At 49.6% G+C, this 59,377-nt stretch overlaps 1 protein-coding gene across 1 annotated transcript; it reads right to left on the bottom strand.

Moving 5' to 3' along the window:
* Positions 1-31,854: 31,854 nt before the first annotated feature.
* Positions 31,855-37,991, bottom strand: Pck1 (phosphoenolpyruvate carboxykinase 1). Its single transcript, XM_034495255.2, has 10 exons — positions 37,836-37,991; positions 37,397-37,661; positions 36,890-37,071; positions 36,082-36,285; positions 35,616-35,803; positions 34,871-35,033; positions 33,894-34,118; positions 33,680-33,811; positions 33,030-33,125; positions 31,855-32,898 (listed from the first exon to the last, which is right to left on the bottom strand). The coding sequence occupies exons 2-10, from the start codon at positions 37,618-37,620 to the stop codon at positions 32,444-32,446; spliced, it is 1,869 nt and encodes a 622-aa protein (XP_034351146.1). The 5' UTR covers positions 37,621-37,661; positions 37,836-37,991; the 3' UTR covers positions 31,855-32,443.
* Positions 37,992-59,377: the final 21,386 nt, after the last annotated feature.

Genomic DNA, 59,377 nt, shown 5'->3' with positions numbered 1-59,377 from the left:
CAGAAATGTTAAGCACAGAGGATTAGCCTTCCAATGGGAAAGATGAAAAACCTATTCTTCCACCCAGAAAGCTGGGACTCGACTAACAACCAGGTGGTCTGCATTATCTGTTGGGCCAGGCATATCACGATCCTACGACTAGGGTTGAAAATACCTAGTAATCCAAGTGACTCTTACTGCCAGCGGCTCCCCCAAGCTCCCACGGCCAGGACCAGAGGTTGAAGTGGAAACGTTTAGTTTCCTTGGAGTGTCAGTTGTGTCAAATGATGGTTTGCTAGGGCACACAGGTGAAAGGATGTCTTGCTGAAGCAGACACGGTGAAAGAATGTTTGAATATAGCAAACACGTGAAAGAACGGTTGATGAAGGAGTATAGGTATGACCCCACAGACAGTGGGAGACGGGCACTGAGCCTCGGTTTGGTTTGCTTCACTTTGCTAGTCTTCATTAACAACACACATGCATTGGTTCGTCTTACACAGCATTGTTGAGCTCAATTAGTGGTAACACTGCCATTGAGAGAAAGTCACCCAAGAACTGCTCGTGAGGGTCCCGTGGACGCTTGCTGCTTCCTCAGCTTCACCTCAGGTGGTTGGCGAGCCTTGCGGGTTTCTTTGGGATTGAACTACAGCTGCTGGTTTATGGGTGGTGTCTGCCTGCCTACAGGACTGGTCTGCAGCTGCTGAGTGGTATTTGGTGTTTGCTATGGGACTGAACTGCTGAGAAAGAAGATCTAAACATCTCCCATATCCTAATCACTTTTCTCTTCCACTGCATCTGCTGGTGGTGGGCTAGAGGAGAGGTTAAACCCTTATTAAAAGTAGGTTGCAAAAACTTTATGCCTACGAGAGGTGGCTCAAATGACCCCTACCCTAGCTGTATGACAGAGACCAGGCTAGACCCTTAGGCCCTTAAGCTAGTACAGGTAGCATATCTCTAGAACCTTCCTGGAATAGATGACGTGCACCCTGAGTTGAGGCCAATGCAATTAAGTGTCTTTGTGCAGCTGGATTATGTAATACAATGTCATTGTATTACACTATGGAATTTTTTTTTCAAATTTTACTGGGTTTAAATACATTGAAAATAAACCAACTGTTATCAGACTCCCTGAAGTCTGATCCAGGTTGGTGAAGTCAATCTGCACTGGGTTTTCTTATCTCTTTGTGTGCTTTGCTTTCCTGTATGACACCTACAAAGATCTCCTAAGTAATAGACTATATAAATGAACTGAAAGAAAAAAAAAAACACCCCACATGATCATCTCATTAGATGCAGAAATGGCCTTAGATAAAAATGTAACACCCCCTATATAATAATGTAAGACATTATAAAAGTCTTGAAGAGATGAGGGATACAGAGAACATATGTAAGCACAGTAAAGGTGATTTACAGCAAGCCGATAGACAACCTCAACCTAAATGGAAAGAAACTCAAAGCAATCCCACTAAAATCCAGGAAGAGACAAGGTTGTCCACACTCTCCGTGTTTATTCAATATAGTACTTGAAGTTTTAGCTAGAGCAATAAGACAACTAAGGCAGATCAAGGAGATGCAGATTGGACAGAAAGAAGTCAAAGTATCGCTATTTGCAGCTGATGTGATAGTGCACATAAGCGACCCTAAAAATTCTACCAAGGAGCTCCTACAGCTGATAAAAACTTCGAGCAAAGTGGCTGGCATAAAACCAACTCACAAAAATTAGTTACCCTCCTACATACGAATGACAAAGAAATCAGGGAAACAACACCATTCACAGTAGCTTCAGATAATAGAAAATATCAAGCAAGTGAAAGACTTGTATGATGAAAAATTCAAGTCTTTGAAAAAGGAAATTGAACAAGACATCAGGAGTTGAAAAGATCTCCCAAGCTCCTGCCTGGATCGGTAAAATGAACATAGTAAAACTGGCTAGCCTACCAAAAGCAATCTAAGATTCGATGCAATCCCCATCAAAATTCCAACACAGTTCTTCACAGAACTTAAAAGGGCAGTTCTTAGTTTCACATGGGGTGAAAAGGCCTAAGATATCTAAAACAATCCCGAATGATAAAAAGATAGAGGTCTCCCGATTCCTGATTTCAAGTTGTATTACAGAGCTAATAAAAACCTCAGAGTATTGGCATAAAAACACACATTGATCAATGGAGTTGAATTGAAGACCCAGACATAAATCCACACACCAATAGAAACCTGATCTTTGATTTAAAAAGACAGAAATACACACTGGAAAAAAAAAGGCAGCATCTTCAACAAATGGTGCTGGCCAAACTGGTTGTCTGCATGTAGAAGAATGCAGGTAGATCCATAATTATGACCCTGCACAAAGGTCAACTCCAAATGGATCAAAACCTCAACACAAAATCAGATACAGACTCTGATGAAAGAGAGTGGGGAGCAGCCTTGAATGCATTGGCACAGGAGAAGACTTTCTGAACAGAACACCACTAGCCCAGGCACTAAGGTCAACATTTAACAAATGGACCTCAGAACGAGGGAAAGCTTCTGAAGGCAAAGGACCAGCATCTGGGCAAAGTGACAGCCTGCAGAATGGGAAAAGATTTTTTATCACCTATACATCTGTTGCTATCCAAAATCTATAAAGAACTCAAAAAAACTGGACATAAATAAAATAAATAACCCAATTTTTTATATAAAAAAAAAATTGGTGGTGTACATATCTAAACCGAGAATTCTCAGAAGATCAAACACAAGTGGCTGACAAAAATTTTTGTTTGATGTTCAACATCTTTGCCATCAGGGAAATCCAAATCAAAAGGACTTCAAAATTTAATCTTACACCAGTCAGAATGTCCAAGGTCAATAAAACAAATGACAGCCCGTGGCGATGAGGATGTGGAGTTAGGGACACTCCTCCATTGCAAGTGTGTGCACAAACTTTTACAGCCACTGTGAAAATCTATGGGGGAGGCTCCTCAAGAAGCTGGGAATAGATCTACCTCGAGATCCAGCCATACCTCTCCTGAGCATACGCCCAAAGGGCTCTTCATCCCACCACAGGGACGCTCACCCGTCCACATGCACTGCTGCTCTATTCACAATGGCCAGAAATCGGAAATAGCTCAGACACCCATCATCAGATGAAGGGTTCAGGAGAATGTGTACATTTACATAATGGAATACTTACTATTCAGCTCTTTAATAAAATCATGAAATTTGCAGGTAGATGGATGGAGCTAGAAGAAAATTATCCTGAGTGAGGGAACCTAAACCCAGAAAAATAATTATGGTATGTATTCTTTTGTAGGTGCGTGTTAGCTTGATACTTGTGCTGCTAACTGATTGACCACAAAGGTTACTATTAGGTATTGGTAAGGAATTAGGGAAGAGGTAGGTACAGAGTAAGGAACTAGGGAGATTCTATTTCCCCGAGGAAGGGGAGATAATATATATTATTATATTATATAGAGATAATATATATTATGATATATAGAGAGATATAGATAGATAGATAGATAGATAGATAGATATTCTGTTTTATATGTAGAAATATATATGGGGGGAAGACTGGAATGAGAAGGTTACAGAGAATGACAGGGAAGATCAGAGTATGGGAGGGGTGTGGGGAGACACAGCTAACACTAAGGGACAATTGAGAAATCATAGAAACCTACTGTAGTTGATGCTTTTAAGAATATTTACATACATGAAAGAAATCTCAATGTGATCGCTATATAAAAGGGAAGATGAAGCCTCAGCTAAATGTCCCTTGCCACCAAGTGAAATCCAGAACACGGAATGGATTACATCTAATTGAATGACTGGTCAAAGGGGTTTCATGGGACCCCCAACCATCCCAGGCTATTGCCGAGGCTGTTGGTCGGTTTCCACAGTATGACGGCAAGGTTCTATTGCTGAAGACAGCACCTACGTAATTCACTGAACACAGAGAAGGCAAGCTGGTGCCTAACCAAAGCCTTTAGTACTTCTGACTGGTGTTTACGGTTCTGGAAGGTAGTCTGCACACTACCAGAGGAGGAATATAAACATTAAACCCTGCACAAAACCAGGGCTCGTGATTCTGGGGAAGAGGAGAGGGAGTGATGATAAGAGCCAGAAAGGATGGCAGACGCCAAGGAAACTGTCTCCAGAACCACAGGACTGGTGATGCACACCTGAACTCACAGAGACTGTGAGGGTCTACACGAGTTCAAACCAGGTGGGGTTCCAGTGCAGCAATGGGGCTACGAACACAATCTCCCATCCCTAAAACCAAGAAGCTATCTCCAACTGAGAACCTGTCTCAAGAAAAAATGAATTTCTCCAAGTGAGTCTCACTAGATACACAAACCACACTGAAGGGCAAGCCCCACGCTCAGAGGTAGATGACCAGCACTGAATTAATTCAAAGGTATTTTTGGAGATTATCATCACCACCATCATCTTGTGTTGTTCTATTTGGACTTCAAAAAACAAAAACAAAAACAAAAAACAAAAAACCTTACGGCAGGGCGGTGGTGGTGCACGCCTTTAATCCCAGCATTTGGGAGGCAGAGGCAGGCGGATTTCTGAGTTCGAGGCCATCCTGGTCTACAGAGTGAGTTCCAGGACAGCCAGGGCTACACAGAGAAACCCTGTCTCGAAAAACAAAAACAAAAAACCTTACTGGTGTTTTGCTTCTATATTATGGTTTCCAATTTTGTGTTTATGGAATGTGTGTGCACACACGCGTGTGTGCATGTGTATGTGAATGTACCTGCACATGTACGTGTGTGTGCACGCATGCATTCATGGGTGTGCACACGCATGTGTGTATGTGTCTGTGATGTGCATTTCTCATGGCCTTCCATTTCATTTGCTGTTTTGCTTGCCTTTTTTATTTGCCTGCCTGTTTTCTTAAGAGAAAGAGACATGGGGGGGGGCGTGGGAAGAGACAGGAGAGGGGAAACAGATCAGAATATACTATTTAAAAATAGCTATCTTAAATACAAAGAAAAAAGAACAGTGAACTGTTGACGACTGGGATCAGATTTTCCTGTCCCCCTGGCCACCCCTCCACCCAGACCTGAGCCCTCCCCTCTACCAGGCCCTAGTCCAGATCACCAGCAGTCCCCGATAGGAAGTGAGCTTCGACCATCAGTCTGTCAACCTTGCTGAAAACCGAAGACTGGGGTAAAAGGACTGATGTTGCAGCCCAGAGCGGAACTTGAGTGGGACCCTGCCCATGTCCTGTGACCCTTTGGTAAAGTGAGACAAAGGTGAGGGCAATGTCTTCCTCACAGAGTCCACTCAAGGGCGAGTGCGGGCAGACACCCGGTCACTCTAGAACCAGGGCAGGGACAGGGCAGGGGGAAGCAAGACAGGCTCATCTGTATGGTGGGGAGGGCTGCTACATCCTTCCCCACGGTCCGCAGCCCCAGAACTGGGATGTCTCAGCTGCCCGCCCCCACCTGAGCACACCAAGAGCACCGAGGGACCCAAGTTCTCCCGGCTACACAATCGGTTTCCAGTGCCACCCCTCTGGCCACTCTTGATGGCTTCAAGCACTGGGCAGGGAAGTGGCAACCTCTCTGGTGTCCTGGCTCTTGCAGATTCACAGCCTTGGGCCGAGCGCCCTCTGCTGGTCAGGTGCTGTCTGGCCAAAGCCCCACACTGTGAGCTTGGCCGGGGAACTTCAGGGTCTCGGGTGGGCCGGGCAGAGGACGCAGGGCCCTGCGCCCGCGCGGCTCGGCGTGCGTAGGTTCCACAGCACCTAAGCTGTAACCAACTTCAAGCTAGGTTTCTCCTTACACGGGCTCTCTCCACCCGACACCAGGGCTCAAACTCGAAGGACGAGCCCCAACTCCCTGCATCCTTTCGGGGACACGCTTTGTCTGTGAAGAGGTCCTGCTCGCTCGCTCCCGGAGCCCACAGCTTGTCCGGCAGTGGCTGACACCACCCGACTCCTACAGACACCGGCTTACCCACCCTGCCTATGTGTGAAGAACTGTCCGTTTCAAGGAGCACAGGGGTGTTGATCTATTTGACAGAGGTAACACAGCCTGCAAAGAGCCCACCGAGATCAAACTCAGGAGCAAGGATTCACAACCCCTGTGGGTAGGAAAAAGCCCCCTGTACTGTGGAAATACCTCCAGGATGCCGGGGAGAGGGACAAAGGTTGGGACCCCAGCTGAGAGTGGTGCCTGTGGGGTCACAGGGCACACAACCAGCCCATAATTCCCTCAAGCTATCTGAACAATACATGAGTAATATTCCAGGTCCGCAGAGGACAGCTATCAGGACAACTCAGCTTCAGAGTTCAGTCCCGTTATCTTCCTTGTGGGGAAGATAGTGTGACCTCGACAGGCTCCTAGTCTCTGTGCCTCAACTTTCACATCTGTTAGATGGGACCATCACCTTTCTCCCTCTGAGGATTGTTTTTAGGACAAGGTGAGAAAATATCTATCCAGGTGACTGGCTATATTCATCCTTCGAATAGTCTACTGTCACCACCCATATCACCAACTCTTACCTAGGACTGGCAGGGAGCCTCCTTTCTCCTCTGCCCTTGGTTTGAGTGTGACGGTCACTCCAGCAGGACTTACAGAACAGAACTCAGTCAGCCCTGGTTAGTGCTCACTGTCCTTCAGTCGGTTTGTGCTCTGGGCCGTGACACCCTGATTGGTCTGTCTTCTACCCCAGCCCAAATAGCAATGCAGTAGCACCTGGGGTGGGGAGAGGTCTCCACACAGTCAGCTGCACCACTTACACGTCACACACCTGACCCAGACCTGGAACCATGAGTCACATACCCAAGGAGAGTTCCCCCACCTACCCCAAACTTTCCCTAGTGAGAAGTGACTGACTGGGTCCTTGGACATTCAGCAAATGTACAACTCAATTTGTTGTTCCCCTTCCCAGGCCTCAGTTTTCCCATCTGGAAAATGGAAGCTTAAATGAATCCCAGGGGGTCCTCGGAAGTGGCCATAGGCAGTCGGGATGCCGTGGTCCCCATATTGCTGGTTTCCTTGCAGTTAGTCTCACAGAAGCAATGGGTAGGTCCACTTGGTGTGACAATGACCTCCTGCCAGGCTTCACCTCGGCTCTCCCACAAGTGACAAGAGCAGACAGGTGACTGAAGTTGCTCCAGTCCCCCAGTCAACAACATGGAAGTGGCCTCTGCTCTGAAGTTCTCTGAGTGGGAGAACAGGACAGGTGTCCAGGGAACCCCCTGTGAGAAGCACAGCCCATAGGAAGCACAGCAGACGCCTGTCGACAGTCCCTGGGGCTGAGGTGCCCTGCAGGTGATCTGCTCTGTCCTGGCTACCACGTGCCCACCTCCAGCAGGCAGGACCACAGTCAGGGAGCCCCTGGGACATGCAAAAGCCAGTGACTGTCCTGATGTGCCACCTCTGTGGACAGAAGGAGTCTGGTAGTGTGATATCTGTCCCAGTCCCACTGCCTGTCCCCTTGGTGAGGTCTGTGGTCATCCTCACTGGAGGGAGAACAAGGGGAGGGAAGCTCACCTGGCTCCTGGTCACACCCCTGTCTGGTGGCATCTCATAGCTACTCTGTGCCCACCGGGAGAAATCTCAGCTGACAGAGAGGGAGAGCCCCCATCTTGAAGTGCGTGGGAGCCCAGAGGCTTCCTGACTCTGTGGGCTGAGAATCACTTTTTACATTAGAAAGTATCTGGGTGTGCAGAGAAGAGTCTGGAAGGAAGTCGGAGCGTGTGGGAAGAGAGGCTGGTACTGTGCGTGAGACTCCAGTCTGTGGATTTCTTCAGGGGCCCTCGGCTTTCTGCATCACCTGCAGATCACCTGTGCTAACTGGGAAGCCTGCAGGAGCGAGCATCTCTGGAGCCCGCCTGGGACAGGGACATACCTGGACAGAGGTCTGGTCTGAGGCGTCCACAGCCGAGACTCCGGCCACCAGGTGGCACCGCAGATCTATTTTTAAGCAGATGGTTCAAATTTGGACTTGGTTAACCAGTGGGCAAGGGCCAGACCAGACCAGGCCCCAGGCCAGGAGGGTTCCCAGCATCCCTCTGAGAGCCCTCTGTGGACCAAGGGTGGTTGCTCTGCCGTGGGCTCCCCAGATGTGCTGCCCTGAAGTGAGCTTTGCTTCATGTCCCTGCCCTCGGAGAGGTTACCAGCAGGGGTCTGTCTGTGCCACAAGATGGGGCTGGTGGCCTGCTGTGCTTTCTTCCCCAGACTCTACAGCCCAGACCCCAGCCCGCTGTGTGTGTGTGTGTGTGTGTGTGTGTGTGTGTGTGTGTGTGTGTGTGCAACAACTATCTGGAGACCAGAGAACAACTTGGAGTTTGTTCTCTCCTTTCACCATGTGGATCCCCAAGAGAGAACTCCAATTGTCAATCTCTCCCCACCCCCAACTCCCACCCCCACCCCCCAAGACATGCTTTCTCTGGCTGTCCTGGAACTCACTCTGTAGACCAAGCTGCCCTTGAACTCAGAGACCCACCTTCCTCTGCCTCCTGAGTGCTGGAATTAAAGGGGTGTGCCACCACTCTCTGGTTATCAATAAGACAGAGGTACCTTTACCTGTTGAGCCATCTCACCAACCCTTACTCTCTCTTGATACCCTCTCTGTTTCTGGCTGACGTGACCCTGCTGGCCTGTGACCTCTCCATGGCATCTTTCCATTTTCAGTCCCAGCCGCAGGCCCCTCAGTCTCTCTCAAGTTCTCCTGCCCAAGGACCTTTGCAGGGATGTCACCTGCCCTTCTTCCTCAGTTTCCTCTGGCTCATCTTGGGCCGCGTGTGCCATGCTGGTTGATATGTCCTGAATAACTGCCCATGCATCTTTAGTTACCCTGTGAGCATCTGTCTATTAGTTTTGCATGTTCCGATGCCAAGAGCACCTGCCCCACCAGTGGTCACTCGGCAGTTACTAAAAGAATTAAGTTCACAGGTGACCATAGTATCCAGTGGATCCGGAAACCTGGCCAATTTCATCCATGTGCTTTCTCTCTCTCTCTCTCTCTCTCTCTCTCTCTCTCTCTCTCTCTCTCTCTCTCTTCCACCTGTTCCTCATGTTCTCCCAGGATCTGTGGTCTTCATTCCGAAAGTCCCAGGTGGCATCTTGGCCCAAGGGGGGCACCCTTCCTTCCTGCCCTCAATCTCCCACCATGAGGCCTGGCCCCCACCGCCCTTTGTCCATTAAGATGTCCTGGCTCTTCCCTGAATCAGCATGGACCCGGCCCGTGGATACCGGCCACACTGTCACCCACAGGGTCATCCTGAGGGTGTAGCTCTCCATCATTGTCAGCATTCTTATGGACTGGGCAGAAACCACAGTCCTCAGATTCTGGGGTATCAACATTAGCATCTGTCAAAGGACATGACAGCGTCCCCATAGCCCACCCCATGGCGCTGCCAACACCACCAGAGTTCCTAATGCAGGTGCCATCTGAGGGACAAAGAAGGGGCAGTTCCGACCTTGACGTTCACAGGGAGGCTGCTATTCAAGTGTAGGTGAAGGCCCCTGGTCCACCGTGCATCGGAGCTGCCTGGGAGACCCAAGTCTTCCCCTGGGATGTGTACACATAAGCAAATGCCCACTCTCTCTGTGCCTGGCTGACAATGCAGGGAGGAGTGGGACTCTAGGGGGCCTGACCCAGATGCCAAACAGTATCTGTTGGGCAGGAAGTTAGTGTGCAGAAAGCCGAGCTGGGTCTGGCCACCATGGAGGTGGTAAGCCTGCAGTAGTGGCTTACCTGGCCACCCCCTGCTCTGCTGTCTGCTTTCCAGGAGCCCCTTTGAACCCCCGCTTTGATTCTCTTGTCTCTACTGGGGTCCCCGTCCACCTGGCTTCAGGCTTCAGGAGAAGGAACAGGTGACACTTTGCTCTTACAGCCCTCCTCTCTGAGCCTCCAGAGCGAAGCCCATTCCCTTAGCTCTGGGTCTTCATCTTGGGGAAGCGAGTCCCTTCTCCCCCTTTCACTCTTGTCCCAGCAGGGATGGGGCTCCCCACTTCCTTCTCATCCCCAGCACCCACTGTGATCCTAGGGAGGACATTTCAGCCAGGACCCTGGGGCCATTGTTGTGTCTGTTAAGAACACAGCACCCTGCAACCCTCACAGTCTCTAAACTTACTTTCTCACTGACAAGCACCCTCATGGGGACTCCGGACTTTGAGCCAGAGCTGGGTATCTACAATGACCTGAGTTCCCTCGGAGTGCTGACGTAGTGGCCAGTGGCTCTCTCAGAACAACTGGGTTAAGCATTAATTTTTCTGGCCCATTCTGGCTCAGGGCAGCCCCGGTAACTAAATCCAGAGGTCACAGGTGGCTGAGATCCCCTCACCTCCAGGGTTTTTTTTTGTTTTTTTTTTATCTGAAATGAAAGGACATGGGGTAGGGTGGGGTAGGGTAGAGTGGGGTAGGGTGGGGCGGGCTGGGGTGGAGTGGGATGAGATGAGATGGGATGGGGTGGGGTGATATCCCCTGACTCCCATCTTCCCTGCTGATATTTGAGGTCCTGGCAAACTGCCCCTCATCTGTCTCATAAGCTTCAGTCCAACCTATGGGCCCCTCCCCGGCCCCCAGCTTGCCTCTCTTTGAAAAACTGGGTGCTGGTCTCCTTCCATACTCTTCCTGTATCTCTGGGAAGCCTGACTCTTTCCTGACTCTTTCTTGGAGTCCTTGGACTCCCCTTCCCCCAACTTGCAGCAGCACAGTGACCAGGCCACCGCTGTCTCCCTGAGGAAGCCTTCATTGCCCGCCTCATCCTTCTTCACCTCTCTTTTCATTCTCTGCCCAGCAACCAGGGACATCAGGAATACAGATCTAGTCACCTTCTCTCTTTAACCATCTATGGCCCCTCAGATCAAGACCCAACCCCTAAACTGGGCCTTGATCTGGGCAGATCCAGCCATCACCCCTTTTGGTTGCTTCCATCTCAACCTGGGTGGGCTGGCCAGGCTGCTCCAGCCAGCTCCAGACACACCTGGCCAGTTCCCGCCTTCCAGCCTCCTGTGACACTTTTACTTCCTAAAGCATTCTTCCTATTTCTCCACCCGACTGAGGGCCACAGGCCTTTGAGGTCTTAGCTCACACATCCTTCTCTGACTAGGCTGCCTGAGACTCAGAAGGGACTCCCTTGAAGCATTGTACTGCTCCCCCCCCCAACACAGGGCCCAGAGACAGCAGACCACTGGCCCTGGTCAGCCAGCAAGAAAGTAGCCGTGCTTGGAGGAAACCCATGCACAATGGCTGTGGTTTTTCCCACCAGCACTCCGCAGCCCACTCTTGGTAATGTGGCCTAATCCACGGCCACCTTTAGGTGTGTCAGCAGAGAGAGTCTACCCTTGGAAGCCTGCCTGGGTGGGTGTCTGATGTCTGCCACGGAGAAGCAACATGAACCACTCTGTGTGGTTGTGGGGACGTCTGCACTGCTGTGTGAGAACTGAGTTCAATTCCTGCCTCCTTTCCTGGCCCAGGCAGTGCCCAGTCTCCTGAGTCAAGCTGACCCTGTGCATGTCAAGAAGACAATGCCCATTTTCCTCATGCATAGGAAGAGTCTCTAAAGGGTTTAAGGGGTCAGTTCTAGATGCCTCTGGACATGTGGCGCTTCATTTAACCACCCCTGTTGGATTGCGCAGGGGCTGGGGTATCTGGGACTCACCTCCAGGGAGCCCTGGACCAGGTTCAGAAACGCTGTCATAAATCTAAGCTTCATTTCTTAATTATCTTGGGCCTCAGGTTCTCCATCTGTTGAGCCTACCAGGCATGAGGCCTTTTTCTCCTTCTGTCACATATTACCTCTGGATTCAGCTCAGTCCTCTGAGACGGTTGCAGGAGTATCAGAAACATGGCGACTGAGAGCACCTCAGCCCATGGGGAGGGAGCACTGTACACACAGCTTCATCACCACCCAGTGGCGTTGGAGGCTGTTTTTGTTGGCATTGTCCAGAACGTACCAGGGTCTACAGGGCCAGCCTGGAAGTCAAAGCCTGCTGAGGCAGGCCTCCTTCCCCTTCCTTTCTTTCCCTTGCTCCCTGGCAGTGTCAATAGACCCAGCGAGCAGAGCATGGAGTTAGACCCTAAGCAAGTGTCAGGATGTTTTAGGGTCCTGCTGAGTTCTCTGTGAGTGGTTCGGGATGCAGAGCAGGAAGAAGGACCAGAGGTTTAGGATCACGGTAGAGGGCAACCAAAGAGTCTGGCCTGCAGCCTTTCCTCACTCCTCCCGGCCTCTGGCCTCAGCCCACCTCTCTCTCCACTCCTACGCCGGTCAGGGCACAGGACTGAAGGTGGCTTATGTGAGTATCTGAATAGTGCCCTCCATTTACAAAATGACTTTTGAAAAGATATTTTTTTTTAATTTTACATTATGGGTTTTGCATATTTTATATTATATTATGGGTTTTGCATATTTTATTTTATAATTTTATTTATATTATATTATGGGGTATCAGAAATACATCAGTATTATGTGTTTTGCATATTTCATTTTATGGGTTTTGCCCTAATGTATGTGCACCACTTGCAGGCCTGGAGCTTGCAGAAACCAGAAGAGGATGACAGATCCTCCGGAACTGACATTACAGAAGGTAGTGAGCCATCTTGTGAGTGCTGGGAACCAAACGCGGTCTTCCAGGAGGACAGCCAGTGTTCCTAACCACTCTGCCACCCGTAGCAAGTTTTAAAAGTATAATCAGATCACTTGACATCAGGCATGATGGTACACACCTCTGATCCTGGCATTCAGGAGGCTGAAGCAGGAGGATTACTATAAGTTGAAAGTCACCCTGGGCTGCAGAATGAGTACTGGCTGAGCCAGAGCTACATAGCAAAACTTGTCAATGACGATGATAACAGTAGCAGTCCCTGTATTTTAATCAAGACATAAGGACAAGTCCACTCACCAGTGTGGACACCCACGGTTGCTTCAGCCCATGTGTACCCAGGACAGCCAACAGGAGGCTCTCCCAGGAGATTCTGCAACGTGGGCAGCTTTCTTCAACGTTGAAATGTGGCTTCATAGTTCAGCCCTAGGTCTTCAACCCCCTCAGGGAATCTGTTATTCTCTGACCACAGGATATTGCCCAGTTAGGACAACACAGCGGTTGGAATGGGCTGGCCCCAACCAGATTGCCCCTGCTGGGAGCAGAGGTTCTGGGCAGATTCCACCCTTTCACGGGCCAGGAGCTAGATGCTGGACTCTGGCATGTACCCCCCCCCCCGAAATCTCCAGGGCAAGCTTTATGCTGTAGGGCAGGTGGTCCTCCAGAAAGATCTTTGTTTTGGAAGATTCAAGGCACCCATGGAGGTGCTGCGCCACCAGGCTCTATGCACCCAGAGATCTCCTGCTGGAAACTGGGCCACCAGTGGCAAAGGCCAAGAACCTTGTGACACCCCCCCCCAGCCTCTCCTTCTTACCCAGCTTGTTGCCTGTCTCCAGATCTGTGGGTAGAGCCTCCAGCATGTGGTCTGAGTTGACCATATCACCCCAAAGTCCCTTCCTGCAGTATAGTCACTCCCGCTGTCTCCCCCACGACTTACAAATACCAAATCCTTTATCTGCAAAGAAGTCCCGTCCAGGAGGGAGATCCTAAGTCCTGAGGTGTCCTTCCCAGGTTCGCTAGGTTTCTCAAGCTGCCCTATCTAAGGTCCCCACCCGTTGCTACTGCTGCTACTGGTCTGTGCACAATGAACCCTTCTCTGATTTCCAGTGAGAAACCAGAGTCACAGGCAGTTGTAGCACAGGCTAGGGAGCCAGACCGTTTGGGGTCAAATCCTGATTCTACCACTTCCTGTGTGTCCTTGAGCTCTGACTTGACTTCTCTGTGCCTGCAAATTAGAGGTAGACAGTTCTTCCATCTCAAGGTCTTTGAAAGGTTTCAGTGGGTAAACTCAACATCTCTGTGTGGACATGAGAGAGGATCCTAGGAAGGCCCCACAAAGACGGAGATTTAGGAGGAAAGGGGGGGTGGTAAGCGGGGGCTTCATGCTCCTCAGGGTGCCGGGAACGGCACAGGACATGGCATGGTTATTTGGAGTCGAAAGTTGCTTCAGCAGAACTGAGGGTCTGTCACTGTCCTTAGCAGCTGTGAGGGGTCTGAGAAGCCACCTGTGTTTGCAGAGCAGCAGGAGCAAGCTCAGAGTCCCAGGACTAGGTGACAGGTCATGCCATGACCACCACCCAGTGAGGCTAAGAGCAGCAATGGGGACAGACAGAGCATTTACCAGTGGGCATGAAGGGAGCACTCACACCTGGAGCTTGACACACCTGGAGAGGCAAGGGTCTATACCAGTGGCCCCTCTAGCCGGATGCCATTCTAGGGTCACATGATTATTCCCTAGGTCCAGGCTCGGCACTCTCCTGTCTCCTGCTCAAGAGCATTCCCCTAGAGCCAGAACTGGTGGGCCCTGCCTGTAATTCCAGCACTCTGAATCTGACTGGGTAGATTGTGTGTCAGAGCCAGGGACAGGGGCCTAGAGAGCCAGCATGAGCTACCGAGTGAGACCCTGATTCTAGAAACAGAAAAACCTTCCCAAGCTTAAAGTGAGGTCCTTTTCCCAAAGCTCCCCACCTCACCCCCACCACGTTCACCTGCACCCTGGCATTCACCCCTCCCAGTCTTTCAGAACCTCCAGGTGTGCTTCCCTGTTTTACCCCAACTACAAATGTGCCTGGGCTGACCACCCAGACATCAAGAGCACTCACCTGTTGTAGGCTGGAGGCAGTATGGACACTGGGATGGGGAAAGAGGTTGGATGGATGTATGCATGTAGGCAAGTGGGTGGGTGGACAAGGAATAGGTGAGTGGATGGATGGATGGATGGATGGATGGATGGGTGGGTGGATGGATATGTGGATGAGTGGATGGGTAGGTGGATGAGTGGGTGGATGAATGAGTAGATGGGTGGATGGATAAATGGATGGGTGGATGGATGGATGATGGATGGATGGGTGGATGGATGGGTGGATGAATGGGTGGATGGATGGGTGGATGAATGGGTGGATGGATGGGTGGATGGGTGGGTGGGTGGGTGGGTGGGTGGATGGATGGATGGGTGAATGAATGGGTGGATGGATGGTTGGATGGGTGGGTGGATGGATGGGTGGATGAATGGGTGGATGAATGGGTGGATGGGTGGGTGGATGGATGGATGGGTGGATGGGTGGGTGGGTGGGTAGGTGGGTGGATGTGTGGGTGGATGGGTGGGTGGGTGGATGGATGGGTGGATGGGTGGGTGGATAGATACATGCATAGAGACTCATTGGATTTTATTTGTCCTGATGAAACACCCACGGTCTCACCTCAGTGGTGCTAATCTCCTTGATGATCACAGCTGCCTTTTCAGCCAATCAACACACAGATCTTAGCTAAAACGTCACACAAATGGCCTCCAGCTTCATTCCCCTCTGAAGCCTCATAAGCTGGGCTTCCCCTGTGTACAACACTGTCAGTAGTCCTGTCTGCCATGGCCCCACAGAAAAGGCTGCTAAACTTCCTGCCCACAGAATCCTGTGGCTTTTCCACCCCTAAACCTTCCACATTCCTCCCCTCAAAAAAGATACATCAGGCTGGAGAGATGCTTAAGAGTGCTTGCCACTCTTGCAGAGGAACCGGGTTCTGTTCCCAGCACCTACAAAAAAGTTGACATCTTTAACTACAGTTTTAGAGGACCTGGCGCCCTCTTCTGGCTACCCTAGGCACTGCACACACATGGTGCATAAATACACATGTAGGCAAAGCCCTGTGCACATACAAATAAATAAATAAAGTTTCTTTAAAAATTCAGATTGGGGCTGGAGAGATGGCTTAATGGTTAAGAGCACTGACTGCTCTTTCAGAGGTCCTGAGTTCCAGCAACCACATGGTGGCTCTCAACCATCTGTAATGGGATCTGATGCCCTCTTCTGGTGTGTCTGAAGACAGTGACAGCGTACTCACATATATAAAAATAAATAAATCTTTAAAAATTTAAAAAAATAATTCAGATTAATTGCAGCAATAACCCTGCTTCCTCAGTACCAACTTCTGTCCTGTCTCATTTCCATTGGTGTGATTAAATGCTCTGACAAAAAATAACTTAGAAGATGAAGAGGTTTGCTTCAGCTTATAAATCCAGGTTGCAGTTCATCACTGTAGGGAAGTCAAGGCAGGAACTTAAAGCAGCTAGCCACACCACACCCATAGTTAAGAGCAGGAGAAATGACTTGATACTTCCTCTCTTGCTTATTCTCCTCTAGGTTTCTCCATTGTGATGCAGCTCAGGACACCAGCCTAGGAAGTGGTGCCGCCCATGGTGGGCTGGATCTTCCTGCATCAGCTAGCAATCAAGGCAATTCCCTTACATACATTCTCAACCTTATCTAGATAATCTATTATGAAGATTATTTTCCCAGGCTGTGTCAAGTCAATAGTTAAGCTCCTAAGTAGCTTAAACCAAATAGTCTAGTTAGCCTCTGAACACTAAAATCCCAGAGGGAGGAAGCTCAGAATCAGCAAGACACCTAGAAATCACCAAAGACCAGACTCCCCTCTTCCTTAAGCTCCTCTATACTTAATGTAATATTTCTACTTCACAATCCAATGTGGCTGCTGCTGCTCCAGCCATCAAATCCCCTTCCCAGCTGCCAGGAAAGAGAAGTGGACTTGGAGGGAATTTTTCTAGAAAATAACACACACACACACACACACACACACACACACACACGAACAACTCCTCCACTTTTGCCTTGCTGGTCAGCACTTGGGCACAAGTTCATGTGCTTAGAAGTTAAAAATTAAGGATTCTACCCCCAAAATATGAGGCTGATGGGTAGTGTGAGCAACTGATATCTCTGCCTGCTTACTGGTCAAGACCAGTTTGGTTCATCAGTGCAGAGATAGGGCTGGGTAGGTCCTTCTTTGACAGACAAGAACCTAGTCTGGGACCGGCCAAGGCCTGTGGAGAACTCAGAAGGAAACGAAGGGACGTGGATGAGGAAGATGACCAGCCCAGGCCAGGAGGATGGGGGTGGGCTCAGAGGAAGGGACACTTGAGAGAACAGGAGGTGCAGATCTTCCCAAGAGAGAGGGAGGGGGCAGCTCAATCCCCAGCTCAGCCGGTGCTCTGAGCCTCCAACTTTCCACCTAGGACCGTCAAATGTTCTGAGGGTTGCAGATTTAGCTCGCAGGTGGAGGTGGTCTCTACAAACAAAACAAACAGCCAGGAGAACCCCCCCCATACACCCCAACTGAGAGAGACTCCAACAGAGCCTAGGTCTAGGTGCTTTGGGGATTGTCACAGCTGGGGGGGGGCTGCTGTGACTGCCTTATCTTAGAGAATAAACCGCCTCACTTAATAGTGCCAGAATCTCCAGACCCTGCCCACACAGCTATGGGGGCGGTGCAGGCTCTCCTTGCTCCTCCCACTGTATCCCAGGACCCTTCTCTACCCTCCCATTGTGTCTCAGGAACCTCCTGTTCCCTCCCAGGATCCTCCTCTCCCCTCCCACTGTATCCCAGGATCCTCCTCTCCCCTCCCAGTGTGTCTCAAGACCCTCTTTGTCCCCTCCCAGTGTGTCTCAAGACCCTCTTTGTCCCCTCCCACTGGGTCTCAGGACCCTCTTTGTCCCCTCCCACTGGGTCTCAGGACCCTCTTTGTCCCCTCCCACTGGGTCTCAGGACCCTCTTTGTCCCCTCCCACTGGGTCTCAGGACCTTCTTTGTCCCCTCCCACTGGGTATCCGGACCCTCCTGGTCCCCTCAGAGACCCTGAGCCCATTCCTTAGCATTGGCCCCTGAATCTAGCTATCTTCGACTTCACAAACACCCACAGTGACTCAGGCTTTTTGTGAAGTTCTACAAACTAAACTTCTGTGTCCTTATTCAGTGCCAAGCACGTAGCGGCCATCCTCCCCCAAATCCATTACCAGTTAAAGCACAGCTATTATTTTTACAGCAGTGCTCAGAAATGGCTTGCAATCTCTAATTTGCTAAATTGATGTGTATATTGACTAAATAAATATTCGGCACGAAGCCCGCGTCCCCTCCACACTTATTAATCCTCGGGAAATGGAAACACAAGACACGAAATGAGCTTCTGCTCGGAGCTGCAGACAGGAATACATTATGTTGTTTTCCTGAGTGTTCAGGGACTCGCATCGCTGCAGCAGAGACCAGCCAATCAGCAAGCTCCAAGTTTTCCATGACGCACTGTCTGCCCAGGACGTGCCCAGGTTGCTAAGGTTCTTCAAAAGTTTAGAACAAGAAACTTTTGCCTCTGTGTGGGGGATATAAGGGGGAAACAGCTTTAGAGGGGGCGTTGGGGGGAGTTATACCTTCAGTGTTTGCAAGAGAAATCAGAATTACTGTCAAGGCCTGCAAGAGTCTCCCTGGGAACCATGGGGATATTAGCATCCTTGGCTTGGGGGAGAGAAGGCAGCTGTGTGGGGAAGGGGCCCTGTCCTTGGTTGCTAAGCCCCTGGGTTGACAGCTGGTTGCCATGGTGATGCTCATTTGATTCTTTTCTCACTGGGGTAAGGCCCACCGTAGGCCACTCTAGGCAGGCTTGTTTCATGAAAGCAAGGAGCCCAGCAAGGAGCAGGGCGCACAACAGATCGGGAAGTGGGCCCTGCGGGCCAGGACAGTGCTTGCCTTCCGCCCAGCTGGAAGGCTGTGACTCCCCCAGGCCTAAGCATTGCACCTCACATCCCCTTGACCCAGACCAGAAGCTTCCTCACTGAGCAGACACTGGTCCACTCCAAAGGGGATGTGAGTCCTCAGTCTGCAGCCAAGACAGGCCTCTTCCCGGCCCCCAGCTGTGCCCTGGAGAAAGAGGCGGACTATGTTGAGTCTGTTTCATGATGTCAGTGCCTGACAGTCATGAAGAGATCACCATGGCAACGCTCCCAGCACCCGACCCATGTAAGCTGGCTGCTGCCAAAGTCAAGGGGCATGCATCTACACTCAGATAGAGTCCAAGCAACAGGAATAGCCAGTGCAAAGGCCCTGAGGTAGAAGATGACTTCTGGCCAGTGAGCAAAAAAAGATTAACAGAGAATAACGACCTAAGATAATAACGGAGAGGCAGCCAGTACTGGTAACACAGTCCTTTGGCTGGTGGAAGGAGGGATTGCACCCTATGTAGTGACAGGCACAGGAGGCCCGTTAGTGGGTCTGTCTGAGTCGCAGCCTCCACAGCCCCAGGGCCAGCTGCAGTCCTGTGGAGCTCATTCTGGTCAGCTTGGGGGCCCAGGAAACCTTGTGAGTTCTGCAGAGTACATAATTCTCCCTCAAGATACCACCTGACCACAGGCCATTAAAACAGCCAGCACCTGCATTTGATAAAGACACAAACAGAGGCCCCTTATCTCCTAGACACTACGGGCAGGAACTAGGAGGGCCTTGGACTCTAGGATCTGCCCAAAAGTTCCTCATAACCTGCATCCCAGCATCTCATTTAGATTTATTGACTCAAGAGAACATTCTAGAAAGACTAACTCAGGCTCCCCTTAGCCTTTACCCAAACAAGTCCAAAGAGACATAGTCAGGTGGCCATGAGTAGAAGGAGAAGGGTCACTCAGTGTGGCCACATGGAGGGAGCTGAGTAACTTGGAAGTTGCAGGGGTGGAGGTGGGGGTGGGAGGGGAGGTGGAGTTGAGCTTGCCCTGAGGTCCCAGCCCCATGAGAGTCCACTGTTCAGAACATGAAAACCCAACACTACTTGGCTTGGAGGTGTGGGGCACTCTGGGGGGACCTGATGGAATGCTCTAGGCCTGGATCTGAGGGAGAGCTGCTCTCCTTGTGGCTGATATCTGTGTCTTACAGAGGTGGATTGTGCTGTCACAGGTACCTCCCGGGGGACCTGCCTTGGTCTGGGGTCTGCAAACAGCTCTTGCTCTCTGCAGATGCCTGAGTTTCTAGGCAGAAACAGAAGTTCTGGGTGTTCAGAGTGTCTCACTCTGGGGAGGGAGGGAGCCAAGGGCTTCTGAGGCCACCGAGCCACCTTCCTGCAGTGATCCATCTTGCCTTGCCTCGGCAGGGCTGGGGAATTGCTTGGAGGCGAAGCCGCATCTTGAATATTCATCTGATTTATGGTCGCTGCCGACAGCTTTATGAGTCCACCCACCGCTCCCTCCAGCCGGCCATCAATCTTCCCCGAGACGGGGCCTCTGCCAGCAGCTCATGAATTAAAGAGGCCCCTCCGGCCCTCGGCTCGCATCCCTCCCCGCCACAGCCCTCAGCCCTCCGCCCTCCCCGCGGCGCGTCGTGTTGGAAGAGGACCTGACCAGAAGTCACAACACTGTGGTGTCTTGCTGCAGTGGCGGCTCTGGCGACCTTGGATGACCCTCCCTGGTTGTTTGTTTCAAGTGAGAGCAAGTCACGAGCCCTGAGGCCCATCTTGCTCAAACTCTGAGACTCAGTTTCCCTATCTGACAAGGGGGCATGCATAACCCAGTTCCTTCTGCTTATCTAGGTAGGGTCTGCAGCAGAGAGACAAGGCTGTGTGCCAGAATACAGGTTACTGAAGTTAGCCTTGCTATCAACGTGAGGGACTGGAGGGATCTGTATGATGTAGAAACAAATGCACCAGCGTCTGTGAGAAGGGGCTCTGGGGAGCTCTCTATGGGCTGGGGGTTTGTGGGTTTTGCCCAGGACATACATGTGAACTTGGTTTTAGTGCTGGGCTTGAGAACCCACTCCAGAACATTTATGGAGTCTACCCTCTTGGACAGGGACCCCAAAAGAAATCTGTCACTCAAATCCTGGGCCACCTGGTCGCAGAGCCCCTTCACCTACCATATAGCTGGAATAGGGAGGACTAATCTGTGCCTAGTCACCAACACTGGTCAGTCCTGAAAGAGAAGGGGCTGGGACTGGTTGGAGGTGACAGGTCCCCCTAGTGGTCAGCAGGATACTGAGTTTCTGTGGCCTTCCAGGAAGCAGCCTGTCTTAACTGTCCTTGGTGCTGGGCCATGTCTCAGGGCCCTGGATCTGAGCTGGGGATCAGAGAGGGGAATAGAGAGACACCCCTAGAGTCACTCAACATGGCCCACTTCTCCATTTGGCCCTCAAAAGATCCTGAGCATTGGTTCCCAGGTTTTGCCTGTGAGGAGGGATCAGAAGACAAACTTAGGAGAGCCTCCAAACCCTGCACGGCACCAGCCCTTCCACAAGGCCCAACCTCACCACTCTGAGCCTCAGTTTCCTCCAGTCCAGAATGAGATCCATGAGCCCTGTTGCAGCTGAAACACTGTTTTGGACTGTCTGAAGAAGCACCCTGAGTTGACAGAGTATATAGACCCTCATTCTAAATGAGCCTGGAGACAAGGTCTAAGCATCTCCAAACCACAGATTTGGTTATGAGAGCAGAGGATGGAGGTGAAGGGTGGCGAAATCCAGTGAGCATTTCCTGAAAAGGGGTAGAAGTAGGCCAAATGTCACAAGGGACAAAGTCTCAGCATCTGGAATCAGCAGGCGGTTCCTGACCTGGACTCTCACCCCTGCTGACCACGTTGGCACTAGCCATGTTTATCCCAAGGAAGGGAGGACCAGCTGTCTGCAAACAGTGCTAGACTAGCATGGAACAGCCTGGGATGGTGGCTTTTCCATATCACCTGTGAGTCCCACTTAGGAGCAGAAGCACAGACAGGTAGATGGTCATAAAGCCCAGCGCCCCTCCCTTCCTGAACTGCAGATGAGGGTGACAGTTCGACCTTTCCTCCTGGCTGGCTCCAAGAGCTACTTTGAGCTTCGTCTATTGAAAGGGGGTAGAAAGAACACCCAAGTAACGAAGTTGAAAGGAGAAAGTTGTTGGAAAACCAACAAGGAACAGAGGCCTCTAGGAAATCAAAGGTAATCATTGGCTTTAGAATGTCACTAGATAGTTAAATGGAAGTCTCTGTGGGCACTCACCTATACTCATCTATCCATCCAGCCGTGCCACCAGGCAGCCAAATATCTACCCACCTGTCCACCTACCCATCCATCCATCCATCCATCCATCCATCCATCCATCCATCCATCTATTCACTCTTGCACCTGTCCATCTGTCCATCCATGCATCCATTCACCAGTCTACCTACCCATTAGTCTCTCCATCCATCCATCCATCCATCCATCCATCCATCCATCCATCTGTCTCTCCACCTGACTGCCCATTCATTTATTGCCTGGTCATCCATCCTCCCATCTGTTCATCTATTCTCCTATGAATCCCAATTGCACATGTGTGGGTAGGGTAGCAGGCAGGTGCTTGGCCATGTAGACAGCTAGACAGATGGGTGAGTGAGCCAGGAAGTGAGAAGATGCCAGGAAGTGGGCAGATAGATTGTAGAAAGATGGATGCTCCGATGGCTGGCTGGATGGATGGACAGAGAGCTGCTAGCTGGCTGCGACCATGCTCTCCATGCTAAGGTGTTCCCCACGTTGGTAGGTTGCAGTAGGTTTAGCCCCTGCTTGATGCTGCCAGCATCAGACAGACCTCAGGGGTCCAAGCCACAGCTCTGATGATGTGATTTTTACTGACTCCTGGAGTTCACCAACTCACAGAGTAACAGGATGACATTTTATGTTCCCTCTAGCAGTACCTGGCCTTTCGCTGAATGTGGCACCCCACTGTTTGCTAGCTAGCCTCCCCTTGGAGGGACACTCAAGCCCCTGCAGTCAGGAGCATGGTTTCCAGGATGAGTGGACACTAAAGACTCAGTCCCCTCCTGCAGCTGCCTGGCCTCAGCTTCTCAGCAGCTCCACCGATCTCCTTAATTACCCTTCAGTTAGGGTTTAATTTATCACTCGGTGGCAAAGCAAGCACTGGAGAAAGAGTTTCCCTGGCAACCAAGTTTTTAAACATAAGATTCTCTATGTTTTCAAAGCCAGTTCTCATCTAATTTCCTCCCTGGAAATTAACTTGGAACTTGTCGGGTGCTGGAAAGTTCTGCCTAACAGCAGGCCGGCACTTATGTGTGAAGCCATCAAAGGTCCACTCTGTCCCTGGCAGGGGCCAGTGCTGGGAAGTGTCTGTTTCCCTCCATCTCTTTGTTCCAAAATGGCCATTACAAATTGACCACGGGGACTTGGCTCGACCACCAAGCCACTAGTCATACTGATAACAGCTGGCTTCTGACTTCCAGCTGCCCCAGTTCCCTGGAGGTTAGAGCTGGGAACATGAGCCTTGAGGTAATGTGAGGAAAGCCAGGCATCTGGGCCTGAATGCACAGGGATTACTGGCCTCATCTCCCCAGCTTGAGAAGAGCACCCAAGGAAGAGGGTTTCTCCGGTCACCCTACCAACACAGACATAGCTCCCTAACAAACAGAATACAGCCTAGGTCAGCCATATGGATGGTTTTTCATCAACTTCCCCAGTGTAAGGTTGGCCACACTACATTTCTCCTGTCCTTAAGGCCTCCATCCATCCAATGTGCCAACACTGATGCAGCCTCTTCCCTGTGCTTCTCCCCCACTTATTCTCCATTGCACCTCAAACCCTGACCCATGCATCAACATCTTAGAATTCCACGTCATCCCATGGGCTACTCGAGAGTTCTCCTCACAGCTCCCAGCTCTTCCTGGGCTGTTTGTGTGCCTGTTTGTTTTAGTGGTGACAGATGTACTGATGGCACATGAAGGAGTCAGTATGGTTCTGTTGCTGTCTTAGTGACAAGGTGGAAGGCGGGCTGAGGATAGGCACAGGAGTTACTATTGGTCCATGGAGGGAGATGATAGCAGTGACTGAGTGGAGACTGAAGGCAAGAGGGCGAAGACATGGATGATGTAGAACATCTAGAGGCAGAGATGGTTGGAGAATATCAACATAAGGAACCAAATAGAAGGCAAAAGAGCTAGTCAACAGGCAGGAGGGAGAGAGGGAAAGAGGAAGAGAGGGGGAAAGGAAAGCCGCTGTCTGAATAGGCAGGTCGATCGATGGGTAGGTGGATGCATATGGGTAGGTGGTGGACATATGGACAGTCAGGTGATGAATGTGTGGGTGGATGACTATGTGAATGGGTAGACGGTAGGATAGGCAAATGGATGAATGGGTAGGTGGTTAGGTTGATTGATGGATAGATGTGTGAATGGATGGGTGGGAGGAGTAGACAGATGAGTATGTAGGCATATTGGTTAGTGGATAGGTGGATGGATAGGTAGGTATGAATGCAAGATTGGTGGGTGGGTGGGTGGGTGGGTGGATGGATGGATGGATGGATGGATGGATGGATGAGTAGATATATGTGTGTATGTTTGGATGGATGGATGAGTGAGTGGCTGAGTGAATGGATGGAAGAATAGATAGATGGTAAGTTTTAGTAGATATGTGGATAGATTGGTGAGTGGATGGATGGGTGGATGAGTAGATGTATGTATGTATATATGTATATATGTATGTATGTATGTATGTATGTATGTATGTATGTATAGATGGCTAGATAGTTGGATGGATGAGTAGATGGGTGAATGGATGGATAAGTGGATAGATGATGAGTGGATGGGTGATGAATGGGTTGATGGATGGATGGGTGGGTGGATAGATGGATGGATGAATGGATGGATGAGTGGATGGGTGATGAATGGGTTGATGGATGGGTGGTGGGTGGATAGATGGATGGATGAATGGATGGATGAGTGGATGGGTGATGGATGGGTGATGGATGGGTTGATAGATGGATGGGCAGGTGGATGGGTGAATAGTAGAAGCACAGATGGATGTTAAGTTAGTGTCTATGTGGATGGATGGGTGAGTGAAGGAATGGATGTGTGGATAAGTGGATGGATGAACTCACAAGACACATCCCAGAGACACCCACTTTCAGCTAAATTGCCTACTCTGAAGTGTGGCCCAGAGGTGACCAGACAGTTCGGAGTGCAACAGAAGTGAGAATCTGTGAGTCTTTTATACACACACACACACACAGTCACTCTTGAAATGTTGAGACTTCAAGAAGTTTGTCAATGACCCCTAGAGAAGGAGGGATCTTCCTGTGGGACCCATTCATTAGGAAAGCCAATCCCTATAAGCTTGTTTAAGCACTTGGGCTGACTTTAAGTGCCAGGCAGTCAGAGGACATTCGCTGACTAGTCATTGGAAAGTGATGGATTGATCCTGGCCACCTGCCATGGCAGAGAAGCATGACTGACTGGGGACAGCAAAGGCATCTTTACTTCTCAGTGCCCAGTGCCCCCCGACCCCTATCAGCACTGGGAGTCTTTCATCACCTGCCCTGATCTCCATGGCTGTGCAATGACTATCCCCAGTACAGGAGAGGGTCCAGGAGACATGCCTCTTCTTCTGGACTCATACTCAGGACACAGCAAGGTCTACTTACATCTGACCCAGCTGGTACTGAAGGCACACTGTTGACTTGGATTGTGACCCAGGTCCTGGGAGGCCGTTCATCCACAAAGCCAAAGCTTCACCCCGTGGAGCTGTTGGGAGATTGAGTGACAGAACATGTCTGCTCTACAGAGAGTTAGAAGGACATTAGACCTTGATCCTTTCCAAGAAGGAAGATCCTCACCAAGAAGCCAGAGGAGGGTGTAGTCCCCTCTCTACTCACTCTCAACTCCAGCTGCTGTTTTCAAGTTCTCCTCAGGCTCAGAACATTATGGGGATGCTAGCCAAGGCTGGCCAGGAAGTTGATATGGCTGGATGAGGGCTTGTCCACAGGTCCTGAAACAGGGAAGCCTGTCTCATTTTGCAGTACTGTGGCAGGAGGTTTGGGGCCACAGGCTCCCAAATGCTGCAACCCTAAAGATGAGACAACATGACTCTGAGCCTCATAAAACCTCTCTCCACGTTTCCTCCCACACTCCCTCCCCAGTAGGAAGTGAGGGAACATCAAGAAGACAAACTCACTTCTGCTTTATCTATAAAGTGCTTAGCTAAGTGCCTGGCATACAGTAAGTGCTCAATAAATAACCATTATTAAGGGAGGGTGTGACGGGGGGAATCGGACAGATCAGAATTTAATTCAGCCATGTAGATTTATTGTGCCTGAGGGGGGAAAGACAATGACTATCTTGCCTTCCCATCTCTGTCTGCGCTGACTTTGCGGCAGAGCCCCCTGCAGCCTGCTGGGGGGTGGGGGGGAGACAGCAAGAAGAAAAAGCCAATCTGGCATGCTTGGCTGCGCCCCTGTCTCTCCTGCCCACAGCTCCCTTTGACTTGATGTTTAATTTCCTGGGGTCAGAAAGAAACATGTTGATGATCCCAGTTAATTCAAAATGCAAATTTCATCTCCTATCGGCTAATGGCGCGCAGATCCACTTTACATAACAGGGGAGCCACCGTCATATGAGTCATGAAGCTCCTGGCTCCCCCTTCTCAACCCTCCACAACACTTCAGACAGACAGCCCTGGCTTCTGCCCACCATGTGGCCAGATCTGAGTTCACCCTTGGGAGTGAAGTGTTCTATTACCAATGGGGCAGGGGGCAGGGGGTGCATGCCAGCCACAGGGTATAGGTTTAACTCAAGAAACTCCAACTGGACCAAACCAATCTAGACCAAACTGGTCAGTCCTGGGCATCTCAGGCTCCCGGGTCCACTTACTGGACCCAGAGCCTCAGCCTGGACAGGGAACTTGTCAGTAAGCAAATCTGGATGCATGGGCCTACCTTTGCCCTACCCTGGAAGGCTGCCCCTGTACTCTACGGGATGGCATCTGGCATAGTGGCCAAGGCCTTTGGATGACAAGATCCCAACGCTATCCTCCCACTGGCCCCTGGGCCACTGAACAGGTTTCTTCTACCTCCCTAATGGATTCTCCCAAAGCTGGCCCAGTGTCTTATCGTCAGAACTAAACAGTTCTGCAACCCCCTGAAAGGGCAGCCTGGAGGCTTCTGCCTGTCTTCTGCAGCCTGGATGTGAAGCAGGCTGTGGCCAAGACAAAAAGGTGAAGGGCTCCTGACTCTGAGCCTCCCCTTCTGCGCCAGCCCTTTCCAATGGCAGCATCATGGCTAACCCCGTGGCTTCCTTCTGATGACAGGACTTGTGAGGGTCCTAGGCTTTGGACTAGGGTCTCTTCCCTTCCCTGGGAAGGAATATCTGAAGGGTCATGGTCACTATCTGTGCTTGGAACCTGAGAGACCTGGTGGTCTCAGCTCTGCCACCTGCTGGCCAAAGAACTTTGTGCTGGACCTGATTTCTTTGGCCTTAGTTTCTTTTCTTTCTCCTCAACCCCTTTTCTTCCTTTCCTTTCCTTCCTTTCCTTTCCTTTCCTTTCCTTTCCTTTCCTTTCCTTTCCTTTCCTTTCCTTGTCATTCCGTCCTTCCTTCCTTCATTTGTTTACTTATTTATTTTTTTATTTTGGTTTTCCAAGACATGGTTTTCCTGTGTAGCCCTGCTGTCCTGGAATACACTCTGTGGTCTAGGCTGGCCTCGAACTCATAGAGATACAACTGCCTCTGCCTCCCAAGAGCTGGGACTAAAAGCATGAACTACCAAGCCCAGCTGGCATTAGTTTCTTATCCAGTCATTAATGAGATGAATTCTTATAAGGCTCACAGGCCTGGAATTAAATGACCTTGAACCTGGGAACCTGGGGTAAGCCGGTGGCTGTCCCACAGCTTTGAAATTTGCCATTTCTTCTAGGAAGAATCCCTGTGAGGCACAGATACCTCTTAGCAGGTGACAAACATCAGCCTCTAGCTCTCTCTTTGGAAGGCAGCTGGTCTCTGATGTGCCTTAAGTGAATGCGTGTTTATGTTGTATTTTTTTCTTTTTTTTTTAAAACAAACTTTATGAAGCTGTAATTTAGATACCATAAAAGCCACCCATTAAAATGCATGATTTAATGGGTTTTAATATATTCACAAAGCTGTAAAAACTTCCCTAACAATCTGCCTTGGAATGTTTCCCAAAGGAACTTTGTACCCTCTGAACACTCCCCAGCCTCCCGCTCCCTGGACGCCTGGTCGCCACCAACCTGTCTCAGTCTCCCAGACTGGCCTGCTCTGCTCTGGTTCTCACAGAGATGGAGTCACCCAGCACGTGTGTCTTTACTGACTGGCTTTTCCATTTACAATAAAGAATGTGGTTGTTGGGTGAGACTGTAGCTCAGTTCATAGTGCGTGTGTAGCATGCACTGAGCCCTGGATGACTCCTTAATGCCATCCAGGGATGGTGAGCTGGAGCACGCCTGTGATCCCAGTGCGGGAGTGTAGAGGCAGGAGGATCAGGAGTTCAAGATCAACCTCTGCTACACAGAAAGTTTAGAGGCCAGGCTGGACTACACGGACAGTGTCTAAAAAAGGAAGAGGAGGAGGAGGAGGAGGAGGAGGAGGAGGAGGAGGAGGAGGAGGAGGAGGAGGAGGAGGAGGAGGAGGAGGAGGAGGAAGAGGAGGAGGAGGAGGAGGAGAGAGGGAAAAGGAAGGAATATTTGATTTTGAAAGGGTTTGTTGCAGAGTTCTCACACTGCACCCTTCCTCTTCCCACCCATTTTGGTTTTGTTTGCTTGTTGTTGTTGTTTTTTTTATCACTGGGAATTGAACACAGGACCTGACAGATGTTGGGCGAGCACTCTACTGTCCAACTGCTTCCTAGACCTTGCTTTTACCTTTGATTTTGAGACAAGGTCTCACTAAGCTGTCTAGACATAGCTTGAACTCACTCAGAGCCCAGGAGGGCCTTGAACTTGTGACCTTCTCGCCTCAGCCTCCTAAGAAGTGAGACTCCATCCCTGTGCCACCATTGCAGCCTCTGCTGGTACTTTTCCACGTGAGGGAACTGACCTTTGGCTCCAGTCACTCATGGATGGTAGAACATGCTGGAGATCATTGGGTGTTGGCCTAGGGCCTGCCTGAGGGTCTTTCCCATACCCACTGTCTTCCCTCACTCCTTCCCTCACCCTCTCCCATTGCTCCCCAGGCTCACACCATAGGAAGAAGGGCCTGAAGGAAGAGCAGAACTAGTGGCCAGTCCCCACTGTCAACAAGTTCAGAGGGACAGCTGCTGCTGGGCTGCCGGCCTCTCCCCACCCTTTCAGCTGGAAGTAGAGCCTACAAGTTTAATTATGCAATTAAAGTCATTTTCCTGAGCTGAACAAATATTTACATCGTATTTTGCTGTAAATTGCTTTGCCTGGAGAGCAGGTCTGCCACTCAGGCTGGGAAACACTGGCTCATTTGCATATCCCATTACCAAGGGGCTTAGAGCCTAGCTGGGCCACAGGACCTGGGGTGTGTGGGACAGGCTCTCGGGGAGAAGTGTCAGCCATGTAAATGTGTTCTTGGCCCCGCTCCTGAGGTGGTTGTGGACTCAGTGACATCTGCTACTCCTCTGTGGCAGCCTCCAAGTCCCCACTCTATGCATCTCAAAGACCTCAGAGCGTTTGTGCCCATGCTGAGGAAACCCAGATGGCTAAGAGAAGATAACTCAAGGACATGGTTCTGTGATAATTAAGCCCGCACTGATCTCGCCCAGCTGCCCTCCTGTCACGGACACAGGACTCCTGGACTGGGCTCAGCCTGCATTCTGAGCCTCTCCTGGGGACCCTCTCACTTTGCTGAGCTTCCTGTAAGAGCTAGCTAGGAAAACTTCAGGCAAAAGTTCAGGGTGGGGGAGATGGCCACTGGTTCCAATTTACCCTAACCAACAGATGCTCCGCCTCAAGCCACCGTTTGTCCCTGTGGAAAGAACTTTCCATCTACTGACAGGGTCAGACTCAGTGTTTTATCAGGGCTGGGGATAGGGGTCTCCAGGCTTGATATAAATACTGGTTTGCAGCTGGGGGCTTCTGTGGAATGGCAGGTTGTGGGGTGAGGCTGACAGGAACTATGCAGAAATCATCTCCTAGCAGAACTGGTAGCCCCGAGGCATAAGGCCAGTAACCAGGCCTCTCAGCTGTGAGGGCAAGTCTGAGGCAGACACTGCCCAGGTAGATCACATCCTCTTCCATTTTAACACAACCCAGTAGCCTAATCTGGAAGAAATACATCTTCTTTCATTAATTCTTATGGCGGGGCTTTTCCTGATCATTCCTAGGCCCCAACCATGGTAGTAAGCAACTTGCTCTTCAGGACCTGAATACTCTTCTTAGGGTAGGTGTGAATTATTTTTCTTGAAACAATTTTTACTTTTCTTCCTTCCCTTCCTCCCTCCCTCCCACCTCCCCCTTCTCTCTTTCCCTTTTCTTTTGTGGTACTATGGAGAGCCCGGGCCTCCTGCATGCTAGAACTACATAATGAGCTACAATGACCAAGCTCCAGGAGCACCTCAGAAAGGTCCATTTGCTGGACTCAGGCTCAGACCCATTTGTTCCTGGCTTAGGAAAGGCGGAGGTAACTGTGGGCATTTGGGCATAGAAAGAAATGCTATTGGGGTCCTGATTGCCTTCCTTCTCCCATCTCTCACCGTGATGTCTATGAGAAAGGAGGATGGAGATGGAGGCCACACAGAACACCAAGTGGCCCCCAGAGCCACAGTCACTCATCAGAGTCAGGGAGGGGGAAGGACAGAGCCCCTCCACGATATGGCTCCACTCAGCCACACCGAGTGTCTAGAATAAAGCAAAAGAAATTACTGTCCTCTTAGAGTCCCTTTCTGTGTCACAGTCCTTCAGACATCCTCAAGAGAATGCCAATCTACCCGCCCCATCGTACTGCCAAGGAAGTTGAGGCTCAGAGTTCCATGCGGTGGATCACCTGAGGGTGCACTGAAAAAAAAAAAAAGAGGTAGTCTCGATTTGTTGACTTGAACCTGTACTTTTTCACACACCCCAAGGCCTGCTCTGAGCTGGGACGTCCCATTCATCTCCATACTTTACCAGGCTACTACTGCCTGGGGACATAGATGCGGTACAGGAGGACCCTGTCAGCTAGGAAAGAGGGAGGAGGGTGGAACTGAAGGTCAGTTCTTCCCCACAGGTGAGTCTACCTGGAGCCATTAATGCAAGAGCTGCACAGAACAAGCCCCCGTCCTCACGGGGTCCAGTATTCCTGGCAGGGACACAGAGCAAGGGAGCCGAAAAGGCCCAAGCTGCTTAGTGCCTTTGGGAGGCCCATGAGAAGCCCAAGGCTCCAATCCTGGTTCACTTAAAGAGGAAAAGAAGCCTCTTGAGTCCCAACCCAAGTGGATGATCCTGGAGCCCTGGGGCATTATGGATCTGTGGAGGGCCCTGGGGCATTGTGGGTCCATGGAGAGCCCTGGGCCATTGTGGATCCGTGGAGGTGAGTCTCAAAGGGAGTGGCCGGAGGTGTCTAATGACTAAGGGAATGAGCCAGCATCTGTGGTGTGCTGGAGGAGTGTGGGGGGATCTGAGCCAGCTCTCCCAAAGGACAACACACTCAAGAGGGAGCAACGCACCCTGTAATACACTATATAAAGTTTATGGTTTGTTTAGACTCTTCTGGAACAACCAATAAACGAAGGAAGCAGAAAAGATCCAGGAAGGGCTGGACAATGACCTTGGGCCAGCCCCTGCAATCTCCCTTCCCAGGGAGCCTATGGCACGGCCGCTGTGTTGAGTACACACGAGGAGTACAATTAACGTTCTTCCTTCTGTCTTCCCCCCACCCCCCATTCTCTAGGCCCATGGAAACTGAGAAAAGTGTTGCTTAGGAAAGGGCTTAAAGGCAAAGAAGGGCCTGTGCCTGTCCACCCTGCACTCTCAGAGAAGGTTGAGTCCCCGAGGCTCAAACTCTCATTAAACCTCACCTTAAACCCTCTAGATCCAGCTGTGCAAACGCACAGGCCTGTCCTGTAAAGCTGCCAAAGAGCGCCAACTAGTGGCAACAATGATTTATAGCACGGGAAACCAGGCGCTCTGCTCTCTTCCTCCTGACGGTCCGGTCCCTCCTTCCGGTCCGGCCCCTCACACGCACCCAGCCCCTGACAAGTTCCGCCTTTCAAGGGTGATGCTGTGAATCCCCCCAGGCTCCCAGAGGAGCAGGACTAGAGCCCCAGGGTGTTTAATCGGTGTGTTCTCCCTTTCAAATAAAAACCAAAAAGAGGCGATGAAATCTACTTTTTCTATAAAAGTTTATTTTATATTTTTTCCAAGAAGTGGTCAGGATACCGATTTCAATTATGTAAAGAAAGGTAAGAAAGGGCAGTGTATAAAAATAATTTAAACATACATACTAGCAACAAAGCAACATGGCTCTCTAGTTACAACTACAAACTTGCCCAAGATTTCCCCCCCAAAGGTTTTAAATACATTGTAGACAATGGGACAGACAGGCGTGTGTACACACACACACACAAACACACACACACGCACACGCACACGCACACAGCTCAAGTATGTTTTCTGTGTATTTTAGCTAACTGCTACAGCTAACGTGAAGAACTGGATTCCTGAGTGACCTTGAAATGGAACCAAAACCCCCATCGGTGTCAGATGCAAACTTCGGAGAACCTGCCGTGATATCCCCTCCCAATCTTATTTGTCCCTACCGTGTTCTCTGTGCTACACAACGATTAAAAGGTGCTTTTCTGATCTACTCAGCATTGTGCCCGTCTCAAAGTTGGAGCAGGCTGGTTTTCTCCTAGCTCCCAGTGCATGCTGTGAGCAGGAAGGGGTGACCCTCAAGACACCCCCCCGTCGGGATTTACATCTGGCTGATTCTCTGTTTCAGGGCTTGGAGCTCTGTCTCAATTTCGTAAGGGAGGTCAGCGTTGACCTGGTCCTCCAGATACCTGTCAATCTCCTCCACCTCCTTCTCCCAGAACTCCTTAGAGATTCCGAACAGCTCCTCCATGTTGATGGCCCCCAGGCCTTTCAAGTTCAGGGCATTTTCCTTAGGGATGTAGCCAATGGGCGTGAGTCTGGCGCTGTCTTCCCCTTCAATCCGTCTGAACATCCACTCCAGCACACGGGAGTTCTCGCCAAAGCCTGGCCAGAGGAACTTGCCATCTTTGTCCTTCCGGAACCAGTTGACGTGGAAGATCTTGGGCAACTTGGCTGCTGGGCGGTGGGCCATGCTCAGCCAGTGGGCCAGGTATTTGCCAAAGTTGTAGCCAAAGAAGGGTCGCATAGCAAAGGGGTCATGCATGATGACCTTGCCTGTCACAGAGAGACCACCATTTACCTCTGACCCAGTCATACCAGATTCTCTCTCCCTCTCCCTCCATGACAGACACCAAGAAGAGGACTTGGGTTGCCTATCCTGGCCTTGGGGCCAGACTTTGACTCACCCTTGTGTTCAGCAGCAGCTGTGGCTTCTGATCTCATGGCTGCTCCGACAAACACCCCGTGCTGCCAGCTGAGAGCTTCATAGACAAGGGGGACACCTTGAGCAGGGAGACAAAGATCACTAAAGAATTAAGACATCTGAACTCTCTAGAGGTGCTATGCCGCAATTCAACCAAGCAGTATCTTTCTTTCTGTTTTGTTTTGTTTTGTTTTGATGAGAAAGTTTCACTCTGTAGCCCAAGATATCCTGGAGCTTACATTGTAGCCCAGGCCAACCCTGAACTCTCAGCAATCCCCCTGCCTCATCCATCCAAGTGCTAGGATTACAGGTATGAGCTGCTCTAGGCCTGACAAGCAGAATTTTCTGTTGAATTAACCTTTCACCTACAGAGACAATGAACAGGAAACCACTAAGGGCAGTCCCAAGCAGAGAGATCACTCAGTGACGCAGAAACACTGGCCTGAGCTACCTCAGATCACAGACTCAGAGAGGCCATTGGTGATCAGAAGGCTGGCCCTACATGTAAACCTGCCCAGTTAGTCTGGATATAGGGAAAGGAAGATATTTGGAACCAGCTTGGAAAAATATTTCCTGGATTTATTTGTATCACCACACCCCGGTTCCCAGCCTGTGTAGAAGATGCCTCCTCACCTGCAGGTCTACGGCCACCAAAGATGATACCCTCAATGGGCACGCCTTCTGGAGATTCCCAGGCAGGGTCAATAATGGGGCACTGGCTGGCAGGGGTGCAGAATCTCGAGTTGGGATGGGCACATGGTTCCGCTACAAGAGAGAGAGACTCCTTAGCATGCCCCAGATAGGTAGCACCCAGAAGCCAGAGCACCCGGCCTCTCAGGGGACTCACCATCCTGTGGTCTCCACTCCTTGTTTCTCCAAGAGGTGATGGTGACCCCTGGGGCCAGAGGCTCGTCAATGCCTTCCCAGTAAACACCCCCATCACTAGTCTCAGCCACATTGGTGAAGATGGTGTTTTTCTGGATGGTCTTAATGGCATTCGGATTTGTCTTCACTGAGGTGCCAGGAGCCACTCCAAAAAAACCATTTTCTGGGTTGATAGCCCTTAAGTTGCCTGAAAAGTTGCAAGACAGAGAGGGAGGTATGAATGCGAGCCTAGTACCCCAGAGTTCTTAATGCTTTGCTGGGCTAGCTCACACCCTAAAGTTCACATCTTTCTCCTCCCCGTTCTAAACTACACAGCCATCCGTTTCCATCTACACACCATGGCCAACGCAGACTCTGCAGTTTTCTGCTTCTTCACTGTTTCTTACAACACATTCTCTCTTATTTTAAAATATTATTTAGTGGCTCTCTCACTCTCTGTGTGTGTGTGTGTGTGTGTGTGTGTGTGTGTGTGTGTGTGTGTGTGTGTGTGAGAGAGAGAGAGAGAGAGAGAGAGAGTATGAGTGTGTGTGTGAGTGTGTGAGTGTGTGTGTGGGGGGTGTGAGTGTTCCAAGGCACACATAAGGAGGTTGGAGAATAACTTGCAAGAGTCGGTTCTCTCTCCCTACTGTTTAGGTTTTTAGGAATGAAACTCAGGTCATCAAGCTTGGTGGCAAGTGCCTTTACCCATAGACTTGTCTCAGTGGCCCCAGCAATGTCATGCAAACAGATGGATCCTTGTAAGCAAACAGCCTGTCATGGCCCTCTCTGTGTAGATGGGACCCACAGAAGGCCTGCAGGGCGGTACTGTAGACACCTTGCTGACTCTGAAGTCAAACACTCAGTGCCCAGCGTTGGCAGTTTAGGAGATGGTGGTAGTGTGTTTGAAGCCAGCCACTCATCAGAGGCCACGACTGTCATCAGCCAGACCTGAAGACTCACCTTGGACATCAAACTTCATCCAGGCGATGTCATCACCCACACATTCAACTTTCCACCCGGGGAGGGTGGGGTTCATCATGGCCAAGTTGGTCTTCCCACAGGCACTAGGGAAGGCTGCTGCCAGGTACTTCTTCTTGCCTTCGGGGTTAGTTATGCCCAGGATCTGCAGGGAGAGGGGTCAGCTTTAGTATCTCTGATCCTTGGCATGCGCGTATAAAACTGTCACAATAAACTCCGTTATCATTCATATGGTAAGAGAGAGAGACAAAGGGTGTATGTCTTCAACAAAAACTTGGGACTGTCTTCCAAATTAATGGAGGGAGGGAGGGGGCAGAAAATTAAAAAGACAATGATGAGGATGAAGGGAAGAAAGAGGGGGAGACTGAGAACACTGCTATTGTCTAAGAAACGAAGACCCGTGTCCCCTCCTGCAGCAAAGGTCTGGGAAAGCACCTAGGGTCTCCCCAAAGGCAGATTCCCCCGATCCATCCCTCATGCATCAGGATAAACTGATGCATGGTGTCTGGGTAAAAAAAAAAAAAAAAAAAAAAAAAAAGAATAAAATCCCCAAGGTCCCTGATGCTCCAGTGTCTGAGCCTCCTTCAAAGAGATGAACGCTAGGGCACTTCGAGTCAACTTGGCTCCACGCTGCCCTTAAGCCCTCAGAGGTTGGAAATCTTGACATGGCCCACCTTTGCTGCCCCTGGCCCTCCGAATTTCTGCCCAGGATTCCCTGATCACTTACCAGCATGTGCTCCGCTAGCCACCCTTCCTCCTTAGCCAGCCGGCTGGCGATCCGCAGCGCAAAGCATTTCTTCCCGAGGAGTGAGTTCCCACCATATCCACTTCCAAAGGAGATGATCTCTCTGCGGTCCGGGAGGTGGGCGATCAGGGTCTGCTCGGGGTTGCAGGCCCAGTTGTTGACTAAAGGCTCTGAGAACAAGCAAGCAGCAGTGAACTCGTGATACGCATCCTTGCCCAAGTCTCCAGGTGGGCCTTGAACCAGCTACGAAGCTAAGAAGGACCTGGACTTCTGACCCTTTTGACCCTTCTGACCCCTGAGTGCTGGGGTGACAGGCCTGTTCCAGCACGTCCAGTTTATTTGGTGTCTGGGATCAACCTCAAGGCCTCATGCACACCAAGAGAGCATCCTACCCACTCCGAACCCTTCCCCAACCTCTCCACTTTCAATCTGGAAAGAATGTACTTACTTTTTAAGGGGAGAGGGCACCCCACAGAGTGGAGGCACTTGATAAACTCCCCGTTGCCTAGGGCCTCCAGCACAGATATCCCCATTCGAGTCATGATCCGCATGCTGGCCACCACATAGGGTGAGTCTGTCAGCTCAATACCAATCTTGGCCAGCGGCGAGCCCAGTGGCCCCATGCTGAATGGGATGACGTACATGGTGCGGCCTGCAGAGGTGGGTGGGTGGAAGAAGGTAAGAATCCATGGAGGCCCACTGAGCTTCCTCCACTCTTCTTCCTAATGGTACCCACGGCCATGTCTTCCACACCATACCCTATGGGCCACCAGCCTCGGGGTTAGGAGGCCAGTGGAAACTGCAAAATGCTGAAATTAAATGGTTTATAACCCTCCCGTTTGTCTGAATTAAGCTGCTTTACATCCACGTGAATGGGAAACATTTTATGTACGTAGTTTCTGTTTTATCGGTTTGATATTAAGGATTGGACCCCAGGCCTTGGAAATTCTAGGCAAACATTCTACCACAGAGCAGCAGCTGCAGCACCTTCTGAGTTTGTCCTTTGAGACCAAGTGTAAATTGCTCAGGCTGGCCTTAAACTTTGAGTGTTCCTGCCTTAGCTTCCACTTCTGGGATGACAGACCTGAGCCACCAGGACTTGCAGAGGACATTTTAATACTCCTGTGTGTCACCAACCATGAAACAGAACCAGACAGTGCACTTCACATATGGGCCACCCTGTGCAGCTCGGGCCACGATTAGAAGCATGAATGACACACAGCACACCGTGAGGCCTGGGGTCTGGTCTCACACACCTTTCATGCACCCTGGGAACCTGGCGTTGAATGCTTTCTCAAAGTCCTCTTCTGACATCCAGCGGCCCAGCTGGCTGAGGCCAGTTTTAGGGATGGGTACTGTGTCTCTCTGCTCTTGGGTGATGATGACCGTCTTGCTTTCGATCCTGGCCACATCCCGGGGGTCAGTGAGAGCCAGCCAACTGAAAAAGTCACAGGGACTCCTTCAGCAAGGTATCCTTGGGGATGGACCTCTCTTGCCCATGTCAAGGTCTTTCCAGCCTTTCAGGACACAAGGACAACAGGGACTTGACCAGGTGGACATTTGCTAGACAGTGAGCTGGCCCTGGGGAGAGGGGTCGCCTGACATGGTTATCTGGAATCTAATGGCTGCCTATGCTAACCTCACAGGGATCGCTTAAGCTTCTCAGGTGTTTGTTACTGCAAGGTCTTCCTTCATTCTCCAGGATCCAAGAAGGTAGAGCTGGGGAGCCTGTGGGCCAGAGAGTTTGGGCTGAGGGGACTCACCAGTTGTCATATTTCTTCAGCTTGCGGATGACACCCTCCTCCTGCATGTGAGCCAGCAACTGCCCGTACTCCTCCTCAGAGCCGTCACAGATGTGGATATACTCCGGCTGGCACAGTTGAGCATTACTTTCCACGAACTTCCTCACAGCCTGGGGCAGGCTGTCGAGGCTGCCCTGGATGACCTTGGCAGAGAAGTCCAGACCATTATGCAGCTGAGGAGGCATGTTTGCAACGGTGATGAGAGAGGCAGGGACTCCGGTGCCACCTGAAACAGAAAAAAAAGGCTCTTGAACACCAGCACCCATGGGCCCCTTCCCGCTCCTTCTGTAGACTTTGCATGGGTTGCACATGGCTAGGAAGCCGTGGTTGTCAGGGTAAAGTACACGAGTGGACCCCTCACTGGTATTTTTGGAGAGGTTAATGAAATGACCCAGCCTACCTTTCTTCCTTTCGGAAGGTCTGGATCAGAGATCGCAGAGCGCCTTGCCGGATTTCCCCTGTTGACCGAGGGCGTGTTCCCAGAGGGAAGGCCAACCGTGCTCGGTAGCCAGCCCTCCTCGCTTTAAATACTATACAGAAGGGAGGACAGCCCTGCCCCTCAGCTGGACCCGGAGGCTCGCCTCTGACGTAAGGGGCAGGTCTTTGGATCATAGCCATGGTCAGCACGGTTTGGAATTGACTTAACACAATAAACTCCAGGGAGATAATGATTGAACTTGAGGTTGTTAAAGAGTTCTGGGAGGCCCCAGGTCCCTCTGTCAGCCATAGTGAGTCCTTACACAACATTCGATTGACTAAACTTTGACCCTGCCTGTTGCTGATGCAAACTACAGGCTCTTGCCTTAATTCTCAGGTGGGGGTCAGGGACGGGCCTAGCCGGGACGCCTCTTGGACTTCAGATGCTGCACATTTTGTGTACCAGTGGCTGCTGGTTGTCAAAACACCACAGCTGTGAGGTGTCACTCCCACGGTCAAAGGTCATGAGAAGGAAACTCAGCTCTGAGACGTGAGACTTGTAGACAAAGTCTGCAGCAGCTGAGTTAGCTGGGGTGTGTTACCTCACTAGGTATCTGGGGGATTCTCTGGCCATCCCAAGATGAACATGCAGAGTGTAGGAATGGCTGTAAGCTGTGTTCTGACGGGACAACGCCTGACACACAATAATCACTCATCCATACATCCTGACCCCTGCTCCAAATGTTGTACGTCAGCTCATAAAACATTTATGCTTGAAATGGAATTCTGACAATCCCGGGTACAGACTAGGAAACTGAGGCAGAAAGATCACTAAACAGGTCCCAGCTGGCTGGTGAGAGCCAAAAGAGTATGCATCAGTCAGGCTGGGCTACAGAGTACCGTGGGATCCCTTGTGAGCACTACTGTCTTTTCTAGACCCTTCCGTGTCTTCTTTAAGAAGTTCTAGGTTAGATACAGTCACCCTTGGAGCTGCAAGTTTGAGAGTCTGGGGAGAAGAGGGAGGGGCCTGGGCGTTCTGCTGGGTTACACTTGAGCACCAAGACCTTTATCACAGTTGTGAAGAATCTCCTCTGCCACAGACCTTTGTGCCAATTGAATGAGCCGAGAGCTTGCTTGCTGGAGTTTAGGAGTGAGAAGTCAATGAGAGAGAGAGCCCATGGGCAGGCCCTGCTCCCTCAGCTGGCCTTAGAGGGAGTGGCAAGGTCCGGTTTCCACAGTTGGCCTCAGAGTAGGGGGCCACTTCCCTGTAGGCAGGAGGATGATCTGACAGGCAACTTTGTGATTCTGCTTACTGAGACTTGTGTCAGATTTGAGGCACTGTGAAGAGCCATCCCAGAGTGCTTTTGGCCTGGACTATAGGGCTTGACTCACTCTGCAAAGCTATATGAATACCTCCTGCCTCCTGCACCTCACTTCCAGCCTTCTGGGGTTCATCTGCTGGACCTTCTGTGTCAGTAGAGAAGAAGCAACTTCCTCTTCAGGTCACTGAGACCTCCCATGAAGGGTGGCTTCACCCTAAGTAAACCGTTGGGTGTCAACCCAGCCAGAATGTCCTTCTCAGTGTCTCCACACCAGGCATGGGCTAAAACAACCTTTCCAGTACACACTTCCTCTGAGAGTCTTCGCCAATCCCCACTCTGCTGCTAAAACTATCATGGGTTTGAATCCCTGGAAGGTTAAATTGAAAACAGAAAGGTGAGACTACAACTTACCTGGAGCTTTACAACACTCTGAATACATCCAAGGGACTTCTGCTGTGAGCCTCCCGGGAGGAATAGAGTAGCTCTAGGATGGTGGAGGAGCAGGGGTCTCCAGGACCTTCCAATTAGTCAGTACCCCCACATACAGTATACTGTATCTTGTCAAAACCTCCCAAGGCAGATACAGGGTTACAAATGACCACACAAAGTTCCAGGATCCTCTAGGACCGAGACACAGAGAACAGGACTCTGAGGACAGGCAAAGCTGGTTAGAGTGTCTTCACCCCTAACTAAGGACATCTTGGGGTCCAGTCTTCCCTTATCTTAGTGATTTCCTGCCCGAAAGAGGCCTCACTGGACAGCCCTCTGTCCCCTTCCCAGGGAGGTACTGCGAGCCCCAGCATCTTCCTACTGCTTTATCTTGAATAAGCCTCAGAGGGACTGCTAGGTGTTGAGTGCCAGCCGCCCTGCAGGGGGGCTTCCCAGAGAGCACCCAGCCCACCTGGCGTGATGTTCAGTCTCCTACAGGACAAGCAGAAAGCCAGGAATTCCCACCACGTGGGAGTTTCCCACATGGCTTCTCATACAGACATATGGAGATGCCCTAGACTCTCAGGACTACTTAGGTTCATGTTCCCATAAATCAGGGCAGTTCTCTGCCAAGTCTGTAGACAGTTGTTTCCAGATGTAAAGCTGCTTCGGAGAGGAAGAGAGGAAGTCCAGGCACTCAGAAACAGTCAAAATTATACTGCTGTATTAGTTAAGGCTCTCAAGAGTAACAGAACTTATAGATCTATCTGTCTATCTATCTATCATCTATTCATATGTATTATATATGTGTGTATATGACATATGTATATGTTTTATGAATGTATATATGTATATATATACACACACATATATGGTTTCACACACATATATATCTATATATGTCTATATATATGTGTGTATATATATATACATATATACATATATAGACACATATATACACACATATATATACGTATATGTGTGTATATATACATGTATACGTATATATACACATATATGTGTATGTATACATATACATATATATGTGTGTATGTGTATATACATACATACATGTGTATATACATACATACATATATGTGTATGTGTATATATATACATATAGATGTATATACACATATACACATATACATATATACATATATGTGTATATCTGTGTGTCTGTATGTGTATATATATATATATACACACATACATATATATATGTATATATATATGTATATATATATATATGTGTGTGTGTGGTTTTTGGAATGATTTACAGGCTGCAGTCCAGCTAATACAACAATGTCTGGCTGTGAACGGAAAGTCCAAGAATCCAGTAGTTTCTCAGTCCGCAAGGCTGACAGTCTCTGCTGATCCTCTGTATATGCTAGAATCGTCCATAATGCCAGTGAAGGAATGGATGTGCTGGCAACGAGAAAGTAAGTAGGTAAAGAGCAGAAGCTTCCTTCTTCCATGTTCTTATATAGACTTCCAGCAGAAGGTGTGGCCCAGATTAAAGATGTGTCTTTCTGCCTCAAGATCTGGATTAAAGATGTGTGTCTCCCAGGACTCAGGATGCAGAGGCAGGCAGATCTCTCTGAGTTGGGGCCAGTCTGGTCTACAGAGCTAGTACCAGGATAGCCAGGGCTACACAAAGAAACTTTGTCTCAAAAAAAAAAAAAAAAGCAAAACAAACAAAACCCAAAAAGAGTGTGTGTCTTCCCACCTTAAAGATCCAGGCTAGAAGTGGATTCACAGATTCAAACCAAGCAAAAACATCTCTTCCAGGTGTGCCCTCCCTTTCTGGATTGTAGTTCATTCCCAGTGTAGTAAAGGTGACAACCAAGAACAGCCATCACAGTTATCTTCTTCCATGGTCCTTCCAGAACCTACTGTACATGTTACCTCAACAACAGTCTCATCGGTTGTAGCCTTGAGAAAGGCAGTTAGTTTCACAGCTCTGACAAGATAAAGAAACATTTAAAGTCCTGTTTGCTAACCAGACTCTCCAGTGCCCACTAGGTCCCAGTCCTGTGAAGATGAACTTCCTAACCTGGGCTTCCCGTGATCCTCTCTGATCTTCATTGTCTTCTCCACTTTAGAGGTCAGGAAATTGAGGCTCAAGAAAGAAACCACATGCATTCACTCAGCAAACACTGGCTGGACAGCTGATGGTGTTCTTGAGCAGAATGGAAGTTGTACAAGCTGTGAGCCTGGGACTTTGATCAGCTCTGTATTTCTCCAGGATTTAATCTTAGGCACACAGCCGACACCACCTACATACTCATCCTCAGGACTACTCAAGGAGTTATGGGCATAGCTGGATCTTGGAAAAATATATTCTCTATTCTTTCCATCCTGCTCAGTGGCCTACCACACTCTATCCCTGAAAAGGACCTGTGCTTAAGCAGAGGGAGGTAGGCAGGCATCTTTTGGCATCTTCCTGGTGCCTGAGGAGGTGTAGCATTTAACTATCAGGTTGTGGACACCATTCAGGTGGAGAAAGCAAAGAAAAAGAGAAATATCGCTTCATCCTTTTAGAACCAAGGGTCCTTTATTTTTATTTCCATACTTGGCCCTGCAAATCACACAGCCAGCCCATACACATGGTGCTTTAAGAAAATCCCTGAACTGGGTGGTGGTGGTGCACACCTTTAACCTTATGCCTTTAAGCACTCAAGAGGCTGAGACAGGTAGATTTCTGTGAGTTTGAGGCTAGCCTGGTTTACAGAGTGTGTTCCAGGACAGTCAGGGCTAAACATAGAAACCCTGCCTTGAAAAACCAAAAGAAAGATAGAGACAGAGACAGAGATAGAGATTGAGATGGACAGACAGACAGACAGACAGACAGACAGACAATCCCTGCCAGGTATGGTGTAATCTAGTATCCAGAAGGCAGAAGCAGGACAGTGAGTCTGACTCATTCAGTGGTCCTATAGAAAAAGGCTACACACACCTGGCCTGTCCCTGTGTCCACAGCTCATGTCCTCTGAGGACAGTGATAGCTGTATTTGCATACAAACTAGGATCAATAGCGATGACGTAGACAGAGACTATGGGTTCTACAGTCACAAGTACCTTCCTAGACATGCTTACACTTGTCCTCAGAAGCCACGGGACAGACAGACATGACTGATACATGCATTTAAGGAGTCTTTTACCAAGTACCCTGAGCCTCCAAGCCAGGGTCTGGCCCTCCTGATGTTCCTGACCATCTGAGCAGGTAGAGGGGAGGTGGCTTTCAGAAGAGTGCTGGGTAACGCCGCAGATCCAGTGTTCCTTCAGATAGGCTGTCTTCGGGGCTCTAGAAGCCCACACAGAATAGAGCAGTTAGGAAGCAGTGTGAAGATCGCAGGTGTGCCTCTGTTGGTGGAGTGTTTGCCTAGCATGCACAAGGCCCTGAGTTTGTTCCCCGGGCACCCATAAATTAGACATGGTGGTACACACCTGTAATCCTAGCAATCGGAGGTAGAAACAGAAGGACCAGGCATTCAAGGTCATCCTTGACTACATAATAAATTCAAGATTGGACAGAGCAACACAAGACCCTGCCTGCAGGAAAAGGCAATCTAACCCTGACCAGGGCCCATCAAGATGCAAGGGTTGTCAGATACATAGATGGGTGGTGGCCATGGACAGATGTTATGGACCAGGTAAACGTGAGAAACGCCGTGGACTTCATGAGGTCTCCCGGTGGAGAATTCTGGTGATTCGTGAGTGGTTGGGACATGCCTTGGTGAGCTTTGGTGGCCTGGAAGTCACTGACAGAGCATCCTTTCCACAGCTGAACCCTAATCTCTGGAAACAGCAGAAGCCGGGTCTGTGGGTTTGAGATGTTGCCCTCAGGGCTGGAGTATTCCCACCAAGCCTCCTCCAGACTAAAATGAAGACCCAGAGAGATGTACCTAGAGTTCCCTTCATCCACAGAGCCTGGCTCCCCCGATGTGAGTCTCAGGCTTCCATACTAAATCTTAGTGTGTGGAAGAACTTCACAGCCAGGAAGTTTACTCATCACCAGAGATCAAGCCCTGTCCTCCATCTCCCCAAAGTACATCTCTCATCCCCAGACTACAACCTCCCCAGGTCACCACAGCCATGGATAGAGGGGTCCCTCCCTACAGCAACAGCAAGGTAAGGCATCTGCAGAGAGGCCACTCAGTGCAGAGATCAGAACTCATAGGGACACCTACTGGCAAGGCAAAGGGTGGCTAAGTTTTTCTAGAAGGAAGCAAGAAACAACACACTAGAGTCAAAAGCACTTTCACAAGTCATTCTGGAATCTCTATTGAGGATGGGCTACTGGAGGGTCACCTGGCTGACCTCTCCCTGGAAGTTCCCGACAGCAAGAAAACACTGCAGCCTGGAATCGTCACCAGGGGAATTTGGGTCATCCACCCCAACAATGTTTGTCAGGGACAAATATTTAGATGTTCTCTCTGCAGCCTGGAGGGCAGGGTCTTTCAGTTGAATGAATGGTGAATTGAAAGGTCCTTAACACCTCTTCTTGGACCCCTCTAGCTGTTCTGAAACTATGAGGAGGGGTGACTAGACATGACCCAAGCCACTAAACTGCGCGTCTCTAAATGGTTCATTCATGTTGTGGGAATTTCACCCCTTTATTAAATAATTCATTTTTTTAAATTTTAGGTGCACTGATGTTTTGCCTGCAGGTACATCTGTGTAAAAGTATTGGATCCTGGAGTTATAGACGGTTGTGACCTGCCATATGGGTGCTGGGAATTGAACCCAGGTCCTCTGGAAGAGCATTCAGTGCTTTTAACTACTGAGGCATCTCTCCAGCCCTGAATTTCACCCCTAAAAAAAAAAAAGACAGTGGTGGAACACATCTTTGATTTCAGCACTCAGGAAGTAGAGGCAAGCAGATCTCTGTGAGTTTTGGGGCCAGCCTGGCCTATGGGGAGAGTTCCAGGACAGAGAGGGCTACAAAGTGAAACCCTGTCTGAGTGGGGAGAGGGAACAATAACAAGACAACAAAGACCTAACCTTGTAGTCCAATCCCTTTCTAGAAAATGTTGGGAAAAGTTGGGGCAGCATGACAAGAGGGGGCCAAAGCCTACTTTGGGGTGCAGAAGAGTCTCCAATGTCTGCCTATCTCCAGGACACCCCTCAGTATTTCTCCACATTGCCTGGGACACCATGAGACTGTGGTCTCCAGCTGAGAGACCCTGACCTAACAGGGTTGTGCCATAGCTGTCCCCAAGAGTGCAGTGGCTCCTTTGTCTTCTTCTATTACATGTTTCTGCCCGTCCCCATGCCTGTGCCATGCCTGTGCCATGCCTGTGCCTGTGCCCGTCCCCGTGCCCGTGCCCGTGCCCGTGCCTGTGCAAGTCAGAGAACAGCTCTCAGGAGTCTGCTTCCTCTCCACCCTGTGGAGCCTGAGCTCAGGTCGTCAGCCTGGCCACTAATACCTTTGCAAGTTTAAGCCACCAAGTCTGCTTGCATATATCCTAGATCAAAGAATCGGAAAAGCCAATCTAAGATTAAAACACCTCACTTGGGGCTCAGGAATGAGGTGTGAATTTTGCTACAAGGGTGGACTCAGAAGATGAAACAGAGATGTGCAAACATTCAGCTGTTGGAGCCTTCTGAGGATGTGATCTCTCCACCGCAGGCATTGCCGACCCATGGAACGGGACTCTCAAAACCCTTGCTTTGTTTGATTCTGTTGGGTCTGAGGAGTAGAACCCAGGCTTCTTAAATACCAGAGAAGCATGGGACAGCTGACCCATACCGCCAGTTCTTGATGACTTCTTTTAGACACAGGACTGCTCTATGGCCCAACTTGGTCTGGAATCCACAATCCTCCTGCCTCAGACTGCTGAGTGCAGAGATTACAAGGGTGTGCGCCACGACTGCCCTTGTTAATTTCCTCATGGATCAGGATGGCAGAGTGGATAGCAGCACCCTGGCATGGGAAATGGTGATGTCTGGGAGCTCAACATCACACAGCACTCCAGCCCATGAGCAACCTGGCCCTCCAGAGCTCAGTGTCACCTCTGTATGGCTCTGACAGCTAATATGACCACTTGGGCTCAGATGACTCTCTTTCAACTGAGGGACAAGTGGGCAGACACAGGGTTTTGTTTTGAGATGACCACATGTCTTGTCTTAAACCCTTGACCCTGGCCTTTCCACGTGCAGATAAAGCAGTCCAGTGAAGATGAGGTCTGCCCAGTCTGCAGGAAGCCGGCTCCCAAGACCTAGCGCAGTCTCTCCCAGTTCCTCAGCTCTCTCAGAAGCCTGTTTGTACCTCATTCTGCTTAACGGAACTGTGCAGTATCACGAAGGGAGATAAATTCCAAAGTGACCACCATTCGTAAAGCCCTGTCCCTTGTCACAGAGCACACCATCCTGAATCTCCAGGACTCAGCTTCTCTCTCACCTGTGTAGGACAGCCGGTCTCCGTATTTGTGCTTTTTGACGGAGGCTTGGGAAAGTATGTCTATGTCTTTATGTCTTTACGTCATTTTTCTTCCCTTTTTACAGATAAGATTTCATTTTACAGACCAGGCTAGCCTCACAGTCACAGCGATCCTCCTGCCTCAGTTTCACAAGCAACGGGAAAGCCAGCTAGCCTGCCGAATTTGGATTTTTGTCTCTGCCTTGCACCTCACTGTAGGGGTGCCAGGATTCACATCATCGGGCTAAAGGTGGAGTACAGGGATTGGATCTGTTTGTCAGGGTTAATAGACTTGCTTTCACCTGCTGAGCAAGGTGTGACCCACCACACTGGGCTAGGGCAATGTCTTCTGTTTGGTGTGCATAGGACACCACAGGACCCTTCCTGCCTGACATCAGGATTCAGCAACTTCTATAACCACCAGAGTGAAAAAGAACAAAACGAAAAGTTCAAAGCTGTACTAATTAGCCCAGCCCCGCCTTGCTCGCTCTCTGTCTGTTTGCCTGTTCCACACAAAGAGAGGTAGATTTTTTTACCTGAAATTTCCCAGTTCCCGATGATTCTGAGCCTTGGTTTGCACGTGGCTTCTCCTGCAAACTCTGTATAAAACTACCTAGTGCTTGGAATGCCTCTAGCTGCACAAAGGCAGGATCCCCAAGGATCAAGGTTAAGGACTTACAGGAGAGCTGTGTGGTGCAGCCTCATGGGGTCTTTTAAGAGGGCTGGACCATGAGAGCAGTCTCAGTAGACAAACCAGTGGCCCCTTTTGACCCCCACCTTGCAAATAGTTTGGGCAGCCCTCCTGGACCTCTCTCTTTCCTTATCCCATAAACTGCTTCTGGTGGAAGCCTCCCTTGACTCCACAGATATGAAATAAGAGTCCACTTTCTGAAATGCTATATCATAGACCACGGTCAGTTGTCACTGTGCACGGTAGCAAACACTCTCCCCAAGAAGTCACTATGGTGCCAGGAAGAACTAATTGCATAGTTACCACAAAAACCGATCCAATGCTTTTTACTTTGCAGTGAGAAAATGGGGTGTGTTTAGCTCTGTTGGAGGATGATAATTGCTGAGGATGATAAGTGCACCCCTTCCCCGAGCTCCTTCGTAACTAGGCACTGTTCCCTGCTTGCCTGGGACCTGCCGCTCAGAACAAAAATATCTGTTCTGATCCACGCCGGAAAGAATGTCTAAAACTCAATAAATCGAATGCACTGTCAGCTCCTCTACTGGCAAGGGCAGAATTGGCACAGCCCAGGCTGAGGGACACATGGCCCAGCCTGGAGGTCTGGCCACCAAGATTGGGTGGATACTGACTAAGGCTTAGATCTTAGAAATCTGAGATGTTTCCCAGTTGGATATAAAGGAAATTCGAGGCACCTAGGGATTGCTGTGTTCACAGCTGGAGACCGAAACAGGCTGTTCACACATACAAACAAACACATTCCCTATTTGTCTGCTGGGAAAACATGCCAACCAGGTGTCCATTCCTCCAAGCAGAGAGAAACTTGCATTTTGCACAAAAAGTGGGAAAGCAGCCGCATCTGCAGCCTGCAGGATGATGGTGTGTCTCCTCGGGTATCTGGTATTTCGAACAGCAAGTGGGGAACTGGGGCTCAGGGTACCTGCTTGGTCTCATCCACCTCTGTTCTGTACTATTCTTGTCCAGGTTACACTCTGTCCTATCATTTCTACAGAAGATGGGCTTGGTCCAGAGAAGACTTGAGGCAAGCAGCCACTTCCTTTGGGCCTGTCCGGCATTCCCACGCCCAGCCAGGGTGTGGGGCCCAAAGCCCGGCTTCAGTTCTGAGAACTCCAACCCCCAGCTCAGAAGCCAATGGCTTTCCTCCTTCCCACTCAAATGGAGGCACACCAGCCATTTGAGACCTCTTCTTAGAGATGGGATGAAGGGATCAGGGATATGGGTCAGTCGGTAAAAGTGCTTGTCACACAAACATGAGGGCCTGATTTCAATGCTCCGGCCCTCGTAGAAAAGCAGGACACGGCAGCATATACCTGTAATCTTAACACAGGAGAATGGGAGGCCGGGAGATCACTAAGGCTTGATGGCCAGCCAGTCTAGTCCAGTTCATAAGGTGGAGAGTTGAGTGGTGGTGGTGCATGCCTTTAACCCCAGTACTCGGGAGGCAGAGGCCAGCCTGGTCTACAGAACGAGTTCCAGGACAGCCAGGGCTACACAGAGAAACCCTGTCTTGAAACAAACAAACAAAAAGTAGAGTAATAGATGAAGAGAAAGACACCCAGTGCTGACTTCTATCGCGTGCACATGCACACGTGCACATACACACACACACACACCAACAACTGCATATAAACACACACATACAGCCACAAAGCATGAGAGACTGGAGTTTCTCCACAGTGGCAGTTGGAAAGTTCTGGTGTTTGGGTCAAAACATTTTTATAAATACATGCTTTTCAAAGCTGTATCCATCAAGTTAGGTGTAGCTATCTCTGCACTCTGGCGAATGTGAGACGCAGGGGCTTCAAAAAGCAGGGGCTTCCACTCTGATATGATTTGGTGGTGGGTGGGAAGTATCCGTTTGTTTTTGTCTTGTTTTGGTTGAGCCTGGTCTGATTTGGTTTGGTTTTAGGCACAATCTCACCAAGTATCTCTGGTAAGCCTGGAGTTAACTATGTAGACCAGGCTGGCCTCAAACTCACAGAGTTCCACCTGCCTCTGCCTCCGGAGTGCTGAAATTAAAGGGGTGCACCACCACACGTAGCCTTATCTTTACTTTTTAATTTTAATGTTCAACTTAATATGTTTCTTAGGTCCATTTAGGATCTCGCTTTCCTTATATTGATTTTTTTTAAGTTCTTTATTTTAGGTTTTGATCGACACATAATAAACCCATATACTTAGAGCTTTCCCCCCTTCTCTTTTGGGTAAAAGTCCCAGGCATCCTTACAAGATCGTCTCAGCCTCCACTTAGGAGAACAGAGAACGGGAGTGAGCTATGCAGTCGCTCCTTTGTGGGGGCCACATCTAAAGTACCACCTGTGAATTATTAATGTTAGATTCTTTGTGGAGGGGAAAAACTTTTTGGACTTTCTTTGTTGTACTTTTAACAGTCAGGAGCCATCTTCACCCAGCAGCTTCTTGGAGCTGTCACATTATTTAAATGAGAGCCTGGCTGACATTTGCAGATGAATGTGCTCGGTAGAAACTGAAAAGATATGTTCTGAGCACAGCTTTGATGGGCGCCGTTCGGGCTTTAAAAATAAAGGTTTTGAGCACCGAGAGTGACTTGCAGTGGTTCAGCAATCTGAGCCGGAGAACACTCCCAGCCGCTTTGAAAAAAGAACAGGGGAGAAAAACTTTCCTGCTTCAAGACAAACAGACGAATGTTCCACAAGTGACATTTGCAAGGAACGGGTGGTGGGGACGCGGGGCTCGAAATATACTTAGAATCTCTCCGCTCTCCATTGTTCGTTATGTATCTAATTATTCCAGTTATGGGCTTGTCAAAGAAACTTTTAGGTGACACATGTTGTTCCTTAAGGGGAAAAAAAGTAAGTTGAAGACAAAAATCTGACTTTGTGTGAGGAGTTGAAGCCCCCAGGGTTAGTAAGTGTGGGGACCACAGAGTCCTGGTGTAGAACAGGCTGACCACAGATGCTGACATCAGTTGATCCCTACAGAATCCTGGCTACTTACGGGCTAATTCTGCGTACGGGCCATGAGGGCAGGCACTGGGATTCAGGCTCCTCGGGTTGACACGACCATTGGAAAGCAAGATCCGAGACTGGCCAAACGAATCCTGGCTGCCTCTCAGTACAGCTTGGGATATGCTTCCTGTGTATCAGATGGTGGCTATCCATCCATCCCTTGGGAGCTGCGGAGAGCTAGAACTTCAAAATCAACTTTTCCTTCATGAATGGCCAACCTTGAGCCAGCCTCGTGCCCACTCAGGGCCTTTGCACCTGCCCTGCCTTCTGCCTCGAGCACCCTTCCTGGTTGCTGCCTGGAGCACGGCTGCTGGTTTTTGCATGGTGGAGCACTGCCATTTCCACCTTTCCCAGCCCCTCCAACATACTGCAGTCTACTGTGTGCATGTGTGTGTGCATGTGTGTGTGTACATATATGTGTGTGCATGTGCGCATGTGTGCATGTATATGTGTGTGCATGTGTGTGTGCATCCATGTGTGTGCATCTGTGTGTGTGCATGTATATGTGTGTGCATGTGTTTGTGTGCATGTGTGTGCATGTATATGTGTGTGCATGCATGTGCATGTGTTTGTGTGCATGTGTGTGCGTGTATATGTGTGTGCATGCATGTGTGTGCATTCGTGTGTGTGTGTGCATACTTGTGTATGTGTAGTGTACATGTGGGGAGGTCAGAGGACAATTTGAGAGTCAGTTCTCTTCTACTCTGTGGGTCCCAGGGATTAATCTCAGGTTGTTAGGCTTGGCAGCAGGTGTCTTTACCCACTGAACCATCTCCCCAGCCCTGATGTTAGCTTCTTCTTGCTTGGCTTACTAACAGCACTAGCTTGAATGATTGCTAGCCCCCATATACACACCCTGCTCATGATTCTGAGGGTTGTTATGGAAACAGAGGAGCTGCTGTGGGTCTTTAGAGGGCAAAGGTCAAGGATGTTCGACCCCTTCAGAGAGTGGATTGGCCATAAAAAACTGTCCACAGTACCGTAGGGCCTCCTGAAATTTCTGCATGTTGGAACATTTTGGGGTTTGTTGGGAGAGCTGCCCACAGGATGGGCATCCCATGTCCGTTTGGTTCCACCAGCTATGTAACTTAACCCCAACTCCGCCATGGGGCACCTCCAACACCTAACATGAGGCCGATGTGCAGTTACCTTACAATTCATTTCTGTATTTGAGATTAAGTAATAATTTCCTGCTTGTCCCACGCATGGACCAATCATGCCAGAAGACCTCTTCAAGAGTGGGGGGGCGGTGCTGGGGTGGGGGCTGGGGGGGCGGTGCTGGGGTGGGGGCTGGGTAAGTACGTCTTCCATAAAAGTTTCTCAGTCACCATTCACCAGGTGTCAGCTGAGCACATTCTCCGGTCATTATTAATTAATTTATTCATTTATTCATTAAACCTTTCAGGGTAATTCACCATCTGAAAAGAGAGGTGACGGTAGGAACACAGGCTTATGGCTGAACTCTGCAATAAAAGCCCGAATGAGCCACTTTAGAAAAAGTTTTCCAATATTGAAAGTACCAAAATGAAGGAAGAAAAAGAAAAAAAAGCCACCACAACTGTGATGGTAAATTACAATATGCTAATACATAAGAAAGGCAATTATACATTCATCACTGGCTCCGGAGTGGTTATTACCAGTGTGGTATTATAAAATTGATATGGTTATTATAAAATAATAGGGAATTTATCTTACCTTTTTTGCATTAAGAGATAATAAAATTACTCTCTGGAAACAAATTATACCTTCTTTTGTCTTCATGAAACATTACTGAGGCCTGGACTGCTTGTGCTAGAAACCTTTGTTTTGCCAGGTGTTTCTTTTGTCGGGGACTTGCTCAGAGGCTGCTGGGCCTGCTTGCCCTCCGAGGCCCTGTTTCTGGCCAGTCAGAAGGACAAACGACTTCAAGGTCCGCTATCCAGGAAGATTAGAGAGCATCTTCTACTGTGTAAGCCCCAGTCCGATTGTTCATTTCAAAGGGAACATTTCTTTTTTCATTTGCTTAGAACCTCTGAGACAAGTACAGAACCTTCCAGAAGAAAAATGTCCACACCACACTAAGAACATTACTGTGGCTAAGGAGGTCCTATGAAGGACACATGATCTATAGCAGATCCGGGGCAAAGGAATCTTCAAGATCTCCCTCCCTCCCTCCTTCCCTCCCTCCCACCCCCTTCCTTTTCTTCCTCCCTCCCTCTCTCTCTCTCCTTCTCTCTCTCTTTCTCTGTCTCTCTCCCTCCCCCTCCATTTCTCTATCTCTGTCTCTCTCTCCTTCTCTCTGTCTCTCTCTCCCTCCCTCCCTCTGTCTCTCTCTGTCTCTGTCTGTCTCTCTGTCTGTCTCTCTCTGTCTCTGTGTGTGCCTCTCTATCTCCTTCCCTCCCTCTGTCTTTCTTTCCCTCCCTCTATCTCTCTGTCTGTCTCTGTCTCTCCTTCCCTCTGTCTCTCTCTCTCTCTGTGTCTATCTCCTTCTCTTCCTCTGTCTTTCTCTCCCTCCCTCTATCTCTCTATCTGTATCTGTCTCTCCTTCCCTCTGTCTCTCTCTCTCTCTGTGTGTCTCTCTATCTCCTTCCCTTCCTCTGTCTTTCCTCTCTGTCTTTCCCTCTCTCTGTATCTCTCTGTGTCTGTCTCTGTCTGTCTCTGTCTCTCTATTTTCCTCCCTCTGTCTCTCTCCTCTCTCTCTGTCTTCCCCTCCCTCCCTCCCTCCCTCCCCCCCTCTCTCCCCGCCCCCATGACCCAAATGACCCTTAGGCGAGTTGTCATGTGAACTTGACATTCATCTGAATTGAGCCTCCATCTGAGCTTTGCCCCATTCTTGCAATGCATGGAAACATTGCTTGGACAATGAGTGGGAGCCCCGGGGAGCCTTCTAAAGGAGAGGAAAGAAAGTCATAGGCAGTCTAAGACACAGTGCCTGCTCTCTGCGTGCGGGTGCCATGAAACCCCTCCCTGGAACTGTAACGTGGAGCTGGGTGTGTGAATTGACACAGCGGCTTAGGAGGAGGCCGAGGGTCAGAAAGAAGCAAGGATCACATCACCGGTCTGACATGGAACAAGCAGCTCGCCTCAGCTCCCCCACCACCTGAACCAGAGGGAGGTCTCTTGGTGGCACGGTGGAACTCTCTGTTCTCGTTCTGAGCATGGGGCATCAAGGAGACATGGGCACACCTCCACTCATCACCTGCCTGAGTTCCAACAATGCCTGCAAACCTTCCCAAGTCCCCGCTATTCCCAGGCAGAGTCAGTGCAAGCCACTCACAGGACCCTCCAGTGACGATCCCCCTCCCCAGAACCCTGCTCCCAGACTGTCTGATCATGTTTCCCAAACAAAGTTCACTGGCAATTTGTCTGGCTGCTTAATTCCTCCTAAGACGATGTGGCAGGATCCCGGGCGCTCCGCTCCCCCTCTGTGTTGGCTTTTATTCTTTCTTTCTTTCTTTATTTTTCCCTGTCGCCCACTCTTCCCTGTGGCTCAGTCTCCCCACTGGCATTCAGCTGTCACTCTGGTATTAGCCCACTGTCTGCCTGGCAGCCCACAATTACACACTTATTTTATTACTTAGTTTCCCACCCAGAGCCAGTGAGTCATGCCTTAACCTTTCTTGCTGTAACAAACTCCTCTTCTGCCTTCCCTCCTCCCAGCAGCCTCCTCACCCCTTAACTTTCAGAAGTCAGTATCTGTTCAAAGCCATGTCACCGCAGCGAGACAGGACAGGCTTATCTGTGGCTCTGAGCCCATGGCCTGGTCTTCCACCCAAGCCACCAGATTGAACAAATGAAGTGCTGTACTCTGAGTTTCTAGGTGTCTTGGGATCAAAACAGAAATGTGATAAACAGGACTCAAGAGGGACAGGAGAGTGAGACATTGGTCCCACGGGCAGATCTTGGACCAAGACAAGTCGGGACACTCCTCTTTGTAACCTGGACTTCACCACAAGGCTACATTGTCAGATCACAGAATTGAGGTTAATGTCCGCCTCAGACAACCAGGCGAGGAGCTCCTGAGTGTTTTAAAACTAACAATCCTGAGAGAAATCACAGGCGGCTCCTACATTTTTTTTATTTTACAATTATTTCAATTTACTTACTGGGAAGAGGGATGAGAATGCGTGGAGGTCAAAGAACAAACTGTAGCACTCATCCTGTCTCTCCACGTGGAAGGGGATTGAACTTGGGTCTTTGGGATTGGCAGCAGAGCCTTTACAGTCTAAGTCATTGCACTGGTCTGGGTGTGCCATTTTGAAAATATCTGAAACACCGAAAGTTAAGTATGAAGTTCTCTCTGTCGAAGCTGTCAAGGGGATGTCTCAGAAGATGCTGAGAAAGGCGATGGGAAGGAGAATCTTGAGGAGGAAGGTGTGAGGAACCCATGGGTCTCTTGCCAGACATTAATATTTACAGAAGAAAGCAGATTTGGCCAAGACTAGAGCACAGGCTTCAGGCTCCAGACCCCAAGTCTTTCCCGGCACACATGATACCCGATTGGTCTGAAGTTCAGAGAAAAGTGCAGATCAGAGAAAGGATTTGAAGCACACATGCATGGGGACAGAGACACGCAAGGTCAGGCTAGCTAGCCACCCTCACAGTCACTCCCCACCCCCACCCCTACCCCCACTCCCACCAGTCAACTAGTCATGAGAACGAATATGAAATGCTCAACTAAGACCTAGACACCCAGTAGCACAGTCCCTGGAGCAGAGCCTCCGGGGATAAGAACTCAGGAACTAAGGGTGTTTTGCCTGGAGCTGGAGAGATGGCTCAGGGGTTAAGGGCATTGGCTGCTCTTGCAGAGGAGCCAAGTTGAGTTCCCAGCACCCACGTCAGGAAGCACAGTTGTCTGCAACTTCAGCTCCAGGAGAATCCCATGCCCTCTTCTGAAGGCATACTACATGCATACGCATATACCCACATACAAACACAAACATAATTTAAAATATACATATAAATCTAAAGACGGTCAAGTTTCCCAGCTTGTGACCAGAGCCTCTTGTGATCAGAGCACTCTTCAATCTTGTTTTCCCTACTGGTTGTGGCTTCTCTCTCCAGATCTCACTAATGGTTGGTTGCATTCACCTTTTAAAATGTACAGTTCCGGTGGCTTCTATTGCAATGGCAGACACCCCTCCAGCCCCTTCAGCACACCTCATCATTTGTCCCTAACAGCACACTCCCCTCCGTACACACCAGCACCTCCTGCAACCCCTCGGCAAGCACCAGCCCTCTCCACACTCGTGCGCTTGCCCTTTCCGAGGTCCCACATACAATTGCTCTGTGAAGTTTTGTAACTGGCGTCGCTCACTTGGTTCGTTCACACTGCAACACACCTCAGGAGTCTTTCATGACTGAATGATATTCCACCATGTGGCTACGCTGTGCCCTTTCTGCTCAGTAGCTAATAAGCACTTGGGTTGTCTCTATTTGGGTGTTGGTATAAGAGTGTTGCTGGCCCTTCCCTTTTAACTTTGCTCTGTGGATACCACTCATGCCCTAATCTCTCTTGCCTGAGTAAAAGCTTGCAATGGACCAGTCAAAATCAAACTTTGCTGAACAATCCATCTTCCTTAAGAGTCTGGTGTCCTGCCTGAACCCTGACACTATCTCAGTGGCAACCTGTCATCCCAAATGTCCCGACAACATTTCCAATTTTCTCTGTGTCTCCTTTCCTGTACCCCGTCTCGAGCCTTCAGATTTCTGATTAACCGATCCATCACTTTTCACGCTCAGATCGGAGAGAGCCTGCAGTTCAGTTTCCACATGAAGTATACCTACAGCCTTTCTTTAGTTCCCCCAAGCTCCCAAAATTGAGTCTCCACGGTTCTGATAGGTGAGAAAATGGAGGATTACTTAAGAAAAATGAAGCCAAACACCCGAGACCAGACACTTCTTTGTCAGAAGCAAAAGCAGAAAGAGAATAGAGATCTGTCACTGCCTCCTCTGCACGAGCTCACGTAGATGACAATGATCAAAAATTCCTTTAAAAATCATTGGTCGATCAGTAGAAAATCCACGGGTAAACAAGGCAGTTAGAACCAGATGTCTGGCCAGAGAGATAGCCCTGTGGAAAAGGGTCTTTGCTACCCAGCCAAGAGTTTCAAAATAGGAGGGAATACAATCCACCAAGGTATCCTCTGACTTCCACATGTAATGCATGGTGTGTATATGTGCACACACACACACACACACACACACACACACACACACAAAATAAATAAACAGATAAAACTTAAAACCCAATATTCCTAAGTCAATAACATGAGGCACCTATTGAAACCATGTCCTAGCCGGTTGTCCCAACACTGGCTTGTCCACTCAGGTGGATCTCTGAGTTCGAGAACAGCCTGGTCTACAGAGCAAATCGTCTAGGACTACACTGAGTTACCTTGTCTTGAAGAGAGAGAGAAAGAAACAACCAGCAAACAAATAAACAAACCATGTCACATGTGACTGCCCCTCTTGTCAGCAGCTTACGGCTTTTACAGTGTTTTCCATTTGTCTGTTGTGTGGACATCTGTGTGAGTGCATGTGGAGTCCAGAAGCTAGCTTAAGTATCTTCCTCAGTCACTCTTGACATTTGTAAATTATTGTTGTTGTTGTTGTTATTGACATTATTGACTCTCATTGAGCCCAGAGCTCACCAGCTTGGCCAGGTTGGCTGGCCAGTGAGTCTCAGAGATCCTCCTGTCTCCGCCTCCTCCTTGCATCTTAGGCACATACTGTCATACACTGATTTTTACGAGGGCTCTGGGGTTCCTCTTGTCCACACACCTTACTGACTGAGCCAGCTATCCAGTTATGCTTATGTCTCTATTAACAAGACACAGTGGGTGTGAGCCAAGCAAACCTCATCCGTTCTGGAGGCCTCTAATTTAGACTCAGCCTGATAAAGGCCAGGTTAAAGTTTATCCTTTCCGATCTCCAAGAAAGGCTTTGCTAAGCAAATTAAGGTTGTCAACAAGATTTCTGGTGCCTGCTGAAAGTGCTTTAAAAAGCACAGGATGTTTTCAAGTGCATCCAATGGGGCCTGGATTAAAGCTACAAATTCTCAGTGAGGATTGGCAGGGCATGATCAATACTGACCTTGAAGAAGGAGTTCTGAACTGTCCCATACTGTCAACTTCCTGTCTCCTGGAAATAGTTTTCTAGCCCTGTTCTTATCGGCTTTAAAAGTAATCAAACACCCCCCCCCTCGCCTTGTTTTTTATTGGAAAAGTCACTTAACCTTCTTACCCAGCCAGCTAAGCCTTCTCAGACGTCAGTCCAAATGATAAGGAAATGAAACGAACAGTCTGTCATGATGAAGAGCTTTCCAGGACACTGAGCTCTGTCAGTGAAGAACTCAACATTTCAAATTGGACAATAACGCAGACAGATATAGCCATGGAGCCGCTGGAGCAAAGCCCTGAGTCTAGACAGACACGTGCAGGAAAGAGCTGTCCTTCAAATGCTCTTGGGCAAACTCTGAGAGGTGCCTCTGAGCTTATGATCAAGTTGTCACTGAGGGAATAAAAAGGAACAGGACTTGGTCGCGGTCCCCACCTGGTACCACTTCAGGGAATGTCACTGCCTTCATCTGTACAGGAAGGTGAGGTCCAGAGGGACTCACTCACCCCACCCCCCAAGGTTCTGACTCCATTAGATGTCATATCACAGTATGTCCAAGCAGTGCCCTGCTATAGACCACACATGGCCAGAAGACTGTCTTCCACTCTGTGGCACTGTGCCCACATGATTAAGGAGGATACTAGGAGTCAGTGAGATAGCTCACCAGGTAGAGGAGTCAGTGAGATAGCTCACCAGGTAGACGCACTTGTTGTCAATCCTGATAACCTAGTGCCATCCCAAGAACCCACATGGTGGAAGGAGAGAACCAACTCTTCCAAGCTGTCCTCTGACTGTAGCTGTAGGTGGACACATGAGTGTACACACTCATGTGCACAGAAGCATCATACACACAAACATACATATACACAAATGTCAAATGTATAAAAGAGGACAGAATACTAAAGATAAAGCTGAAGAGAGGACTAGATAGTGATATGTAACAAATATTCCCTAAGTTGAAAGAGTTCCATAGTGGAGGGAGGCTCCTTAAGAACCTGAAGTAAACAACCCACAAATCTCAGGACAGCCCTGAAACTTACAAGGTCCACAAGGCCCCTCCCTCCCTGGAGTGATATAAGAGTAAGGACTGCAGTGGAGGAAAGCTCCCCTGTCAGAGAACTCCAGGCTTGCAACTTAGGTAAGTGTCTTTGAGTTATCCATGATCCTGTAAATCACCCCTCACCCACATTCCATAAGCCACCCTGATTAACTCATTGGTTCACTAAGCTGGACATGAATGGAATCTGTTCTTTGACTTATCTAGATCCACTCTCTGGAATGAGGGGACATTTAAATGTTCATATCTCTCCAGAAAAGAGTCACATATCAAGTGGAATAAAGAGTGTAGGTTAAATCTAGAGAAGGGAAAGCTAAAGACCAGGAGGCATGGAGGAATCTGCCTAGTTATGATTGATACTTCACCCCCCCCCGAAGATGCCACCCACCTCAGAAATACTCCTAAAAATTTCTTTGCAATTCACAACTTAATAACTTGTTGCTTAATAACTGCTTAATAACTCACTGGGCTGCTCTGTGCCTCAGGGAAGCAGTAAACTTCTGTTTAATCCAGGTAGGTCTCTTGACTGAATTCTTTCCTTCAAGGGTACAAGAACCCTAGGTTATGGTGGCACATGCCTTTAGTCCCAGGGCTCTGAGGGTGGGAGGGGCAGAACAGAGGCAGGTGGATCTCTGAGTTTGAAGCCAGTCTAGTCTACAGAGCAAGTTCTAGGATAGCCAGAGCTACACTGAAACCTATCTCAGGGAAGTGGGGGAAGGGGGGAGACCCAAGAGATACTTCCCAGTTTAAGGTTGTAGTGGTGTTGAGATAGGCCTTCCAGACGAGCCCTCACCACCCAGTCATTGTGGGATTGTTTTGAAAGAATCTTTAGCAATAATTGCAAGAGACAGGGCGTCTTGGGTGGCAGATTGGCATCTATCTCCTTAGAGACATGGTGCTTTTTGTTGTCAAGTGAGAAACTGGCCCTTTCTGGATGCCCCAGTGCCCTCTGTGTCTGGTCAGCTCCCTACAGAGATCTGAAAGAAGCAGACATCTGGAGGCCTGACGTGCCAGCCAGACCCTGAGCCAAGAATCGAAACTGAGATGACCCTCTCCCCCAGACCCCCCTGTGACATTGGTTGTCCTGTGGCATAAACACATGACCAAAGGAGACCATTAAGGAAGAGGAAGCAGAGTCACATCCAGGCCCAATGGCACAGGCCTGTCACCCAAGCTGCCTGGGAAGCTGAGGTAGAGGGATCATGAGTTCATGGCCTGTGAGCTCCTGTTTCAAAACAAAAGTTAAAAGAGAGCTGGGAAGTAGCTTGGTGGCAAAAGGCTTGCCTATCTTATTTGAGCAACTAGGTTCAGTCGTCCGTGCATGGGGGGGCGGGGGGGGGGAGGAGGAGAAGGAGCCAAGAGTCACACAAACAATAACACAAAAGATGCCTTATAAATATCACCAGGCTTGAGTTGAGACAGCTTTGCAGGGAGTAACCATTCTGAAAATGCATCCCCCTGTGGCTGTAAGCCCCGTGACAAATGTCCCCCACCGCCAT

The sequence above is a fragment of the Arvicanthis niloticus genome, chromosome 2 (genome assembly GCF_011762505.2).
Source record: "Arvicanthis niloticus isolate mArvNil1 chromosome 2, mArvNil1.pat.X, whole genome shotgun sequence".
NCBI classification, from domain to species: Eukaryota; Metazoa; Chordata; class Mammalia; order Rodentia; family Muridae; genus Arvicanthis; species Arvicanthis niloticus.
The sequence above is the reverse complement of the archived record's forward strand: the minus strand, read 5'-3'. Positions and strand labels throughout refer to the sequence as shown.

Bases quoted from the DNA above. Each gene is read 5' to 3' on its own strand.
- Pck1 (XM_034495255.2), bottom strand. From the start codon at position 37,620: ATGCCTCCTCAGCTGCATAATGGTCTGGACTTCTCTGCCAAGGTCATC. The intron at 37,072-37,396 runs GTGAGTCCCCTC...TGACTTTTTCAG, and splicing joins CTGAAGAAATATGACAACTG to TTGGCTGGCTCTCACTGACC. The intron at 33,126-33,679 runs GTGAGGAGGCAT...TCCCTGCTCAAG, and splicing joins TGGTGGCCGTAGACCTGCAG to GTGTCCCCCTTGTCTATGAA.